General features: G+C 39.2%; 1 long non-coding RNA gene across 1 annotated transcript; it reads left to right on the forward strand.

The window, feature by feature from the left end:
• Positions 1-18,875: 18,875 nt before the first annotated feature.
• On the forward strand, positions 18,876-53,230 carry LOC140617883 (uncharacterized). The gene is made up of 3 exons (XR_012018033.1): positions 18,876-18,959; positions 38,837-38,945; positions 53,161-53,230. It is a non-coding gene; the product is annotated as an uncharacterized lncRNA (long non-coding RNA).
• The last annotated feature ends 18,859 nt before the right edge of the window (positions 53,231-72,089 follow it).

Below are 72,089 nucleotides of genomic sequence, written 5' to 3' on the forward strand. Positions count from 1 at the left end.
AATACATTGTTGCAGAGTATAACTGGCTTTATCAGTCCCTTCTAACAAGAATATTTTCTATTTCAGAAAAAGGCAGCCCTTTTCCCTCTATGTATTTCTAAAAGTTAAGCTTATAATCCACGAGGGTACAGCTGGCAAAGAAGTTGAATGAATCACTTCCCAAATACAGACTTGTGACAAAATGGTCTCTCCCTGGATACTGAAGAGTACTCTTCTTGGAGTGTCTCTGTGATATGCCAGCAAACATCTTTGGGCTCACAGGGCACAAGGCACAATAACAAAAGTCAGGTCACTTAACACTGTGCTGACCATAACCATAGCTGTGAGCTAGAATCTGGCCTTTGGTCAGCCTTGGGAATTCAAGTGTCAATGTTTCAAGCACCTATGTTTAGGAAGATTGGCAGCTTCCCTGCACGTGGGAAGTTACAAGTCATTTTCTGGCGGAGGAGTAGTACAGAACTCTCCCCATGTATAGAGATATCCCCTATTTGAACTTCCCAAATGGTAAGATGCTGTCCTATGGGGCAAACTATTGTGTTAGTTATCACCGACATCTGCTTAGACCTTTGTAGCTCTAACTGATGAGTTCTCTAGCAGGCCCACTATGTTCCATTGTGTGAATTCACTCTGCCCAGGTTATTTTAGCCACACATTATTGTGACAGGTGGTGCTGGCTCTCTACGTACTATCCCCTACTTGACTAGTGCCCTTCTCTTTTATCTACTGGGGTTTTGGCTTCTAATGACTCACACGGCCTCTTCTGAAGAATTTTCCTTGGCTAATGGGGTTGCCTTGTCCAGATGCCTGGGAAATTATACTCCTTTCCCTGGAGGTGCTCCATTATCAATAACTGATGTTGGTTGTACAACAGTCTAACTTCCTTTGCTTGGGGGTGGGGATAGGAACAGGGGAGAAGCAGTGTATATAATTCATCCTCCAGAATATTCTGTAGGATTAGAGTAAAGTGAGACTTCTGAAATTTTTCTTTTCTAACCTATTCCCTTACTGCTTTACAGGTTTCTTTTGAAAGTAATCTCTCAATAAGTCACTTAACTAAGGTTCTGAATCTATCAAAACAAAAGGACTAAGCTAAAGTTTGTAGGGCATTTGTCTTTAACTGCGGAGTTCCACTCCCTCTTGGATTAAAAGTGCCCATCTCAAACAAACAAAGGGTTGCAGAAAGAGAGGTGGGTGGGGAGATGGGGGTAACTGGATGATGGGCACTAAGGAGGGCACTTGATGGAATGAGCACTGGGTGTTATACCATATGTTGGCAAATCGAATTTAAATTTAAAAAATGTTTTTAAAAATGCCCTTTTAAAATGACAGAGCCCTTTGACTGTCTCCTGACTAAACATTTCATTTTTTTTCTCTTTTCCCTAATATCCCTTTCAAACAATATAAACTTCTTTCATCAAATATAACTAGTCAGCCCTGCCATTCCTGCAGAAGGAAGGACAAAGTGTAATCCCAGAAGAGGAAATATTCTACATTCACTGGAGAACCAGTGACCAATGGAGATTGTATTTAATTTAGCCAGGAACACACAACAGAAAATAATCCACAATATTTCACAGCAAGAGTCAGCTCCAGAACAAGGAAATCAAATAGGCTTTAATTGGAAGCTACTTGCTACATTTAAGAAGGAAGGTCAGATGGGGAGAAAATTGATTTATGCAGTGGATAATACATTTTCCTAGATACCCCTGAACATGACATACATTATTACTAAGCAGCCAAGGAATACATGGCACAAAGGGAAGTGACATAAGCACATTCATTTAAAAACTGACCAAGAGGCTTCCTGCCTCTAACCACCCTGGAATCTAAAGGTTTGGAATATTTAACTTAACTTTTTCAAATTAAATGTTTTGCTGCTGTTTTGACATGAAATTTGTTTCCTATCATTTGTCAGCTTCACTGTACATTTTGTTTTTACGAAAGAAGCAAAGTGATGGGATCCCTGGGTGGCACAGCGGTTTGGCGCCTGCCTTTGGCTCAGGGCGCGATCCTGGAGACCCGGGATTGAATCCCACGTCGGGCTCCCGGTGCATGGAGCCTGCTTCTCTCTCTGCCTGTGTCTCTGTCTCTCTGTCTCTCTCTCTCTCTCTCTGAGTGTGACTATCGTAAATAAATAAATTTTAAAAAAAAAGTTTAAAAGAAGCAAAGTGATTATTAGCAGTTAGTCTGTTCTGAGTGGAAATGGGAAATGAAATAAAGGGACTCATGTAAGGCATTTGTTCCGCGTGTCTAAATGAAAGCAAGTTTCACTCTCAAAAAAGTCAAGGAAAGATTTAATGTGCCTGATGTCTCATCACTTTTGAATACAGTGAAATATTATTTGCTTATATGTGATCTTGAAATTTAGATAATAAAAACTGTACAGGCAAGACTAGAAAGTGGCAAAATAAAGAGCAAATCATATTATAAATAAATTTAACTCTAATAATTTTCGACAAATATTTACCAAGGGCTCACTGAAGGCCAAAAGGGTATTAAAAAAAAAAAACAGGTAAATAGATGCAAAGAGTAGCAAGCATGTTGCCAAGGAGCACAGATCACTCTCTGTTGGAGAATATGAAGATGTCATGGAGGAAGCAACAGAGGATGCAGCCCATTTGGAATAGGTAGGATGGAAACAGGTATAAATAGATGTTTAAAGGAAGATACCAGTGACAAGAAATAGCAGGGCCATATGTTCATAGGAAGGAAAGTGTAGATCATGTTCAAAGAAGGGGAAAAACATTTTATCTGGCACTGAGGATACTGTAGAGTAGTATATAGAGAGAATCCTGAAAGGTATGTTGGAACTATGGAAAAAATTATGGGATGTAGTGGTTTGGTGAATGTCAGGATCTGAGAGTCTGTGTCTGTTGCATTAGGATGAAGAATTCTTAAAGGTGGAATACCAGGCAGTCATAGGGCAATAATGTCCAGTGAACAATAAAGGCATTAACACATAAGAAGACAGCGGGAGTCAAGAAACTGGAGTTTAAATAGAGAGAAACAGATCAGTGTTGCCAAGCATTACAGAAAGATGAGGAGGTGAAAGTCAGAGCAAAGTAATTGGATTTGGCAAATGGGAAATCATTTGGTCAACCTTAAAGCCAGTTCTTATTCTTTATTGTCGTAGTTTGGATTCCTCCAAAAGCCAGCCTCAGCACCAGGGCATGAGTTGTGGTGGTTTCTTTGGGAGTGGATCCCTCCAGAGGGACTTGCGGGATAGATCCAGAACTGCCCATGGAAGAAGTAAAGTTGAGGTATTGATCCAGTGACTTCGGTCATTAATTGATTGGGTGTTGTCCTTTGGAGCAATTAAATCCCCTCTACTATGAACTGCCCTGCCTGGGAGAGTAAACTCCTATGTTTTTTTTCAGGTGGTGAAGCAGAAAAATTCAAGCACTTGAATTATGCAAGGAATCACCCATGGGAGCCTTGGATAAACTTAGAAACAGGGAAAAGGATTTGGAGTAGGATTATAAATAGCAACCATCTCCAGCGTCTATAAGGGCTAAGTACTTGTGGCTTCCATCTCCAAAGTCACTTCAGAGCCCAAGAAGGCTGATAGAACTCCGCTATCACAGCTACTTTGTGGGCATCAGGACGCAGAAAGGAACCACTTTGAGAAGAGCCCACTTCGTTTAATCACCCTTCTTATGAGTATTGCTTAACACTTCATCAGCCAGATCTCGGTCATATGACCAAATATTGGTATGAGGGAGGTGAGAAATGGAACATTTTAATTGGGTACATTATTTTTCCACATAAAAAAAATATGATTTTGTTGTTAAGGAAAGAAGGGTGGATAGACATTGAGTGGTAAGCCAGCAGGCCCTGTCATACCACTGAAAGCATATTCAGGTAGGAGTTTTAATTTCCTTTTTATTTGTCTGTCCTGTGCCCCACCCACTAGATTTCTATTCCCTTGGAGATGGGAACTGGGTTAGGTTTACTGCGTTGTTATTTGCTGTGACTCACAAATTAGACTACTTCATCCCTTTTGACTTCATCCCTTTTGACTTTTCAAGTAAGGAAACCAGTATCATTATACAAATTAAAGGGAAGAGTGAGGATGCCCAATAGCCCACCATAATGAAAAGTTAAGAGTTCTCAAGCCTCAATTTGCTTCATTAAAGCAGCAGGTGGGGCAGCCCTGGGTGGCTCAGCAGTTTAGCGCGGCTTTCAGCCCAGGGCCTGATCCTCAAGACCCGGGATCAAGCCCCATGTCGGGCTCCCTGCATGGAGCCTGCTTCTCCCTCTGCCTGTCTCTCTCTCTCTCTCTCTCTCTCTGTGTCTCTCATGAAGAAATAAATAAAATCTTAAAAAAAATAAAGCAGCAGGTGGACCTAGAGAGGGAAATTGTGGGTTATTAGACATATTTAATTTTTCAAAATAATAGACAAATGCACAGCCCAGAACCTTTTAGAATAGCATCTCTTCATTTCCCATCATACACACCTTCCACATACAAACTTACACCACTCTCCTCTGGCCTTAGTCAGGTTTGAAGGTATTTGAAAAAGATAACTTCCATGATACTGGACATATCTCTCCAATAGCAATGGACTCTGTAGACAGGGGTTTGAGACTCCATTTTCTTAATCACCAGCAAGCAAGCATTGACAAGTCATTTACCATTTCCAAGACTTATTTTCTCATTTTTAAAATGAGCATGATCACACAGCAAGGGTTATTTGAAGAGAAGGAATACTTGAAAAGTTCCTGTTTAGCTACTGTCATAGTAGATGATCAGAATATGAGGTTAACCTGCACCTTTTCTCTTATGCCCAAGACTACAGAGGGTTCTGACTTGACCTTTGGCTCTTGGGCACTGGGAAATCACCACTGCCACCAATCCTACTATGAGAACTCCCTGAGGATTCCTGTAGACCTTTCCTTCAGACCCTTGAATATCTGGCCTTGACTTTCCCCAGAAAGCAAAGGAAGCCTCTAAATGACAGACCCCGGAGACATCATTTCTGAATGCTTCTTCCAAGCACGAGGAATCAATTCCTTCTCCTTGCATATTCTGAGAATTAGTAGAAAGCACATACATAGTTCCAAGTTACTTCTTAATATAATTATAGTTCATTTAGCCAGCAATTACAGTAATAGAAAGATTGGCAACCACCACAAATCAGTTTTAAAGGAACTGATGGCTTGAGCTGCTAAAAATCTATTTCGTCCAGCTCTCCTGGTAGACATGGTAGGCCCAAAACCCTGCCTGAGGAGTACAGGGTGTTTGAGACTGGGCACTCCCAGTGAGATAGGCTGACTAATCGTGGTGACCATTTTAGGTACTGACAAGGAAGTCCTTCCGAGAGCCTTCATCTCCTATGGCTATTAACTGTACCAGTCAAGAGGTCTGAATGCTTTGGTTTTAAGAAACTACCGTGCAGAAACACATGTGCACAGAGCACTACAGTAAATGGTGATTTAATAAGGGGGATGTGCTATAGTGCGTAAGTAAGCCCCCCTACCACTGTTGATCCTCAAATAAAGTTTCACCAGACTTCATGTAAGCCTTTGAAGCCAACTACTTCCAGCTATGTCTCATTCTTTTAAACTAAAACCCATGCCTCGTTCCTCTCTTAAGTATTTATGCCCAGCTATCTAAATTCACAGGGCATCTGGCTAGAAGATCTCAATACATTTCTGTTTCTTACCAATACACTAACAAATAAAATTATTTTTAAAGATAGCAAATACAGATTAAAAACTAAAGACAAAAAACCTAAAAATGAAAAGGCAAAATAGTGTCAGAAAAATGCAAGATTGAGCAGAATTTATAAGTAGACATGTCTGGGTAAAAGAAAAGAGAGAAGGAGGGCAGGAGGAAGAGAAGGAGGGAGGGGGGAGGGGGAAAGGAATGAAGGAAGGGAAGGAGGGTCAGAGGAAGGAAGGAAGAAAGAAAAGAAGAGAGAAGAAAAGAAAGTCCTTCCCTGCACTAAAAAAAATCTGCCTGCAGGAAAAAATAGAGTCATAACAGACAAATTGATGGAATATAAAGAGAAAAAAGAATAGTTTTCCCCATCATTGAGGCAGAAAAATATATTCTTACTTCACCAACTACTTCACTGTTCATCATATTTCACTGTTGCAACATTGGTCTTTCTGTCACCGCCCCCTCCCCCCCAAAAAAAGTTCTTCCATAATATGGTTAGAGTGGGCTTTCTACTGAATTTGACCATACATCTCCCTTATGTGAGGCTCTTTACTGCTTCTCCCTGCCTATCCAGTGAGTCCCACCCACATCCCTGAGCAAGACATGGCCTAAACCTCTTGAAGCTTCTGCAGTTATCTAGGCAAGAGATGGTGGTGGACCAAGGTGGTGACAATGGGGAAAAGGAAAGTGGTTGTATTATGCACATATTTTCAATGTAGAGTGAACAGGGTTTCCTAGTGGACTGCATGTCAGTCGGTCCCTAGGGGACCATCCACCATGGGAAACAAGGAGGGACAGAGAAAAAGAGAGATAATGGAAGTGAAGGCAATTCTGTATCATTCTAAGAATTCTACTAAAAATAAAAGGGAAAGAGGCCGATGTCACTTCATGGACTATGGCACTGGCAAAACCAAAGACCCAGTGAGAGTGGAAAGAGGAGAGACCAAGTCTGCAATTCCTCATGCTATGCCTGAGAAGGTGCCCCTATGGTGCAACCACAGATACCCAATGGATCAGGAAATAAGGGGTTATCCTGAGAAGACATTTGGAAAGAAATAGAACTGACATACTCCAAGGTCTTAAAAATGTCTAGTATCTTTATCTTTCAACAATAAGAAACAAAATTATAATTTCCAAGACTCAGAATATATTGGTAAAGGTATCCTTATAGGCTGGCCCAGCTTCACTGCTGATATAAGAAAATGAACCTGGCAGCTGCGGCTAATCAAAGCTGAAGACCAGAGCAGTTAAGTCAAGGCCAGGACCCCTCTTCAACTCAGCTTTTCTGGTCCCTGTCCCTCTTCCCTAGTCCAAGAATCCCTCACGAATATCATGTTCAAAATGCTGAACCCAGCTGAGCCCTAGAGGCCATCTATCTGGGTTTTTCCATATCCCAAGGGGAAGCAATCTACCATCTTTGCAAACCTCCTCCGGCCCAAACCTGGAGCTTTATGGCAACTGCACTGCCAGTTACTTACCAGTTTCCCCTCCTTCAGACACAAGCTCGATGGAGTAAATCCAGAGAACCGAATCCACCTTATTTATACGTCACCTGCCTTCATTGGCCATGCATCTTACTCTCTCAGGGGGGAAACCCTTGCTCTTGTTCTTAGCTCTTTAGAGCTTCATTCCCTTGGAAATCCTAGGTCAACTCAAACATGAGGGAGACATTTAGATTGCTATAAACCTGGTCTTCATTTTTAGGGATAAAATTTAATATTCCAAGTTGCCTGACCTATTGTTGTACAAACCTTATTACAACAAAGCTCCTTCAAGTCTCTTGGCCAGGAAACTCTACATACATAAATACGTGATAAATGCACATTATACATAATATATGTATATAGCTTAATTATATGACTACCTCTGTTAAATGAGACAATGTAATCATATTTCAAAAATGCAACATGACACAAACATGAAGTCACATTGGTCATAGCATGAGATAACTGAAAGACAATAGTTTCCAGATACTCTTGGCTTTTCAAAACAATTCTATTTTCCTGCTGAGATTTCTTGACATTTGCTTTATGCAACCCCTGAACTAACTTTATCTATCATCTCCATGAAATTTAATTTTGTTCTGACATCAATCCTGCAGGCTTGAGGATAATATGATGTACATTTTACATTTGAAGATGCTGCAGATTGCTCAACAGTTGTGAGGATTCAGGCTGGAATCAAACATGTATTTAAGGGCAGATCCAGAGATCATAAAGCTTTTCATCTCTGACAAAGTTTACTGTGGATTATTATCTTCCAGTAAGTGTATTTAAAATATCTTCTTGGGGGTGCCTGCCTGGTTCAGTTGGAAGAGCATGTGATTTTTGATCTCAGTGTCATATAATCGAGCCCCATTTTTGGAGTAAAGATTACTAAAAAAAATAAACTTCTAAAAATCAATCAGCCAATCAATCAATCAATAAAACATTTCTTGGGCCTGGGCATAATACAGCCCAACTATATTTGCATTTATTTCCAAACTGAATGTATTTAAATTTGGAATTCTTCACAAAGGAACCATTCAGAGTTGGTCTAAATCTTTGATAAACTGTCTCTGAATGTGGTCTGAAAAACAGAATCTGAAAACCCCCTTCTTTCCAAAGACAGGAAGTGGTTCTAATAAGTTCTTCTTTTATAGAAGTATTTGTCTCCACAATCAGAACTTTGTGATTGCAACATGCAATGGACCCAATACCCATAGTCTTTCTAAGAGAAGAAAATGAGGACTAGGTTCTTCATTTTACTGAAGAAAAAAAAATCTCCAAATACTCCTGCATCCATAAGGAAAATACTTTGACAAAGACATATATGCTATATCAATAAGGAACCAGATTTCTGCTGCTTAAGATTGACTTTGCATTGAAGTGTTGGTCCAGATAATTTTAGTGAACTTTTTTTCTTGACCTGTTTAACCAAAGTTGAGATTTTGGGACTGTGTTTTGGTAGAGAATCTTGTCTTAAAGATGGATCACATGCTCAGGGACCCTGTCCTCCCTACTTCTAACACACAATAACTACCCTTATGTGTTACAGGGTAAGGACTTCTTAAATCCTTCTGCAGAGACCTTGCTGAGTGAAATGCTTGTTATTGAAATCCCTGGTAAGAGAATTCAATGGCCAAGCACCAAACCACAAACCGCTGTATCCCACTCTTAGAATGTGTTGAAAAGAGAATGCTCTTTGAAATATATTGAAAGGAGAAAGAAAACTGATATTTGGCACCACTCTCATCACAGGGCTTACCAGTAAGTCATTTTAGCTTAGACATGGGAGCTGTACTAACATTCATTCATTCAGCAAACATTTTGAAGGTGATTTTACCAACCGCTAATTCCCTATGTATCCTGGGCTTACTGGAGTTCTTTCTGGGCAAAATTCCTGACTAATACCTATAATCATTGTTCCATGACCTCTAATTCACACCTCAACCCCCATTCATCTGGCTTTTGCCATCACAATGAAAAATAAGCTTTGTGATTTGTGGTTGCTTACCATAAAAATCTCATTGCTTTTTGATAAACATTACCCTGATTTTGAGCTGAAAGATGGGCACCTTGAATAAAATGACTACCTTTCCCATCCTTCAGTGTGGTTATGGAAAACCATGTGACTAATTTCTGGCCAATGAGAAGTAAGCAATGGTTTTGTGGTTGTTGTCTGAGTGTTTCATAGTGCCCTTTTATACTTAGCTCACCTTGTGGTCTTTAGCAACAACCACTATTGCTGGAAATCCAGGACCATTTTGACAACAAGTTAACAAGAAGCCTAACTATGATAACAATGGAGAAAGATAGGACTCTGGGACCCTGATGTTTAAGTCTAGAAGAGCAAAACTATTTCAAAGTGAAAAAAAGGCACATTAATTGTTAACTGGATCTGGGTTAGAGTAAGTTTGAGTGAAAAAGGGTGTGGGGAAATTTTTTGGATTTATAAAAAACACTCTATCTTAAGTGTGGTGGTGGTGGTTATTAGGGTGCATACATTTAACAAAATTCATTTAAATGTATACTCATAGACAGAACATGAGAGACTCCTAACTCTGGGAAACAAACTAGGGGTGGTATAAAGGGAGGTGGGCAGGGGGTGGGGGTTACTGGGTGACGGGCACTGAGGGGTGCACTTGATGGGAAGAGCACTGGGTGTTATTCTATATGTTGGCAAATTGAACACGAATAAAAAATTAATTTATAAAAAAATGTGTACTCATAGATGGATGCATTTTACTTTAGGTAAATTTTACCCCAATATAGCTTGTTAATGAGAAGCCTCACAGGAAATATTGTACTCAATTTTGTAATATTAGAACTTTTCATCTTAATTTGAGGCAAGAAGAGAATGACCACCACCTCCAGTATTTACTGTAATATTGGAGATATTTTCAGTGGTGGAAAAGAAAAAAGTAATTAAAGTTTAAGGCTCTAAAGGAAGAAACAAAATAATATTAATCATAGACTTGATTCAAGTTGTAGGATTAGGTACATTGACTGTTGTATTTTCTGTAATCTGCAGTATGCTTATGATACTAATAAAAACCAAGGATGTTACGCAAGATTATAACGATAGTCAATATCAGGAAATAGATCGTTATCTAGTGCTTTAAGAGATGGTAGTTAAGAAACTATATGGACATTTTGAGATCCGGCAAAAAAGTTACTTGGTAAAGTATAGCACTTCTGGAAAAATAAAAAGAAATCAATCAAACACAACATTTTAATAAAGTGGAAATATATAAAAACCCTTAACTTGCTCAAAGACATTATTTGAAAGTCAAAAGCAGTCATCATATAATTTTAAATCTGTCTTTTGTTATTAAAAGTAGATAAATTGTTATATAACAGTTGTCTTGAGATCCCAAACGGTGCAATGGAATATGAAAAACAATTAAAAATATAAATATTTATAGCAAATGCATGACTCTCATTCTTTTAGGAAATAAATACATTTTTTTAGATATGTCCAATGAAATCAACCTTCGAACTCTTTAAAAATACTGGAAACCATTTGATATTATGCGATGACACAGAAGCCAACTGTTTTCCGATATCCAAGCATTAAGCAATGAGAAATTTCAAATAGGAAAAGTCCCATTTACAAGAAAACAACAGCACACAGATGTGATATACAAAGAGAACAAAGAAGCTGCAAAACACCTGAAAATAATGTTCAGGATTAAAGAGAAATATTTACTTTAACTATTCACAGTCCCAATGTTTGTCATGTATTAGGTGCTCAACAAACATCTAAAGAATGAATGAATGTAAAAGAAACATCCAAATATGTGCAGAGATATATTCATTAGTAGACCCAATGATGTATATTATCTTCAAAATTATGTATAGATTCAATGCAATGAAATTCCACTGAATCTGTGAACCATATGCAACTTAATATATGGCAATGAGACACTTAAAGTCTGTTGATAATGTATTAAGATTTTGATTCATACTTGGAAAAAATGCCTTTCAGTGAGACATCAACTGACAATAATGTTGCCTGGATCTCTATTTTTGATATTCGTAATGTGTTTATCTTACTAATGATATAATAATACCAATGAAAAAATGAAGTTTTATTAGTCATTGTTTTTGCTAATGTATTAAATAGAATTTGGTGTAAGAAAAGAAATCCTAAAAAATAATTGAGATGTTTGACTTCATTTTCTTTTTCATTATTTTATTTATTTTTCTCTTTTTCATTATTTTCATAGGAAAGCCAGTAGTGTTTCAACGTTAACTAAAACATTGGCCATTGGCAGAGGAAAACCTTATTTTAGATTGTTAATTATGTTTTGATTCCAATTTTGCTAATAGTACTAGTGTTAGTGTTTGTTACAAGATAATGGATTTTGTCTTTCATCGAGTACCTTTCGACATCTCCTAAGAGGATCTTTTTCTTCTATTTTCAGAAACCAAAAGTATCATTGTTTTCTGTTTTCTGTCAGTGCTTAAAGCAGAATTATATCAGCTTTATTAAATTAGTTGAAAAGCCTATCTTATATGGTTGAAATAATTTATATAATTTAGAAATTATCTATTCCTTTCAAATTTAAAATTCTTTATTAAAAACAGTAGTGATTATACTAAAATCAGGTACAATTGAATTAAGGCAATTAGAAACATTAAAGAGAAAATATTGCCTATTTTATAAAAATAACAAAAGTAATTCACTGTGATATGATGGTTATGAAATTTTATGTCCCAGATGATGTAGTACCAAACTATATAAAGCAAAACCTAAAAGCAATAAAATGAGATGATGGGAAATAAAGTTATACTAACAAACTTGAATATAATATTCCAAATATAAGAAATACCAAGTAGATGGAAATAATTTCACATATAAGAATATTTCTAACATCACTATTTATGACAGTGATAAATTTAAAATGTACGATAGGAGCCCTAAAATCATTATGATAAATCAATAATACAGATACTATGTAGTCTTTAAAAATCATATCCTAAATAACATTTATAAATATGAAAATATTATTACAATATTGTTTCTAATTACAGTCTCTGGGAGATTTTAAAGCTACAAAAAAAAACTACGAATAAAATAAACAGTATTAAACCACCAAGAAATGATGAATATAACCATTTCTCACATAGGTTTCATTTTTACATGAATGGAGAATCACACACACACACATCACCCACACATCACACACATACATGTATCACACATACACATGTACACACACATCATACGCACACACTGTCTCTGTATCAACTCCATTTTCTCCTTTCTCTCCATTCAGATAAGAAATCACTATTAAAATTTTAGTGTATATCTTTTTAATCCATTTTATATATTCAAATTCAAACATAACTCTAATGACACATAGTGTTTGAGGTTTTAATTCACAGTAATGGTAACTTACTATAATTGTATCAACTATTCAACTATTAATTTTTTGTTTCTTATAATCACATTTCTGAAATCTAGTCACTTGGGAATATAGTTCCGGCTGTAACTGTAGATTTACACAGAAGTGGAATACTAATATTTTGTGGTTTTGCCTTGAAACACACTCAAATCACAGCATTTTACATTTACTATTTTCTGTTAAAAGTCATCTTTGAACATATCTTTTGGTGCATGTGTTCCAGAATTCTCTAAGATATATACTTAGCAACAAAACTGCTAGTCTCTAAGGGGTATCTGTTTTCCGTTTCCTACATACTGTCAAATTGCCTTTCAAAAACGGTTGTACCAATTCACACAACAGAGTATGAAAGGTCCCTTTCCTCATAGCCTGCTTAAACACGTATGTGTCACGCTTCCTGATTCCCCCCATTTGGATGGGAGTAAAATCTACTTCAATGTTGCACTCGTTTTCTTTTTACTCATTTCTAATAAATTTGCACACTTTCTAATATATTTTTGGTCCTAAAGCTCACAACTCAACACCCTATGAATTGCAGAAACAATTGTCTCATTTTCTTATTAATTTAAATCTATTTTAGAAGTTTTTGGTATAGTGTGGATCACTGTTTTTCTTTTATGCACTAAGCAAATATTTTCTCCCACATAGTGGGGCTTTTGGTTTCTTTACTTTATTTGTGGTTATATTTTTCAATGCATAAGTTTCTCATTTTGCTGTAGTCAGATGTTTTGGTGTAGTCAGATCTACTCCTTTGTGGCTTATGATTTCACTCACATGTTTAAGAGGGTCTATTGTACCTTGCTATCATAAAGGCCTTCTCATCTAAAAGATTTAATTTAATTAAAAAAATTTTTTTGCTTTTAACATATAAGTTTTAGTTGCTGTGGGATAATATATTTTGTGTTAACTACTTGAGTCATTTTATATTTATGGAGAACGATCAACACAACCTAATGTACTGAATATTTCATTATTTTCCCAACATTGTAACACTACCTTACTTATTTAAACTTTTGGGTATGATCATTTTATTTATGGTAGTTTTATAATGTCTTGACAGCTGATCAAACCAATTTCCCCTCCGTTTTTCTTTTCTTTTACTATTTTTAAATTCAGAATTATCTGAATTTAAATTTTCAAATTAATAGATCACATTTCTTGTTATAATTTCAATTGGCATTGTACTGAGCCCAGTACAAATTTTCGAATTAATAGATCACATTTCTTGTTATAATTTCAATTGGTATTGTACTGAGCCCAGTGATTAATTAGGGTGCAATTTATATTTGTTATTATTCCTTTTCTGGATTATTCCATGATGATCTTACAATATCATTTTCTTTCTTTTTTTTCCAGAGAAATGTTATTTATTATCATGTCGACAGCAGCATCTTAGGGAAGGATCAGAATACAAGGTATTGTATCTAGAATGCAGACCCACCGTGGTAGTAAGAAGCTAAGTACCTTAAAGGAGCCGGGGACTTTTTAAGCCTTTCTGGTAGGAGCAGGTAATGAACTCTCTCTCATGAATGAGGGACATTTTTATCACCTTGGGATGTTAGTCTCTGGCAGTTCTGATGAGGAAGCAAGGCTACACATGCTCCTGAGAAGAAATGACTTTGCCATCCAGAACCTCCTGAGTGATGGTGCAGATTTTAACCAGTATTTGGGGCAGGGCTCTGTAGGCACTGTAAGGTTCCTGTGTCCTGCAGGAAGCTGAGGGTGATGTATTGTAAACCGGGGCTGTGCATTCCATGGCACTGGCCTTTCTAGAAGAAGGCTCACATTTGGTGGCCCGTGGGTTATAGGGAAGCTTGAACAAAGATCATTTTTTATAAGTTTTGCATTTTTTAAAAAAGATTTTATTTATTTATTCATGGGAGACACAGAGAGAGAGAGAGAGAGAGAGGCAGAGACACAGGCAGTGAGAGAAACAGGCTCCATGTAGGGAGCTTGATGTGGGACTCGATTCTGGGTCTCCAGGATCACACCCTGGGCGGAAGGCAGGCGATAAACCACTGAGCCACCAGGGATCCCACAAAGATCATTTTCAAAGATATATTTCTTCCTACATGTGTAATTGGTTTATTGTAATTGAGAATGAGATTTTTAAAATGTATTTCCTTACTGTTTATTGCTGATATATAGGATTTTTTTTTGAAATATACATTTAATGTCCAGGTACCCTTCTGGACTACCATAACACTTTTAAGAAAATATACATACCCTTGGGTTTTCAATGTAGACAATTATGTTCTTCAAATAATGAAAATATTTTTAAATTTTTTTCTTTCTGATCCTTTGATTTGTTTATCTTATTACATGGGCTAGGAATCACATTAACATGTGGAACAGAACTGGTGACAGGATTTATCTGTCTGTTTTCTGATTTTATGGAAATGCTCTAAATGTCTACAATTACATGTACTAAAATCTGAAGTATTTAAGGTTAGTCTTTGTTACCAGGTTAAGAAAAATCTCTATTTCATTTTGTTAAACTACACAAACTCATAAATGGAAACTGACTTTTTATTTTGCTTCATTACATCTACTCAAACACATTTCTGATTTCTCTTAATCTACTAAAATATTTGGATATTCTTTAATGGTGACCCATTATTACGTATCTGAGAAAACTGAGATGTTCAAATCTGGGATAAACTCTATTTATTATTTTAAATGATAGTTACAATTTTAGATAAAATTGTAAATTTTGAATTGCTGAGACTTACATTGGATGTTTTATATGACTATTGATAAACCTGATTCACCTATAATTTTGCTTTCTTGAACTACCTTTGCCCGGGTCTGATAATTGCTTTACTATTCTCTCAGAAAGAGTTTGAGCTTTTCCTGTTTTTCTCATTTTTCTGAAACAGTTTGTAAAAGAGAGAGATTATATTTTCCTTTAATTGTAGAAAATGTTGGGGTCTAGCTTCTAAATTTTATGATACAATTTCAAATTTTATCATTGATTTAATGTCTTTCTTGTTAATTTTTTAATAATTATTTTCTTTTTTCCTGATTCAATTTTATAAATTTACTCTTTTGTATTTCCAATTTTATCTGTTTTATTATTTATTGCCATAAAGCTATTCTGTTATTATTTTAACCTCTCTTGACCTATTGTTATTTATACTCTCCATTACTTTTAATGTTAATTTATGATTTCCTCCTATTTTTCTTGATTTGTGTTATTTTTCATGTCTTTTCTACAAGATTGTTTGTGGTTTTGTTAATCATATGTAATATACATGTATATCTAACATTTTTGTTTATATCTACTTTCCTATTTATTATTTCCTTCCTTCAGCTTTATTTTCTATTTACTTTAAAAAATCCTTTCTAGTATTTTTTTAGTTGAGTGCTTCATTCATTAACTTTGAACATTCTTGTTTCTAAAATAATTTCATTTAATATCTATATTTTCCTTTAAATGTCCATTTAGCTGCATCCCACATTTTTGGTATATAATAATTTCACTTTCACTAATTCCTAAATATTTTCCTAATTATGACATTTCCTTTTTTTTTTTTTAAATTTTGGATGCCAGTGCAAAACCACCGCAAAATTAATGACATTTTGATCTTTCAAAGCTCTTCACCAACTGATTCATGTCTATTTACTTAACCTACAGAGTTCTCCAATGGCAGAAATTATCTTCTTTTAATCCCCTGCCTCAGACCCCAACATAGTCCTGGGCAAACACCATAAGAACAGATAAATATGTGTCAATTCCCCAGAACATTCATACATTGGTTCATTCATAAATACTCTTATTCATTTAATAGATATTTCTTGAATTCTGGGAAAGTGGAAATGGGAATGTTCTAAGGCACGTAGGTTAGTTTTACTATGCTCTGAATATTGGTGGCATTTAGCAGTCAAGGACACGAGCTCATTTGTTTAACAGGGGAACGAGATATAGGCCACAGATGACATTTTTTCTATAATGACTTTTACTTAACTCTTCATTTTGTTATTTTGGCTACCTGTTAGCAGAATCAGAGTCCATGTTACAAATTAGTGATGCAGTGTTGTGTTAGGAGATTAAAAGAGACGGACAGTGGATCTTTTCCGACTTTCCTTTTGTTTAGATATGCATATTAGACTATTTGATTTTAGTTAGGGTCTACTTTTTCCTTTCTGTCATTAGGATGACTTAGAAAGCTTTTCAAAACACTGCTATCTGTTTGACACACAAACAGATTAAAAGAGACAAAAATACAAGTCAAGTGTGGGCCTGGGCACCCATGTGTTGTTAAAGATTCTTGAAGATTCCCAAATGATGCCCAGGGCTCAGGGCTATAACAATCAGAACCTATGTATTGTTTAACCCATAGCTTAGTGCCTCTTTCTGCTACTACTGTCTGCTCTTATTGTTAGGTTTTGTTTACCATTTCTCATGTGGTTTCTGAGGGATTAAAATGGGGTAGAATTTGGAAGTTGGGTATCAAATATGCAAGCATTTTGTAAATGTTTTTCATTTTGCTTTAAAATAAGCATATTTGTTATACACTGGCTTTACACATGCTGGCTGTCTTTACACATATAAAGAACTGGGCAATCGCAGGCTCTCTTCCACATCTGGGAACAAAGAAGCAACCAATACTGGAACCTGAAAGCCTCCATAGCAGATAACAGGTAAAATTACTATGGTAGGTGTCTCAGGAAGGTTCCAGGGACCTCAGACACAAAAACTAGCCCTTCAATGCCTCCTTTGAGCATCTGGAATCCTACAACTGTGGTCAATCAGTAAGGTTCAATATATGATGCCTTTTCATATTTCTGCTGTTTTTAGGACTGGAGAGAACATCAAATTTTAGGACCTTGGGTATTCATGAGGACCCTAACATGGGGTCAAATGGCGAGGCAAGAGCAGGGCTATATTCTCTTTGCTATTTGGCCATCAGAACTTAATAAATGAGCCTCTATGATACAGAAAATAAAATGCAATGGGGCAATAGCTTCTTGCCATACTAGTTCAGCTGTAACTACTTTTATGACTTGAAAGAGCAGTAGCAGTAGGGTGCTGAATGTCCACATTTTACACACAGGAAAAGTAGAAGCAGCAGCTGGCATAGTCTGCAAGTTAGGGCCCCCCCTCATAAGTCACTGCATGGCTAGTTTTCCTGCAGCAATCAATATACCTGTACTATCAGGGGCCCTCTTCCATCAGTGATGTTACTTCCTGCTATAACTCCTTTTTCATAAACTCCCATATCTTTAAGTAACCTTGCTCTCTCCTGACAGTAGCCATTTCCATAACCCAAACTAACTGTCTCAGACAGGGTGCATCTTACTGAGAAAGTTGATAAATTCTTGAAGCATCAAATCAGTATTAACAAATGCAGAGCTTCACCTAGAAGGTGTTTCATTTCTTAAAGTGATAAACACTGTCTCCTTTTTGGAAAAACTTATGATGATGTATTTTGAGAATCAAATGAGGTCAATTAAAAATATTAAAATCACAGCTAAATAATATGTTCTAGCCGTGATCAAAAACCCTCAGTTGAATATTCTCTTCTTTTTATAAAATAAAAACAGCATTTTCCTATACAGATGAAGCAATTTGAGGAAATTCTCCCATGTAGCTAATGTAAACACATTCTGTGTCATTGTTGAGTCTAGGAGACTGGATTCCCCAAATTATCCCTCTTGTAGAAATTTATTTGTTAAGTAAACTGCAGTCCATGCCACTTCCTCAGCCTTGCCCAAAGAAACATATTGCCTGAACAATCAGAGAATTACAAACTTGAAAGGAAAATTAAAGTTCATCTAGCTGAACCAACCACCAACAGAAGCCACCCTTTCTTCTAAAAAGCATTCTTGTTTCCAAAAGACTATTTTGCAAGTAGCAGTTTGGAGACATATATAAATCTGGTCTCATTTTAACTATGTTTGTTGGCATTATTTCTGCACCCAGAGTTCTTATTTTCTGTTTTTCTCTATATTTCAAGCTTTGATCTTTTATCAATGAATGTATTCCCAAGAGCAAGCAGGAAACATGCTCAAAGAAAAATATTACCAAAGATACATATCATTAGTGCACAAATGGATAATTTTCCCGTCCGTAACCGTTATAATCCAAGGTTCTCAAACTTCATAAACTGAAGAGCTTTAATTTTATCCACTGTCAGATCAAGCCTATCTGGCTGGAAAAATCTGAGGTTAGATTTTGAACCTTCTGCAACCTTCTCATCTGCAATGAGTGCTGGTAATAGGAATTGAGTAATTAGGGGAGGGTTAGGGAAACAGAGTCTGATGAATTTAGAGACATGAGTTCTGAGAATGGGAAGTTGACTGATATCTAGCTGGGGACTCCCAGCTGTTCTAAAATGCAGCTTCATCCTGGTTTAGTTCACTCTGCGTTGAGGATCACTCAATCTTTCTTCCTGTGAGGTAAGTTTTCATAGAAAATGTCTGAGGTCATATCCAAAGGCTAACGTATCTATATGTCCAATAGAAGTTTGAAAACTCTCCTGGTTCATTTTTGAGAACTTAAATTTTAAACTTTGGATTTTAATAACAGGAGATAAACACATCAAATTGGACAAAAATATTCATTCCCAGAAGAAATTGCAAAAGATTTATGATCCTTATCTTCACTGGTTATTGAAATTCATATTTGTTTTGTCCTTTGGGTATGGAGTTATTTGAACTGAGAATAATTTATTTATTTAAAGGATGCCAATTATCAGTTGTTAGAACATACCTACTCTATAATTTATTAACTTTGATGATTGATACATCTCCCCCAAACTATCTTAATAATGATTATTTAAGCCAAAACTCTGGCATTGTTAAAGGAAGGAGTAAAACTACTTTTTAGTAGCTATGATTTCTTTGAAAAGACTATGCTTTTTCAAAAATATTTATTTTTAATTTAGTAGATGAAAAACTATACACTGATATTCATTTCAATATTGTAAAAAGTTAGTATGTTTTTGTGTGTGGGTATGTGTACATCCTCAGTAACTATGGAAACAAACAAAATAGGTCCTAAAATTGGGGAAATCTTTGTTTTCCCAGCAGAGAAAGGAGGAGGAACTCACCCTAAATAAGGAAGCCACAAATGAAACAGTAAAGATGTTTTGAAGAAGACCAAAACTGAGTCAGAAAGCTCAGAAAGCTAAGTAGCTAAAACATTATAAAATCATACGAAATCATACATAAAAATCATGTAATTAGAAAAGCATATATAATCATGACTTTAGTTTCCTGGGCTTTTAAGAAAACCCATTTTCCTCTTTGTTTTGTCCTCTAGGAAGCTCAGAACCAAAGTGACAGCCCACCTATTGCAATTGCCAATACTTTATGATATACAGACCCAGTGTGACCCCTACCCTGACCTTCCAATGCCTAACCCCTACCTTCTATTTGTCCTAATTCATTGAGTTAATTATTGTGTTTTATTATCTTCTTTTTAATAAATGACACAACAAATTTATTAAGAAAAAGTGAGGACTATAAGTAAGCAAATAATGTCATAGGCTTTTATGTACATCTATCTGAATATAATGCACAGGACTCTCAATTATCAGTAGAAAAGTACACTTACCTTCTCTGCATATATATATATATATATATATATATATATATATATATATACTGATAATATTACCTTGCTGTTCCTTTCTAGTTTGAAGAAGGGTTACCTGATCCATGTCCTAGTTTGATCTCAGGAAGGTATTTCATCTCCAAGGATATCAATAGCTCCGGGTTCCCCTCTGAGGTCTACAACGAGCTGAGACAGGCAGAGCCTCAGGGTGGTTTCCCCAGAATAAACACTGAGTGAAGGTTGTGTATTTGGAAGTAGCTTATTTGGAAGATCCCAGGAAGCACAGTGAGAGAGTGGGAAGGAAGAGAAGTAAGTCAATATACGGTCATAAATGAGTTGATTCCTACTGGGAGTGACTAGGGCCAACCTCACAAGGTGATGGTTACAGTATACCTGAGAGAGATCCTACCACAAGGCCAAGGACGCTAGGCTACTTTCCTACCAACTCCCACTTTTCATGGACTGAGGTCTGTCACAAAGAGTGTAGCCTCCCCAGCACTTGCAGACTGCCCTGAGTGTGGGTTGAGCCTACTTGTGCACGCTTTCTGTGGACTTACAGGCATTGACAGAGGAAGTCTTTGGCAACAGTAATGACTACCCAGAGGACATGGGTGAGGCACCACCTAGGATTGCAAGACAAAGGATTACAGACAGAGGCATCCTTTCGGGAGTCCCTCTCATAAGCCTCCTCTATATAATTTGATATCTGGCATTACTTGGTTTGCTTTGGAGAATAGGCAGGAGGTGAGCAGGGGTTCAAAGTTAGGATAATGGTAGCCTGTTTTAACTCTTTTAGACATCAGTACAAGAACATGTTTCAAAGTCAGATGTAAACACATCTTGGACCTGCCTCTATGATTTTTTACTACTATCTTTTTTTAACAGTGTGACTTTTGGAGAGCCAGCTACTATCAACAAGTCTTGGCAACTATAGGTTCAAAGAAGAGCCTCAGGAATGAGCTTTGTGCTTATCACTCCCACAGTTGCTTCTTTCAATACCTGCTACAGGACACAGTCAGCCAAATTCCACCTGGTTCCCATGCATTGTAATGCTTGCAGTGATTGCCCAGACTTCTCCTGAGATAAATTCATGGCTAACTTTTCCTAAGGCCTTCTGTCCTGATCCTTTTACATCTCCAACAGTCGGCTTCTGTCAAACTTGTGGGAAATAAAGGATTTTACTGAGGCTGAGAAAAGATCAGAGGCACAAACCTAGTTAAAAATTCCAAAATCGATATTTTAAAAAAGGGATAAAACCCCCCCAGGAAGCCCCCAGGTTGTCTAAGAAGTCCTCAGTTCAAAGCTAGTAATTCAGGGATGAATCTGAGGATCTGAGTGTCAATAGGATCTTGGTTTGATAGGAAAAGAACGATCTTTTTAGGGTGCCATGGGACTATTTGACTTTATGACCGTTGTACAAGGTGAAAGCAAACCAGAGCCCTGGGGCCGATGGAAGAGCGGGCAGAGGAAAATCAGGCACCCTGCCTCCCTCCAATGCCCACTTTTTAATTTTTCTGGAGGATAAAAAGCAAACGAGAGAATAAAGGTGTCAGCAGTTTATCCAAAGATTCCATTTTAATACATAGCCAAACTGGTAGTCTAAATTGACCAGCTGAATCAAGTAGTTTTATATCTGCATATCTTGACTGCCTATTTTGAGGATATTTGCATGTCATCCTCACGGTTATGCAGAAAGAGTAAGCTTAGAGTACAGTTTTTATGAAATCTTCTAGAACCTGGATTGCACGTCTCTTCTAAGCAAATGTCCTAGTAACTTCACCTGTAGAGTCTGCCTGTTTTTGTGCTGGGCCAGAACAAGCAATCAGACTGTTAGAGGACAGTTGTGTCGGACACACCTCTGTTGAGACAGCTCTGAATCCTGGAACCTCAGTCTATCCACCATGCTAGCCCAGCTTATAGAATGGATCCCAGACTCTGTTTTCCAACCAAACTCTCCTGGTTTTCTGTAGATCCAAAACCCTGTCACGAACCTTAGCTCTTTTGTCTTTGCCTTCTAGCTCTTTTTCTGTGACTCCAAACCCCAAATCTGTGTCTGAATAAGAGACTTGCCCAGAAGACCAACATCAATACCTGGCTGACTTGGAGTTTTTCTGGTATCAGAGCATTCTTGGAAACAGTTCTCAGTACACTGGGGTGTCCTTGCTCACAGTCCTCCACAGGTGTTGAGTCTGTGCAAAGCAGGCCCTCACTCTCTAATTTGTCCATATGAGACTGGCCAGCTTTTCATGGTGGAATAATCCCTGCAAACCAGTAGCCCATAATTCTCGACTGCCTGTGTTTTAAAGTTTCAGAAGACCTGATGCATCACGTCAGCTTGTTTATGCCAGAGCTCCTTATGATGATGGGGTGATGGGAGTCACTGGATGGGCCCAGGCTATGGGTGGTAGATACTTGGTACTTGTGACACTACTCCTTGTCTTCACACAGGGATCCAAGCAGATTTTTCTAATCAATTAGTGTGCATTTTCACATCAAGGCCAAATAAAGCCACAGGATTTTCTTACTTTATTAAGTTATATGGCTAGTACCAATAGATCACAGTCAAATGAAACCTACATTCCATCCCTGGTGCAAAAGCTTTGTTGCTAAGGCAAGCATCTAGAAGAGGGGAACATGGTGAGATGACTTTGGGATAGTTTATGGGGAGAGATAAAGTCTCTGGGAACATGAGAGAAGGAGAAAAAGTTAGTTGGGCTACACTGAGGGCTCATTAGGAAGAGGATCTTTATTGGGGTGATGGCCCAGTGGCACTCAAATACTTGGTTTGGACTATAGTCAATTCTTTATCAATCCTGGCTCAGCAGACCAGGGTCAAAGAAAATAGTTTGATGAATTGATTCAATTCTGGGAAGTCTGAGAATATTAATATAAGTGGCCACCAGGGAATATCTGGGTAGGAATCTCATCCCTTCCTACTGATAATGGGATAACTGAACTGGCAGTGGTACTTCTCCATTTGGTCATGACAGTGAGCAGAGCTTATTAAGAGTTCTATTTTTTTCAGAGAATTCCTTTTATCAAGCTTCAGAAATGTCTCTCCTTTACTACGTGGAGGAGAAACTTTGAGATATAACTAAAATTCAGACAGAATTGTTTCAATGCCACACTAATGATGACAAGTAGATCTTACTGTAATCTGCAAATCCACCACATTTGCAACTTTTTTTCAAATGATATCTACCTGATTGCCCCAAGATCTTTGGCTCCTAAGGCTTTAGAGGGGTCAGTAATGTCTCAACACCAGAGACTATATTCATCAGATCTTGAGGCAATATTGATCCTTTGGAGGCTTTTAGCAATAATCACAGTCCCAACTTCTGCCTAGACTTAGAATAAAGTCAATCTCCTTCTTGAAGAAGAGAGACACACTCTACTCCTCATATTCATAACTTTACCCATGGGGTTGGAAAACACTCATCTTAATTCTGCTCCTTGATCTACTTTTTATTATCATCCCTCCACTCCAATAGAAAGAAGAACCTTTAACTGAATGTTCAGAGCCCACAATATTCTTTGGGTCATGTTTTCCAACAGATGGTAATGCAGTGCCTTGAAGATCCAAAGGCAGAGAAAATCTTTATTTTTGTACCTTCTATGTGGTGAATAGATCCTAGAGGCTCTATGTTACCATGCCCAGCTCTCCGCATGCACAGCTCGTTGCCTGTGATAGGGTAAGATTGGCACAGACATGGATGCTTAGCCATTTAGGATTTAGCAGGGGGAATCAGAAGGCCCCATTTATGCCTCCTAGCCTGAGGAAAGTTTGTAAATTCATCTTTTTACAAAGAAACTCTGCATCGTAAGAGAGGGGAAGTTTCAAGCATTTGCCTAGCTTTAAATAAACTGTAATCTGGTTTCCATTTTGCTTTTGATTCTTTGCCCCACTGCTGAGCTCCTTGCTGTAAGTAACCCTCCTTGTTGACGTACATGCTTGTTACCAGAATGGGGAGTTGTGGCTGAGCTGATTGAACCACGATGGACTCTCTCGGGTTTACCCGGCTCTAATTACCACACACACACACACAAAAGAGGTTCTGTCAATATTAACCTTTGCCAACAACAACAACAACAAAAAACCCTAACCATTATATGCCATAGCAAATTCAGTATAGCAAGTTCAATCTTATGGGCTAAGCCCAATAATAGCTTTGGGCTATTTGGAGAGCTATGTTGAAAAAGAGTCTGATACCATACCAGAGATCAATGTTAAAGAATATGATTAATGAAAGACATGCTATGAATACAGGGAAGAGAGGTATTATCATCAAGGCTAAATATTTGTCATTTTAAGCCTAGAATACAATCTTTCATGGGATGCAGCAAAAAATTTGGCCAGAAGCTAGATATATCTAGAAAGAATATTTATTTCCCTTATAGCTCACAATAGGAGATGAGCACATGTCATTTTTTGCCAAAGACAGATGGGTTTATACTTGTAGTAGTCAGGTGATGGCACTTTTTTTACTCCCAAGCATCCCGGTTTGGACAGCACGTAATGTGGTTGCCCTATAAAATTAGTTCTACTGACTTGTAAGTCCTAATGTTTTAAGACTGGTAGGTAAGACTCTTCCTAATCTAGACAAACCTTGCTTATTATTCCTCTTTTTCTCAAAAAAAGTTATCTAAATTTGTCAAAAGTTGACAAAAATTCATATATATGGAAGGTAATCTTGGTATATACATTTACAGAATAAAACCAGATTTTTTTCTAGATATTTTCACAATATAGTTCAATATTTTATTGTACTGCAAGGTTCAAGAATGAAAGGCATTATGATTTTGGCACACAATCCAGCATAAGAACACAAATAGCTGCTTTTATAGATGTGTGACTCAGGACATAACACTAAACTTTTAGCGTGTATATGGAAGTGTCAAAATATCTGCAAAAACCTATGAAAACAACACCCAACTCAGAGTGTGCACATGCACACACACAAACATACATTGTTTTAGCTAAACTATTAGGTTTAGCATTTATACCTGAAGCAATAAAACTGATGCATATAGAATCTGCTTTTGAAACAAGTTCAGCAATGTCTCCTCTGAACTCCATTTTGAGGTCCCAGAATAAATGCCTTTTTCATGTTGCAGCTGAAGCCCCAGCCAATTCTGCAAATGGTCTTGGAAAATTGCCTTCAGAATTGACTGTCCCAGGGGAAGGTTTACTGGTAGAGGAAGCAGAGACACAGGAAGAGTTTTCTAGACCCAGAAAGAGACAAAGGCAGAGGTGAAGGGTAACTTGGTACAGGTGGCTTCAATTTCTCTTTGACCAGTAGTCCTATTCATTATTAACAGCAACAGTTTCTAGTTGTATGAACAATTTTGCATTAATCTGTTTTAACCTACAAAATCCACTCAGCCCAGTGTCTATATCCCAGGCATTACACTTTGGGGAAGTTATTCGCATTTAGGAACAAAGACTTCCTATTTTGGAATCTGAACCCTATTGAATCTGACTCAACAAATATCTGAGGGCCTATTACATAACACCTTCCACTCTGTATTTTATTGTGCCCACAAAAAGACCAAAATTCACCAAGTCAAAATGTATAAAATAAGAAGAGTAGGTACCATAATCATATTTAGTAACTAACAAATGACTCAGACAGGAGAAAGATTTTATTCATAATCAGGAAAAATTTGAAGAAAAAACTCCATTTTATATTGACCCCAAAAATGGATAGTTTTTAGTGGGGAGAGAGTGAGACTAGATTCTTGAAGAAATTCATCTAGCATAAGAAAAGACACAGAAACAAAGACTAAGAGGCTTATTCTGAGAGAGCAAGATCACTTCTCTGGATTAAGAAGATGATTTGGGGATATATGTAAGGTACCAGAAAATTATAACATATTTGAAAAATTTGAGTACAATCTACTTTTTAAATAATTTGCTCAAAAGTCATGTAAGATTTTTCTGATCACACTATAATATAAATAATTCTCTTTGTTATAATAAGAATTTTAACAACTTGGCATTAAAATAGCAACTCTTTTAAGAAAGAGAAGGCAAACACTGGAAAATGATGAGAGAGGGTGGTACTAGTTCAAGGTTATGGTCTAGAGCCAAAACTATCCTACCAGGCAAAATCACATCTATGTATAGTTTTATTGAATAAAAAAGAAAGGAAAAGCATGGCCCAAATATTTAAATCAAGAAAGTATACTGGAGTGGCTGGCTGGCTCAGTTGGTAGAGTGTGCAACTCTTGATCTCAGGTCATGAGTTCCAGCTCCATGTTGTGTAGAGTACTTACTTTAAATCAATCAATTAAATTAAATTAATAATTATAATTATATTATTTTATATAATTATAATTAATAAATTATTAGTTAGATGTGAAGATATTTAGAAAAAAAGAAATTATATCTATATGTGTATATGTGTGTGTATATATATATCTATATATATATATATGAAACAAAGCAAGCTTAAAGAAAGTAAGAAGAAACCCCTAAAACTGAACACTAATGAATTAAAATGAAAACAAACAAACCAGGCAGCCCGGGTGGCTCAGCAGTTTAGCGCTGCCTTCAGCCCAGGGCTTGATCCTGGAGACCCAGGATCAAGTCCCATGTCAGGCTCCCTGCATGGAGCCTGCTTCTTCCTCTGCCTGTGTCTCTGCCTCTCTCTCTCTCTCTCTCTCTCTCTCTCTCTGTGTGTCTCTCATGAATAAATAAATAAAATCTTAAAAAAAAAATAAAACAAACCAAATGTATATATTCCCTACCTAGGAGAGAAAGGGAAAGAGAAGAAAACAGTGCAAATATATGAAATAAAATTGACAAGGTGTATAATGTCAGATATCAGATTAAATAAATTATAGTAATCTCATGCATCCCTAGATGCAAATTTTAATGTCAAAAAAGAGTATTTTTCATGAAAAATATTGATTACCAGAGTATGCTTAAGAAAATTTTAAAAGCCTAATCAGACCAATAACCCTGGGAAAATGATAGCAGGAGAGAAGATGGAGTGGGAGGGTTAAAAATTCATAGGATCATTGTGTTTTCCATGGAGTGATTAGAAACTTCAGGGAAATAAAATACTCATGATATAGAAGTAGTCATATTCCATGAAATGTGCAAAGAATTCCAATTAACTTTAATCATTTGGAGGAAACCAAATAATGATAAACCATATAGAAGATTTGAAAGCATAATTAAAATTGGAATCAAATAGGCATAGAGCATTACACCCTATAGTTCAAGAATACTTTCTCTTCACTTACACTTGAACCATTTATGAAATCTGACTGTGGGCTGGGCCACAGAGGAAGGTTCTGTTCTACCCACATCATTTTCCAATTGGCCTGCCTAGGAGTCACATCCTCCCCTCCAATTACCTATTAGCCTGGTCTGAAATATCTACTCCTAAATTCTTATAATTCTAAAATAAGAAGTTAGAAGAGAAAAAAGATATTTGGATTATTATAAGTATCTTATTTCCATCTGTTGAGGGTTTCCTCTTGGAGAAAACCAATCATAAGCTATTTTCATGTTATTGAACAGCATTAATTATTAAATAATTTTAATATTGATTCAAAACCCGTCTCCCCATATTTTCCCCACCTTTAGCCTTAAGTCTAGTCCCAGGAATAGTCAGGACATGCTATTCCTCTTCCTGTGTCCAGAGCTTGAGACATGTTCAGTCAATGTACACAATCCCTGGGTTTTCCTTCTTCCAAGCTCAAGGACTGAATTCTTTTGCAAGAAATCCTTATAGGATATAGTCTCCTGTAGTATATAACTGAGCAGAATACTCCAATTTGGATTTGGAAGAAAACAAAGTTCCCCTTGTTTGTTCCTGCAGTCTCTTGCATTCTGAGAAGGGTTTGGGAAGGAAGGCCTGTCACTTTGGGGGAGGTATCTTCGGCCCAAATGTACACTCTGGTTTGGACATCCGTACAGGCAGTGAACTTTGAGTAAGCTCACAGGCTGTCTATTTGTACATTCATTCCTGAGGCTAGATGGAGGTATATCAGGAGAAAATTCTACTTGAGAAAAACGCTCTTATAACTGGACATTTTATTTATTACTTGACCTTAGGCAAATCACCTGTTTCACATCTGTGTCAGCAGGTTTCTTTTGGTTAAGTTACAGAAACCCAACTCATAATGGATTAAACTGGAAAGGGAATGCGTTGGCTGATTACACCAAATATTTTACAATTAGGGACTCACACGTAGCTGTAGCTATGAACTCAAGCAATATGGCAGCATTCCGGTGTCTTTCCCCCTCTCCCTTTTGTCTCAGCTTTCTTCTCTGCTGGCGTATTATTGACGGTAAGATAGTTGTCATCACCTCCCCTCTCACATTTATTCTCTCAAATTCTGCAACAGAAATGAAGTTCTTGTTTATTACCTGTTCCAACAGAGGTTCCAGGAATTTGTCTCATTAATACCCAAGAAAGAGACTTATGAATATTCTACAAACAACACGAAGAAACAAGATAGGGCGGTGGTGGGTATTGTTGCCTCAAATATGTTATTGGAGAACATCCCTGAGATCCAGAATATATTGATATCTAGAACATTATAGTAACAGACTGGGACTCCTGGACTCTCTACCCAGGGTCTCAGCTTTCTCATCTGTAAATTAAAGGGGTTAAATGAGGTGATGGTAAGGCCCAGCCTCCGTGAGTCTGTGACTCTGATTTTCTCAGAAATCTTTGATTCCAGTGGTTTTGTGTTTCTGGCTCATGTATATTCCCAAAGCCAAGTCCCTATAAAAGCTGAAATCCAAGGGATGGAGCCTGTCCCCAATCACCTTGGAGGCCTACTAGAAAAGCCAAAACTTTATTCTATTTATTTTTTTAAATTTTCAGTTGGATAAACTCTTAACCTTTAGCAGTAGGGTATTGATTTTCCTGGCCTGGCTGCTGAACTCTGGTAACACTAGACTCCTGGTCCCTGGGGAACTGCCTTGCACAGCAAGCCTAAAATGTGGCTTGGGGCTGCACAAACCCAAGTGGGGCCTTCCATTTTCAGCAAAGACCAGGAAATTTCTGATGGTCTCTTACATTCCTCTGCTCAATACCAACCCCTCTTTCACCCACCAAAGATCATGCAAATGACACATATAAATTGCTTGGTCTGGTTGCCAACATTCCAAATGCCTCAGAGGAAATGTGACCACTCTGGGTGCCTAACTTTGCTTTGAAAGGTCATGGGTAAATGTGGGCCATAAACATCCTGGTATTAAAACTGGTCTGCTACCCTTGTCCAGAACACCTAGTACTTAGAGAGCTTTACTAAATCTGCATAGGTTTAGCTTTCTTGGCTTTACAATTTAAGCCAGATGCTTGGAATATAAGGGGGTATAGCCAGGGTGGTAGGAGGTTACATGTAGGGTTCACATACATACTAGGTTATAAAGGATGGTCAGTCATGATTTTATGCCCATTTTTCCTGGTGCAGATGTTAATGGAAGCACCTTTTATTCTCAAAACTGCCATGGTTAGGAAGATAAATTATATGGTCATCCTAGATATAAAGGCCTTGCTCAATGTGGCACAGCTAGTCAACTTCATACTGAAAATTCACCAGCACCCAATTTCAGTACATGTTCCTTTTCCAAGCATTATACTTGTCCCTCAAACCACATCTTACAGGCTTGCAGGCCCAACCTTCTACCTACAAATACCTAAGATACAACCTTATGTCTTCCTGTCTCTAGTAGGGGCTTTCTCAAGGTAATATCATTAGCACCTGAAAATCATTAGTTCTACTGAAATGGAAACCCAAATTTTAGCACATGCTAATGATTTCCCTACTGTAATGGAAACTGATTTTTATCTTTCACCAGGAAATGTGATTGTTGGTTGGTAAAGGAAGGAAACCTGATGCTTTTGTTGAAGTCAAAGGAAAAAACCAGACCTTGGTTTTAGCATATAACTTTAGAAGAATGTAATCAGAATCCTGCATGTATATATGCATACACACACATACCCCCCACACACACACCTGTTTTATCTCAGCAGCTATGTACATAGGAGTTGCCAGAAGTGAATAATCCATTAATCTTCCTTAAGAAAATTAGCCAATAAATTCAAACTAATTAGCTGGATTTGGGTTTGGGTTCAATCAAGAGAGCAGTCTGTTGGATCATAGAGGCAAAGTTAGAAAGAGGTAAAGCCAGGGTTGATGGATTGGAGACTCTAAGCTCTACAAAGTTGCTACATTAAGCTCTTTTGAGAGATTCCCCTAACCTCTAGGAGCAGGCTAAATGGCCAATTTTTACTGTCCTTTGTATTCTGGGACCAATTCCAATGTTTGGGAGGGGGGCCCCACACCAACAAGCAATTCTCCAGACACCAGCTGGGTGTCCTACAATTCAACTCAATTCTGACATTACTTACCTAGAGATAGCTTCAGATTCCACAGGTTAAGGGTGACCTCCCACAGGACTGCCTCCCCTTGCACTTCAGACTCCATCCACAATCCCAGGTTAATCACTTCTGACCAACTGGTTGTAAATCAGTTTCCCAAGACTTCCTCCTGAAGTCTGATACATTTGCTACAGTGACTCAGAGAATTCAGAGAAACATTTTACTTACGAGTTCACTGGTTTATTATAAAAGGATGTAACTCAGGAACAGCCAAATGCCAGAGATGCACAGGGCTAGGTAAAGGGAAGGTGTGAAGAACTTTCATGCCCTCTAAGAGCCTCCATGCCCTTTTCTATCCATGTTTACCAGCCTGGAAGGTCTCCAGCCCCTGACCTCTTGAGTTTTTAATAGGTGTCTCATTACATAGTCATAAGTGATTAAATCGTTGGCCATTGGGGACTGATTCAACTGCCAGCCTCTCTCCCCTCCCTGGAGGTTGACGGAAGAGGGGCATGTGGGACCGAAAATCCAACCCACTAATCACCTGGTTGGCTCCCAGTCCTAACCTTTGGTTTTCAGAGTTCTATCAAATTCCTTGTCTTCATTGTGCTTTCTGCCCTGGTGGCTTTGAGAAAGGGCACAGAGCTAGAATGACTTCCCAACCAACTCCGGCTAGGAAAGAAGGAAGAAAATCAGGCCCTGACCTAAGGGAAGGAAATTTGGGTACCTAATATATGTCAGTCATTCGTTTCTATTAAATAGATAAAGGAAAAGTGAGTCAAAGAAGAAAAATGACAGCCAAAGATCTCCAGACCAGTGGATGAGTTCCTGTTAACCCTATCCTACTATAGCCCACTCTCACTGGGAGCATCCTTCCTAGACTCTGTGCATCCAACCTACTAGCTCCCAGGTAGCTCTTAATGTGTAAAGACATAGAATGAAATGGTAGTGGATTCATTCTAGAGTCAGCCCATCTATGTATTAACCGCATGGCTTTGGGTGAGTCATTTTAGCTCTTTGAGTCTTGGTTTCTTCGTTTGTCAAATAGATTGAAATTACTCCTCCTTCATAGAGCCATTGTCAAGTCTGGATGAATCAGAATGACAACAAACCCTCCTAGTACTTACTACATGCCAAGCACTGCTCTGTGTACTCTACACATAATAACTCTTGGGACCTTCACAATTTATCCACTACCAGTTTTTTCTTTTTTTTCTCTCTCTCTTTTTCTTTAAGCCAGTGACTATTTGTGAGAGTTTTGAAAAGAAGATGAAATTCAGCTTTGCCTTCAAACACTCTAGGCCTCCCAGCTCTGGGCTGTAGGAAGTGTAGCTCTATGGTGGTCATCAACACTCTTCCCTCTATGCCCCTGGGTGCCCTGAGGGACACCCAGCTTTATCCCCCTACTCAGCTTGCTGGTGCCCCTCCCTACCACCAAAAATTTATAAAGGAGAAAATGAAGACATGGAGAATTTAAGTCAAGTAGATTTTTAATGACCCAAAGGGTATCAAGCCTAGATAGTCTGATTTTTGGCATCTGCATTCTTCTTTTGCCTTTTCTACCTAGCACATTGACATTCAGAAGAAATCTAATAAATGTTCTTTCATCCACTGATTTTTTTTCATTCAGCATATAGAAAACCAGAACAGAAAATATGCAATCTTGGACACTTTGCATCTCTCCCTTTTTTTGAACTCAAGGTGAAGCAACTCTATACATGGCCATGTCCTCTTCTCATCACCTGTGTTAGCAGGTATAGCTGTCAGTCTTCCTCTTGGAAATCTGGCATAGAGGTTAGTAAAGCTTCAGTGAACCAAAGAAATCACAAAATCATCAAAATCTCATAGAGTCCTTTGGATGTAGGTTCCAGGCACCAAAAGACTGAAATATGTGATAAGGCCTACCACAGGCTTGCAAACAGTAAGGGCTAAAATGATATTTGTTTAGCTAAAACTAAACATATATGACTAATTGCATGAGAATCTTGGTTCTGGGATTATCTCCTCTCTGTCTCTATTCACTTAAAAAGTCTCCTTTTTTTCTATAAATTCTCAAATTAGAGGATGGGGAAATATTTTCTGTTAGGGAGAGGGTGCATCTGCTGCTACTAGCCCCATCTTCAAATATCACTGTGTAAGGTTTGCAATTGGTCCAGCACTTAGGAGTAATCAACCCCAAGCAAAGAGGAAACAGCATGAGATCTTTTTCAGGGGGATTGGGATGGGGAGTTAGGGGGATGGGGAGGGAGGTCTCTTTCCTCTGATTTCCATCATGCCACATGAAATGATTCCTAGCCCCTCCTAGGAGACACATCAACTCACAAGCTCAGGCAACATCCTGACCAAACAAAATCCACTTGAAATCACATACCAGCTATCCTGACTGTAAGCAGAGCCCATCATAAGTATTCCCACTGCACAGAGTAGATACACTGTATGTGTTACCTTCTAAGATCTTCACCATGATCCTATAATTCAGATTGGTCATTATCTCCATCTTACAAGGGAAAACACTGAATCACAGGATGACTAAGTAAATTGTTATAGATGATACTGTGTAAACTGTGTGGCTGAGATGAAGTCAAACCCAACCCATAACCTATCGCTAAATGAGGTATCTGCCATTTTTCCAGCTCCCATTTCTATGTACCATATTTAAATGTGAATGTCTTTGCTGTAAGACAGACCAGAGTCATTTCTTTATCACATTTTCATTCTCTGTGACATGTTGAATGCAGAAGAACTTCAATATCGTAGGGTCTTGTTCTGAGGTGAGAAGGGAAATGGGAATGGGAAAAAGGGTAAGGAGCAGCAAAGAAACATAGAATCACCCTTGAGGGGGAAGAAAAAAGAATCACCCTTGAATTTTTAACTTGATCCGAGCCAGCCCTACTAAAGCTAGTACCCACTGTTAAGGAATCAGACAGATGGATGAATATGGAATCAATCGCTAAGATGAAGACTCAGGATTCCAAGGTTTTGGGTCTGTTTACTGGTTAAGGTAAGTACTAGACACATAGATTTTGGCATATTTTGTTGCTGTTGTTCTGCATCCAATATTTGCAGAACACACATTTATATATGAAGTGCAAATGGAACACTTACCAAAATGGAGCAGATGCTAGGCCATAAAGTATCAATAAATCCCAAAGTACTGGAGTCACATCGAGTGTGTTCTCTGACTATAGAAATCACACTAGAAATCAATTAAACAGGGATCCCTGGGTGACTCAGCAGTTTAGTGTCTGCCTTCAGCCCAGGGCCTGATCCTGGAGTCCCGGGACAGAGTCCCATGTCGGGCTCCCTGCATGGAGCCTGCTTCTCCCTCTGCCTGTGTCTCTGCCTCTCTCCCTCTCTCCCTCTCTCTCTCTCTTTCTCTCTCTGTCTCATGAATAAATAAATAAAATTTAAAAAAGAAATCAATTAAACAAAGAAAGATAACCAAGAAAAATCCCAAAATGGCTTGGACAGGAAGCATTTTTAAAATTTTAGGTATCACCTACACACAATATAATTTATTCTTTTTAGTGTACAGTTTGCAAGTTTTGACAAATGTATACATGCAAGCATGGAACAGCACCATAATCAATTTGTGAGACAGTTTCATCACTCCCAAAGCACCCCTATCTGTGTCTTTGTAGACAACCTCTCCCTACAACCCTAGCCCCTCATAACCACTGACCTGATTTCTCTCCTGACAATCTTGCACTTCATATCTGGCTTGAGTCTGGCATGATGCCTTTGAGGTTCACCCATATTGTTGAGCATACCAGTAATATATTCCCTTTTACTGATCAATAGTATTCTATTGTATGGATACGGCAAAGTTTGTTTATCCATCACTAACTAAAAGACATTTCCAGTATTTATTTCCAGTATTTGGTATTATGAATAAAGTCAATATGAACATTTCTATATAGAATTACTGGATCATATGGTAGTGTATGTTTAACTTAATAAGAAGCTGCCAAATCCTCCAATGTTGCCTTTATTTTGCACTCCTACAAACCTTATATGAGCATTCCCTTTGCTCTACATCTTCACATGCATATGTTTTTATCAGCTTTTTCTAAAGCCTTTGTATAAGTTTGTAGTTGTGTGTGGTTGTGGCTTTAGTATGCATTTTAGTTATTAATGACCTTTTCATGTCTTTTATTTTCACTGTTATATTTTCTTTGGTGGAAGGTTTATTAAAATACATTGCCCATTTTTAAATTGAGTGCTTTTCCTTATTCTTGAGAATTAAGAATCCTTTATATATTATCAATATTCTTTATTAAATAGGTATTTTCCAGTGTTTTCTTCCAGACAGTGACTTTTCTCATTTTGCTAACCAAAATGAGCACAGAAACTTTCATTTGGATGAAGTTCATTTTATAAATTAAAAAAAATTTAATTTGTGATTTTTGTGTTCTATTAAGAAATTACTGCCTACCACAAGGTTGCAGAGAATTTCTTTTCTTCATAATTTTACAAAATTAAGGATGCCTGGGTGGCTCAGCAGATGTGATCCTGAAGTTCTGGGATCGAGTCCCACATCAGACTTCCTGCATGGAATTTGCTTCTCTCTCTGTGTCTCTCATGAATAAATAAATAAAATCTTTAAAAAAATTACAAAATTATATTCCAAATTTCTCCTTTTCCATTCCTTTTACACAATTGTCACACATTTTAGTTTTACAAATGGTAAATACAATACACAATACATTGTTACTTCTTTTTACTTTAGATAGCCAATTATCCTTTTTTATGTAAATCCAAATTTATGATTAATATATTTATCCTCCCTGAAGGACTTCTTAGCATTTCTTTTAGTGCAATTTTGCTGATAATGAATTCTCTCAATTTTTGTTTGTCTGAAAGTCTTTATTTTTCCTTTATTAATGACTTTTGGTAGGGGAATGAACTGCATGTACTAGTCTCAGTTGACAGTGGTTGTGTTTGTTTTTGTTTTATTTTTTCCTTCAGTCCTTTATGGATGTCATTTAATTTTCTTTTTGCTTGCATAACTTCTGACCCTAATTCTTATATCTGTTCCTCCATATGTAACAGATCCTTTGGTTTTGATTTCCTCTTTATCTTTGAATTTCAAAATTTTGAATGTTATGGTTTAAGGGTGTGTGAGTGTGTGTGTGTGTGTGTGTGTGTGTGTGTGTGTGCATGAGTACTCAGACTTCTAACTTATTCTGCTTGGTGTTCTCTGAGCACCTTAGATTTCTGGATTAATGTCTTCTTCTTCTGTGATTCCAATTTTGTGAATTACATATTCATTTGACAATAAGATATCCCACACTTATTGGATAATCTGTTGTTTATTTGTTTTGGCTTGTTATCTTTGTGTTTTCATTTAGATAAACTATTCAGTAGCCATTTATGATGTCCATTTTCACTTATATCAGTTTCATTTCTATAATTTCTACTATTTTCCAGTTCACTGCCTCTTTCTTTGACTGCGTCCAGTGCACTAATAAATTCATTAAAGTCATTCTTCATCTCTGCTTCCATTTTTTGATTCCTTGCATGAAAGTGTCCTTCACTCTGCTGAAATTCCTCACCTGTACATATAGGTCGTCCATTTTTTGCATTAGAGCCTTTGCTATATTAGAAATATTTATTTATTTATTTATTTATTTATTTATTTATTTATTTATTTAAGACGCAAAGAGAGAGAAAGGCAGAGACACAGGCAGAGGGAGAAGCAGGCTCCATGCAGGGAGCCTGATGTGGGACTCGATCCCAGGACTCCATGATCATGCCCTGAGCTGAAGGCAAACGCTGAACTGCTGAGCCACCCAGACATCCCTAGAAATAGTTATTTTATATTTCCAGTTATTACAACATCTGGGTGATTTGTGAGTCTGGTCCTCTTAATTGTCAGTCAGGTGAATACTACAAATAAAGCACCATAAGAATTTCATAGATGCGACAAATACCCACCATTTGCTTCGACGTGGATGGAACTGGAGGGTATTATGCTGAGTGAAATAAGTCAATCGGAGAAGGACAAACATTATATGGTCTCATTCATTTGGGGAATATAAATAATAGTGAAAGGGAATAAAGGGGAAAGGAGAAAAAATAAGTGGGAAATATCAGAAAGGGAGACAGAACATGGAAGACTCCTAACTCTGGGAAACGAACTAGGGGTGGTGGAAGGGGAGGAGGGCGGGGGGTGGGGGTGACTGGCTGGTAGGCACTGAGGTGGGCACTTGATGGGATGAGCACTGGGTGTTATTCTGTATGTTGGCAAATTGAACACCAATAAAAAATAAATTTATTATTAAAAAAAGAATTTCATAGATGCAGGGACTGAGGCTAAAGAATGCTAGAAAAAATAGTTCTACATTGCACAGATGAGGATAATACAATGAAGGAAAACATATTTCTATAAAAAATTTATTTATATATTTGAGATTGAGAAAGAGAGCATGCAAGCTCTGAATCAGATATACCACCTGAGAGACAGGTACAGTAGAAAAGAAAGTCTAACCTCATGGTATCTGTGGTACACATTAACTAACATGACCAGAACATGTCTGCCTCTGCAGAACAGCCTCTGGGGCCGTGTTTTTGTGGCCTGAATTCCATCAACAATCAGTCACTGGCCTCAGACTTGCCTCTTCAGTTTAGAAGACACTCTTCAAAAGAGGCTTCTCATACAAGAAGTCTCAAGCAAGTCTATGCAAAAATTTCCCAATCTTTGACCTAAATATTATTCCTGAGGAAATAATTCAAAAGAACAATCTGCAAAGGTGTTACTGATAGCAGCCTAAGTTTGTAATGCTGGAGCCATGGCTTATCTATTTAATGGACTGTCGTGCAGCTATTAATAAGATTCTGCCCCATATTTAAAGTTCCAGAAGAAAAAGAAACTAGGAGTGAAAATATCAAAGTTTTAATATATGAGAATTTCCCAGAGAAATAAAGGTCACAAATATTCATAGTGAAATGATACATTAAGAGTCCAGGGTAAAAGGAAAGGAATGTCTAAACCTCGGTACATTATTATGAAATCTCAAGCATCAAGAATAAAAAAGAGACCCAAAAATGTACCAAAGTGTAGAGTAGTTTCCTATAAAGGAGTTAGAATTAAACTGACTTCCAACTTCTCACCACCAACATTGGATGCTTAGGGCTATTCTCTTCTTTACACATTAAGACTATATATAATATACATAAATAAGTGTATTATATATTGTAACATATAATGTTATATATATTACATATATAACATATCATGTGTATATTATATATGTCATATATAATATATAATGTGTATGATGTAATATATAGAAATATTATATACATATATTCTGTGTGTATATAAAGACAAAGATTAAAACATATAAAAATAAAAAATGAGGGCAGCCTGGGTGGTTCAGTGGTTTAGTGCCGCCTTTGGCCCAGGGCGTGATCCTGGGGACCCTGGATGGAGTCCCACGTTGGGCTCTCTGCATGGAGCCTGCTTCTCCCTCTGCCTGTGTCTCTGCCTCTCTCTCTCTCTCTCTCTCTCTCTCTCTGTGTCTGTCATGAATAAATAAATAAAATATTTTTAAAAATTAAAATGAGAGATTAAATAAACACATGTAAAATACAATATTATATCACTTTACCATGATTCTTTGTATCATGTTTCATACAATGAGAGTGGGACTTTCAATATCCAGAGTACCTAGGATCTACAAAAATTCTAAAAGCCTTGCAAATTCTCTAACTCTGGTCCTAATAACCTAACAATTATAAAGGAAGTATCCTCAACCCCAGTAGATTTGTATCTCCAGCCAAACTATCAAACAATTGCAAGGATCTCATAAAGAGATTTTTATATGTGACAGGACTCAAAAATTTTAAGTTAATTTTAAGTCACTGTTGGGATTTGAGTAGTGAAAATTAATTACACCTTTCACCTCTCCCCAAGTTAGTAACCAATTAAGAAAAAGACACAAAAGCTGAATGATATGTTTTAAAATTGTCTCTATTGCTGATAGTACTAAAGTGGATCTACGTATGGCCAATTGGGTCCCTTAACAAACTCTAGACGGATCAATCCCCTGAGGGTTTTGGTGAGCAGACAGTCTTTTTAGAATCATGGCTTTATCTCTCTTAGGCATAGAAAGAACCACCGTATATACTTTCAAAGCTGGGCGTGGACTCTGAGCTGGGTGTGTTTATAGGTCCAAAATGCCAAACCAGTGTGGATTAACTTGAAAGAGAAATCCTAGGAGAGTTAAGCCATAGGTATTGATGATTTCTTTCTCTCTACATTATTCACCACAAAGTCAACTTCTTTACCAGAAACAAAGAATTGAATGGGAAAGAGAGAAGCCAGGAGTATTTTCTCCATTCATATTCTGTTTCTCTTCGTGCAGTTGTGACCCAAATAAAGTCCTCAAACTGGGAGCATCAGAATCACCTGACAACTTGGCAAAAATGCATCTTGGGCTCCACCCCAGTCCTACCAAGTCAGAGACTCTGGAGGTATGATCCAGCAATCTATGTTTCCACAAGCCCTCCTGAGTGAGTCTGATGAGCAACCATGTCTGAGAATCACTCGCCTGAAGCATGTAATGGAAATTTAAGTGTGTGTGTACCCATATAATTCAGTCTTAAAATAAGGAGATCCTACCATTTGCAACAACATGGATAAATATGGAGAACAGTATGTAAAGTGAAATAAGTCAGACATAGATAAATAGTGCATGATCTCACTTACATAAGGAATCTCAAAAAGCAAATTCATAAAAGTAGTTAATAGAACATTGGTTATCGGGGTAGAGAAGTGGGGGAAATGGGGAAATGTTGGCTAAGGGGTATAGAGTTTCAATAATGTAGAATGGATAGGTCTAGAAATTTAACATATAACATGATGACTATAGCTAATAGTCATTGAATATAATAGTGACTTATCCCTGGGATGCAAGGATGGTTCAACATGTACAAATCAAAAAATGTAATGCATCACATTAATAAATGAAAGAAATTTGCTCTAAATAAATTTCAGCTGTTCTCATCACGCAGAAAAGGTAACTATGTGAGAAGATACATTCATTAGCTTGATTATCACAGTCATTTAAATATGTATATCAAATCATATTATACAATTTAAATATATGCAATTTCTTATTTAAAAAAGAAAAAGATGGAGAAAGGCAGATTCTTGATGATGTCTTCTGCTCAGCCATATCTTACAGAGCCTTTGTCCATCCTATCTCTTCTCACTTATTCCAGAGCAGGGAGAACAAATTAACGCTTCCAGCACAATGGTTTTCAACCTTGACTGCTTACTGGAATCCCCTAGGAAACTCTGCAAATACTAATGTCTCTGCCCTACCCCCATTGATTTAGATTTAGTTTGTTTGAGGTGTGCTGTGGGCAAGAGGATTTTCAAAAACTCTTCAGGTGATCCTATAATGTATAGCCAAGGTGGAAAGCCATTGGTTCTTTGATTCTGAAAATCTGGTTTCCAGATATGCAGCATAGGCGCCAACTTATTAAAAATGCAAGTTCACAGGTCCAACCTACATCTACCAAATCAAAAGCTCTGATGGGGACCCAGTCAGTGTGTCTTAACAAGCCCTCCAGTTCATACTGATGCATGCTCTGATATAGACAGATGGTTTATTGATGGTTACATCGAGAACTTCTGACATAGACGATTTGACACCTTTAGCCACAAATAGGTTTTCTGCCATTGTCAGAAACTTGCTACCATGAAAAGAAATGTGAAAAGAAGGAAGTGAAATTGCCACTTTGCTGATTATATGATCTAATATATATAGAAAAATCCCAAAGAGTCCATTAAAAAATGTTGGAATTAATCAATGATTTCAGTAAGGTGCCAGGTTACAAAATCAACTTACAGAAATCAGTGGCATTCCTTTACATTAGTGATAAAGCTCCAGAAAAAGAAAGAAGAAAACTATCCCAATCACAATAGCATCAAAAGCAGTAAAATACTTTGGAATAAATTGAACCAAGGGAGTGAAAGATCTGTACAATGAAAACTACAAGACTTTGCTGAAAGAATTCAAAGAAGACACAAACAAATGTAAAGACATCAAGCGTTCATGGATCAGAAGAATAAAAACTGTTAAAATGACCATACTACTTAATACTAATTCAGCACAATCCCCATCAAAATACCGAAGAAAATACCAAAATACCTTCCTTACAGAAAGGAAGAAATAATCTTAAAATTTGTGAAGGTCCACAAAAGATCCCAAAGAGCCAAAACAATCCTGAGAAAAAAAGAACAAAGATGGAAGTATCAGATGTCCTGATTTCAAACTATGCCATAAAGCAATAGCAATGAAACAGTAAGGTGCTGACACACACACAAAAAAAGACACATTGACCAATGGAACAGAATACAGAGCCAAGAATTAAATCCTAGCATATAGGGTCAACTAATATTCAACAAGTGAGCCAAGAATACCCAATGGGGGAAAGATAGTCTCTTCCTATGGCTCTGGGAAACTAGAGAAAATAATGCAGAACAATGAAATTGGACCCCCATCTCATGCTGTTCACAAACATTAATTCAAAATGGGTCAAAAACTTAAACAGAAGATCTGATACTATCCCAGAAGAAAACACAGAGAAGAAGCTCATTGATAGTCGTCGTGGCAATTATTTTGTTTATATGATGACAAAAACACAAAAAACAAAAGTTAAAATCAATAAATGGGACCACATCAAACTCAAAAGTTGCTGCACAACAAAAGAAACAATTAACAAAACAAAATGGCAGAATGGGAAGAGAATTTTACAAACCGTAGATCAGATAAGGGGTTAATATCCAAAACATATAAAGAACTAACACAACTTAATAACAACAGAAACTCTGATTTAAATATGGGCAGAAAGACTAAATGGACATTTTTCCAAAGACGATACGAAAATGGCCAACAGGCACATGAAAAGATACTTAACATCACTCATCATCAGGGAAAGGCAAATCAAAACCACAATGAGCTACCACCTCCGGCCTGTTAAAATGGCTATCATCAAGAAGGCAAGTGATGACAAGTGTTGGTCAGGAGACAGGGTAAAGGGAATGGGCTCACACTATTGGTGAGAAAGCAAATTAATCCAGTCACAATGGAAAAATATGGAAATACCTCAAGAAATTAAAAATAGACCTACCATGCAATCCAGCAATTCTACCTCTGCGTATATAGCCAGGGGAAAATGAAAACAGATTTCAATGAGAAACCTGCACACCCATTTTTATCACAGCATTGTTCATAATAGCAAAGGTATGGAAACAGCCTAAATGCCCAACAGATGAATGGATTAAAAAATGTGACATATATATATACACAATGGAATATTATTCAGACATGAGAAAAAAAAATGATATCCTGCCATTTGTGACAATATGGATGGACCTGGAGTACATTTTGCTAAGCAAGATAAGTCAAAGAAAGACAAGTACTTGATGATACTATTTATATATGGAGTCTTAAAAGTCAAACTTTTAAGAAAATAATGTAAAATGGCATTTACCAGGGAATGGGGGACGGGGGATGGGGGATCAGATTGATGATGTTTAGGGGTATGAACTTACAAGAAATAGTAAATAAGCCATTAGGGTTCTAATGCACAGTATAATGAATGTAGACAATAATATTGTACTATAATGATATGTGATAAATATTGCTTCAGTGACAATCATATTACAATATACAAATGTATCAAAGTAACACACTGTACACCTTAAATTTACAAAATGTAACAAGTCAAATTTAAAAGTTAAAAAAAGGAAAGGAGAGGAAGAAGGGTAATACTGTCAAGCTGACCTGGGTTCACATCCCAGGTCTGTCACTACTACAGTGTGGCCAATTTACAGGAGTCATCAGATTCAATTCTGTCACTGTAAGTGGGAGGGTAGTAAAGTCTACCATCTTGATTTGTGTAAGGACTAGAAACAGTGCCTGGGATAAGGACTGGCAGCTATAACTCCCTTCATAAGCAGTAACTTCTATAATATAATTATTGCTATTAGTTAGTCTTTTGCATTCTGAGCACCCAATTTCACTGGAGAGGGGCAGAGGTCTCCAAACCTCCATCAGGCAAAGGTGTAACACCAGCAGGGTGCCATATAATTCAACTCAATTCAATACTATCTACCCAGAGATGATGTTAGATTCCATGAGGGCTCAGTCCTATTGGATGGGCCCCCTGCTTCAGATGCCAGTCACCAGTCCCAGGCTATAACCTGTGCTTCTCATCTACCTTCTACAAATTAGAGATTCCAATGACCCCCTCCTTGGGTTTAATTTGCTACAGTGGCTCACAGAACTCAGAGAAACATTTTACTTGCTAGACTATTGGTTTCTTATAAGGGTTATAACTTAGGAACATCCAGATGGAAGAGCTGCCCAGGATCAGGTATGTGGGAAGGAGTTTGGAGCTTCCCTGCCCTCTGTCTCTCCAGGTATGCCACTCTCCCCAATCTCCACATACTCACCAACTGTGAAGCTCAGCAGACTCTCTCTTCTTGAGTTTTCATCAAGGTTTCATCATTACATAGCCATGATTGATTGAATCTTTGGCCATAGGCAATAGATCTCAATCTCCAGCCCCTTTTGGTTCCCTAGAGGTTGGGTGTAGGGCTGAAAGTTCTAATCAGATGGTCGCAATCAGCCCCCATTCTTAGAGGCTTTCCAAAAGTCACCTCATTGGCATAACAATATACACCTGTATTGTTCTCACCACTTAAGAAATTCCAAGAGTTTTAGCTCTGTGCAAGGAAGAGGCTGAAGACCAAGTACGTATTCTTATTATAAATCACCATACCACAGTTAGCCACTTAGTTAACAAATAATTATTAGGTGCCTAACTATGTGCCAGGTTCTGGCAGAAGCTCTCAAAATAAAATGGTGGAGGAAAGCAGACACAGTTATTTTCCTTGGAAGTTGGTATCCTGTAAGCTCTCCAAATATTAATCAAGTAATTTTCACACAAATAAAGGCAAGTATATCTATAATAAATGCTATGTATAGCAAGGCTCCAAAACTGTGAGTGTGGGTGACAGGGAGTGTGGTCTAATCTGGGAGGAGGCAGTCAGATACCACAGGTTTCCTGAGAAAGTGCCATTTGAACTGACATCTGAAGGATAAATGGAAGTTGGATAGGCATGGGAAAGCAAATCAAAAATTTTCCAAACAGTGGCAATAGCTCATGCAAGGCCCTGTGGCAAACAGGAACATCAAGGAACCAAAAATGATCAGTGGGTACTGAGTTCACAAACCAAGGGAGGATGCAGTCCAAGATCAGTTTAGAGAGAAAGGTAAGGGACAGAAATACAAAAGTTTAGGTCTTCTCTGCTGCTGGTGATGGTGGTGTGTGGATGTGGATGTTTGCGGTGTGCTTGCTTGCTACATATATTCCATCGTCAATTTCTGTTGCTACCTTGATGAATTTTGTCAAGATCAGTGTTCGGCCACAAATACGATGAAGACACGCTGAGAGGCATGAGGCTGCCCTGGTGACACCCTGAGACAGTCCTGTCTATGGCACTGTGGGATGCTCAGACTATTCATGGAGCAAAGGAGTGGCCCCAGTGTGGTGAGGTCCACCGCCATGAAGTCATACACCTTTCTCATTTCCCGTCTCTTGGTGGGTTTCAACAGTACATTTGGAGGTTGAATTAACGAATCACTTTGCTAGCCACTCTTTAGCAAAGTCTGTGTCCTGGAAAACTCTGGTACCAAGATGAATCAAACCCTTATTGTTTTCCATACAAAGTTCTGAAAGTATTTACACATTTGGCCCCTGTTCCTTCCAGCATCCGCAGTGACTGGTACTGGTTGGTATGTTTTTTCCCTAGATCATTTTTATTGCCAGTGTCCGCTGTTGCTGGAAGACTTTCCAGGATCCTGAATGCATATGGTTTTTGATGGAAAAATGTCTCCCTTGGCACCTCCTTGTAGGAACCACATATATCAAAACCCAGCTCCCAGACCACCTTCCAGCCAAACATTCATAAATGTCCAGGAGGGAAAGAAGTTATGCAGGAAGAGTATATCTCTTAATAAAATCTTGAAAGAGTTTCCATTTCATTTCTCATAAATCCTCCGTAAGTGAGTGTCGTACAATACTTTCTTAAGAGGCAAAATTGCCTCCAAATCTTTTCCTGGATCACAACTACAGAATCATTTGTACCCATCCAACACATCATGATCCATCGTTGGCTTGACAGGGGGAGACACTATTTTTTATTTCATTTATTATATTATTATTCAAGCTCGTTTTTAACAAATAAGCTATCACTGAACACAGCTTCTTCTTAATATAAGAGTCTAATAAAGTTTAGCATAAATCTCACAACTTCCCTTTGTAGGAGAACTTGTTTTAGGAGCCTCAGCTCTACATTTTTATACTCTACAAAGAGGCAGGAATTTGGGGGAGTTGGCATAGCATTGTGGGTAAGAATGTAAACTCTGGAATTAAGTAGACCCAGGTTCAGATCCCAACGTCTCTGTGTGACTTAGAGCAAGGAACTTAACGCTCTGAGCATATTTTGTTCCCTCACCTACAGGACTGGATAGTAAGAGATCACTGCAAAAATTAAAAAGGATAGTGAACTAGAAGCCTAACGGAGTCCCTGGTACATCATATACACTCACTAAATTGTATTATGTCCTCATACCATCTAATTTAATAGCAGCCTCAGGCCCTTCTATTTAATTATAGTAAGAGTCGCTATTTTTTGAGCACCTACTATAGGCTATGAAAGGCCAAGCACTTTATGGGAATTATCTCATTAAATGTATTCAGTAACTCTGTAAGATAGGTGTTATTATCACTGCCATTTCACAAGTGGGGAAACTGAGAGACAGAGATGTTAAGTCCCTTATACAGGTCATATGGCTGGCGAGCAGGAGAATCGCAGGACCCTCTAATGCCAGCTCTGTGCTGTAGGGAAAGTCGGAGCAGTGAGGCTGTCCAAAGCTCCTCTGTTAAAAATGGAGCCAGAAAGACCACCTTAGGACACTTTGTGATCCCCTCCATGCCCCGGGGACATGCAGCATGTCTCAGACATCGGAGCTGGGGCTTGGTCACTACACAGAGCAGCCCCTGGAGGGTCATTTCGTGATCCAGTGAAACACTGAAAAGTGCCTGGAACTTTGACTTGGCCAAATCTGCACTCAGCTGGGCTAACGAGGTAGATGACCTTGCTCAACTGTTTGAAGTGTTCTGACCACCAGTTTCTTTATGGAGAAAGGAATGGTAACTGGCTCTTGGGGATGTTCTGGGATGGTGGGCGATACTGTGTAGCAGTTTAAGCCTGCAGCTTCTGGAATCTGACTTCCTGAGGCTCACCCTGGACCACACATTAGCAGCTTGGGGGCCTGAAGAAGTTTCTAGATCTTTCTCAGCCTCCATTACTTCAGCAATACTATGACTCTTACTGCTACTAAAGAATCAATGGCATCATTACAGTAATTTCGACAGAATAAATATGATTGAAATGAGGGTCAGGAACATATTATGCCTCTTTTCCTTATGTGAAGAATTCTTCATTATGCCCCAGTTGCATGTTATCAGTCAAGGAATTTAATTTAACCAGCCAAAGCACATCATTAGTTACATTAGTTAGCTATTAGTAGCCCTAAATGACAAATATTAGTTCATCCAAGGCTCCTGCATCACATTTGGCAGCCTCAGTTATGTGGTAGGAGTGCCAGTGGCTGGTGATGCAGAAGAATTGGCCTTTGGGTCCATGAGTTCTGGTGTAGTCCTCCAAGTGAAGCATTTTGAGATTCAGCCTATAATACTTATTAGAGAAACAAGAGCCTTATATTTATTCTTTCTGCAAACTTTCTCTGTAAAGGACCAGATAATATATGTTTTAGGCTTTGTGGACCAAGAGTCAATGTTGTCAACTCTTGGAATAGCTGTTCTCACCAAAGGGCCACCACTCGGCTGAACAAAAACAGGCAGCAGGCTGGATGGAGTGGGTGGACGTAGTTGCCAACCCCTGTCTCATAGTGTGCTGGTTGAGAGCATGCACTCTGGAGACAGACCACCCAGGTATGTAGTCTACATTTGTTAATTTGTAGCCAGGTGACTCTGGGCAAGCTATTTAAACTCTCTGTGCCTTGATTTCTTCACCTGTAGAAAGGGACTAAAGACGTCCTGGGAATGGTGGGGGGTTAAATGACTCAACACCTGTATAGCACTTAGAGCAATGTATTTCATGCAATATTGCTTCTTACCGTTATTATCATCCTCCAGTTTTTCCTGTTCTCCCAGTTTTGCAAACACATCTAGCATCAGTCATTCCTCACCTTGTAGCATTCAGTTTCTCTATGGTCTTGTGACTGAGTCTTTCTATATGTTCCTCTTTTATTCTCTTGCATCAGAAACACCTGGGAAGCTTGTTACAAATGCAGATCCCTGGGTCTTGCCCCAGGCTTGCTGAACCATGCTATCTGGATGTGGGTCCTGGGGATGAGCATTTAATATGCTTCATTGGTGGTTGTTCTTCCCATAAAGTTTAGGGTTCACTGCCCTCAGAGTTCCCCACATCTTCCTTCTGATCAAGATTCCAGGATGGAAGATGAATGAAAAGGAGGAACACCAACCACTGAGTTAACCTTAACTCCAATCCATTGGAAGCCTTGCCTGAGGCTCAAAATCCTGTGGTTGAATACACACTTTCCAACTTCCTTCAAGACCAGGAGGGAAAGAAGTAACTCATTTTTGAAAAAACCAAGCACTGTCACTGTCCAGACTGTGGTTGGACCAAGGAGAGCTAACTCCATGCAGAAAACGAACTCAGTTGAACCTTGTGGATTTGGAAATGCGTATGAGAAAGCCAGCCTTATAGTGGCCCAGGACTTCCTCCAGAACAGTAGGTTTGGGAGACACACAAGCCCCTCTGGATTTCCAGAACCTCCACAATGAAAAGCAAGTATACCCCAGAAGCATCTGTTCGGGGAAATTCCCTCAGGGTTTTACTTTTCCTAAGTGCAACAGTTGTCATTTATTTTTCAATTTCTGCAATAAAGTAAACACATGGGGGTAGATGACTAGTTCCTGTTTTTCTAAGGTAAAAACTTCAAAAAAGCAGCAATTTGTATAAAATGAAATTTAAAAGCACTCTTCTATCCTTGATCTCTCTCACCAAAGATAACCCTAATTATTATTTTCTTCTGTGTCTTTCTAGAAATGTCTTAAGCATATGCACAGAAATTTTGCTGGATGTGTTTGCTAGAAATACATTTTGCTTACACTAATAGAGTCGCACAGTATTTACGTTAGGCAACTAGCTCTTTTGACTTAAATTATATTCTGGGCCAAAAGTCTGCTTTTAATTCCAAATATCCATTTCTAACATTTTATCCTTTCCAATATAAGCATTTCCTTCTCCTTCCATTCTGTAATGTCATTCCCTATATTGCTTAGAAATTAAACTAATGGATGTCTTATCATCATCCAAGTAAGGATGGATGCCTATAGGTAGAGATATATTTCTTAAATCACAACAAATGCACAGGCAAGGCTCTCTGCCCTCGCTAAATCAGTCTGATGTTTCCCTGGGCTTTATTGGCAAACACCATATTGCTTCCCATCACTATTTCCCTCTTGCTTTAGGGACAGCTTCCAGAATAGGTGATGTGCTATCAAACCAAAAGGAGACAACTTGCTGACTTAGAGATACACCCAGGCACCTTGTCACCTGTGGGCTTCCCAGCTTACATATGGCAGTTCATAATGAGATTTGAACATCTATGCAGGGTAGCAAAATATTGTTTTGCTCACAAAATCAACTCCATCCTAAATGCCACCACTCATTTGGGAGTCAGTAAGCTGATCATCTCCAATTGAGACAGGAAGACTTCAGGGAACTGAAAACAAGCAAATGGAATCTGAATTTATAAAGAGAAAGAGAGAGACAGAGAGAGAGAGAGAGAGAGAGAAGAAAGAAAGAAAGAAAGAAAGAAAGAAAGAAAGAAAGAAAGAAACTAAGAAAGAAAGAAAGAAACTAAGAAAGAAAAGAAAGAAACTAAGAAAGGAGAGAAAAAGAGAGCAAAGAAAACAGACACCTCAACCATGGACAAGAGGCCTGCTGTAGCTTATCAGAAAAATTTGACAGTGGGTAAGCAAGATGAAACCTTGGGAGTACTGAATAAAAGAGGAACCAGCATGAAGTCACTGAGACGACGCCATCCTTTGATGCCCCCATAACCACATTCCCTTTTTTGGTGCTGTTGCCAGAATGGCAAACCAGGAAAATGGCATAAACATAAGGGATCAGGAGTTCAGCAAAGGGTTTCACAAAATCCTTTATAAGTATAGGATGATATTTCATTTAGCTTAGCTTGTTCTCAAAATGCCTGACTGGCCATAGGTCATTAGTGGTGCACCTCAAGATTTTCTGAGTTGCTTATGGGACCAAGTGGATGACATACCCTCATGGAGAAGGCTACTGAGAATTCTACTCCTAGGTAGGGATGAAATAGCATCTGAAGTAGGCTGAAGCAATGGACTGTTCATTACAAGACATGTGTTGGAGCTGTTATAAACAAGCAAAAATAAGCAAGGATCATTGTCAATGATGGCAAGACATGGAGACTTAGGGAGAAAGGAAAGAACAGGACAGAGCTCTTCTGTGTCAGTCAGGTGGTGCAGCAGAGAAAATTTCCCTAGTGTCTTTGATCTCCTTGTGTCCTTAACTTGGTGTGAACTTCACAGAGAAAAAAGGAAAACCACCAGATACTATAGAAGTAACACCATGCAGGCTCCTTAGGAATAGAATCTGTTCAAAAGAAGGAATAGATTTTAAAAAAAAGGATTCTCATGGATTTTCAAAACTCCTTCACAAAGAACATCCACACAACTGGACCCCGAGAGCCAAGTGGGACTTTAGTACCTTCTGAAAATTCGACCTCTTGTCTCTCTTGAAATAATGCCTCTGTGAATGAGAAGGTGAGTGATGGAGTCATTCATTCAATCAACTCACCACATACTATGTACCCTGGACCCAGCCTGGTGATTTGTGCAGGGCAGATAAGAATGTGTAAGACATCTCTTAACTGAAAGCATCTCACAGCCGAGATGCCGTTTCCCAAGAAACAGTGCACAAATAATTTAAATCAGAGTTACCTGAATGCTTGTGTTAAAAATGCAGATTTCTGGAACTCACCCTTGATTTGCTAAATCTATACTTTAACAAGTCCCTTGGTCACAGCTATGAACACAAAGGCTAACAATCACTGCTCTAAAGGAGGCATGTAAGAAGAATCTGGCTCTAAGTATGAGAGTGAGTGTCCATATATGGAGGTGGGAGAAGAATGTATGCGTGCATTGTAAGGTCATGAGGACATGTGGTGAGAATCCAGGCATCTGCGAATACATGTGGTGAGAGTGGATGCCTGGCAGTGAGCACAGTTATACATTGTGCTCAATTACCTAGTCAGAGGAGAACAAAGGACCATGCCCCGAGTTTCTGAAACTGATAATGGCTCCCGCTCTATCCAGAGCAAGTTTGAGGATGAGAGGGATGAAGTAACCTGTCTTTACAATTTCATCTGTGATCCATGGGATAGAGAAGAAGGGAACATTTTTGAGAGTGTCAGTGTATTGTAGCAGCAATAGCAGTTTTCAGAGGCATGTGGATCTGGACTTGCATTTGGGCTATAATGTAATGCTTACCACCTGTGGGGTCTTGCTCAAGAAGCATGCTCATGGAGCCTCAATGTCCCCGTTGGAAGAATGGGGGTAGCAGCACCAATACTTTGGGGAACTGTAACTCTGACATCTCAGGGTGTGATGTAGTCCTGATGGCTACATTCAGAAGTGCAATCCAGCAGGGGAATACTGTTCCCAAGAGTCTTGGGCACAAACTCACAAATTCACAGTGCAGGTCCTTCGTCAGATGAAAGACTGACTTTTACTCATCCCTTACAAGAGCGATCCATTAAATCTTGGATTTCCTTAAGAAATGCCATGCTCCCTGTTAGTGTTCGAGGAGAAACTGGACCGTGGAGATGTAAGTCCCACCTGCCAGCAGAACTTTGATTTTGGGCATCTGTCATCTCCCCACACCAGGATGTCACAATGTTGAGACCCTGGAACTTGCTAGTGTCCCAGTGTCTTATTTATGGGCCGAGTCATGACAACATGCCTGGTTTCCACAGCAGAGTCTCATTCTTGCCCGCCAGCACCACGAAGGATAGCTCTTAGGAGTCAATCAGAAGTTGCCAGGAGAAGGTCATACACACAAATGTGGGTTTACATCCAGCTCCCCTCCCCAGTGAATGTGCCACATCAGGTTGGAAGAGATGTGGTCCTCACCACAGGACCTTTCCCAAATGCACCCCAGAACAGGATGGGGCCTGCGTTCAGCTCTCCTTACCATGTTCCAACGGCTTCCTACCTACCAGGTTGCCATATGTTCAGGATCATTCTATTGCCAGATGTATGTCAAAGTTTTCCTTTTTAAAATGTAATTTTCCCCAGAATTTATTGGCATCCTACAATGCTGCTTCTTGGCTGCAGAAGCGGCTTTTCTGCCATTAGGGCCCAAAATAGAAACCACACGCAACCTTGACAGTAATCATGACCAAGGAGAGAGAACGCACATCTATTTATAAGGCACCTGAAGGTGAGTTCTCATTTGTGCTACTGCTTTAAAGATAAGGTCAACAAAGCTGGCAATATCGGCTTTATTAACTGTGTAACCTCATTAAAAATGGATACAATCACAAATATATAACAGACCCCAAAACACTTAGATACTATGGGTCAAGTTTATTACTTTGAGTTTTAATGAATTGAAGATATTCATAAATGAGAGTCTTGTTCAGAAGTCTCATATTTTGTTCTTTGTCTTATCCTTCATTTTATGCTGTTGATGTCACCTACAGGGTGAGCTCTTAGCATCTCATAACTTTCTGTACGGGACAGTATCCAGATATCAGTTCATCGGGGTGACTGTGCCGCACAGATAGATAGTAGAAGGACTCTCAGCAATTTTATTCAACAAAAGCACCGACACGTGTTTTTGGCATCCAGAAAACACTTCTTGGAATGGAAATCGCATTCATGTTTAAAATTTCATACTTATTTTCACTTGAAGAGTTTGGACAAGTAATCAGCATTTTTGTCTTACTTTAACATCCTGGAAATTGGAATGGCAGCCTCAAGGGACCCAACGGGTAACAACAGTCAACTCAGCTGGGAGGACAAGAGTGTCCATAAATCCCAGGATACTAATGTTCACCTCCACCTCACTGCTTCTCAAAGCTGACTCTTATTTCCTTTCTGCTATCAGCCTGAGGTTGCTGCATTCCTGAGTTGTTGCTACCTGGCTTAGTTGTTCAAGTGGTTTTGGAAGGAAAAACATGCTGCCTATTCAAAAAAATATATACAGTTGGGGCCTCGGGTAGCCACTGGAAAATGTACTCTCCTGAGACTCTATTAATGCCAAACTTGAGTGCGTTTAAGGAAGAACACATATACAGGGACATTCTGGACTTTGAGATAACGTCAGCCCTGTTCACACTTAGACTGTCTCTGCTGAGGATCTTGCTGGAGACTAATTCGGGGGCTCTAGAGCAGGGTCTGGCTGCCAGCTGGTGTTGAGATAGAGTTTTCCCTCCTGAGTAATCAATTATCGTTTCCCAAGACGAGCCTGTGGAATGTTGCCAGCACAGTGGGTTGCAGAATCTTGGAGCTGGAACTCCTTCCCAGACGCAGAGGTCGCCGCGTACGTGTCTGGTGGTAATAAAACAGAGAGTCAGGGAGAAGAAACAGTGGCTACTGAAAGTAGGTCTTATGCAAGGAAAAGTTCTAGAACACGGAAAAATGGTATTACACACACAAGTTGTTGTCAGCTGAGTGATGCTGAAGATCACAGACAGATTTCTAGGGACTCTGGAAAGAAGAGATATTATGTATAATCTGCTCCAATTCCCTAATTAACAGACGACAGCTTTGGTGGAGAAACTCCAGTGGGTAAAACACTACATCACTGCAGAAAAATGAAAAGGTAGCAACCCCAAATCTTTCCTCAAGGAATTGACAGTAACCTTCTAGAATAACATTCTAAGAAACTATAGCGTATTAACAAATAATAAGGAGCCAAGGTGCTACATGATCATGACAATCACTTTTCTTCTTTTTTGACCACTTACCATGGGTCAAGTATTACTTTGTTAACACTTTGTGCATATAATTTCCATTACAGTTAACCCCTGAATACTCAGTGGTGAGGTGCACCAACCCTCCCCAGTGCAGTCAAAAATCTACATATAACTTTTGACTCCCCCAAAACTTAACTATTAATAGCCTACTATTTCCCATAAGCCTTACCAATAATATAAAGTCAATTAACACAAACTCTGTGTGTTATGTATATTATATACTGTATTCTTATAATAAAATAAGCTGGAAAGGAGATGTTATTTAAAAAGTTGTAAGGAAAATCCATGTACAGGACTGTACCATGTTTACTGAAAAAAAAAAAAAGTCCATGAGTAAGGGAGTCCACACAGTTCAAACCCATGTTGCTCAAGGGTCAACTATAATTACTTTTGTAAAAGGTTCATTTAAAAAATATTTAAAAAACAGATAGACCCTAAAAATCAGAAGTAATAAAAGAAATTCACAATGAACAAAACCTCAACATTTTTAAAAAGACAGAATCAGTATTGATTTTCTTTCCCCTTTTCCTCAGGCTCCAGTCTGGTGTGATGCAGAACTGGTTCAGGGCACTGGCTAGAAGACTTTCCAAAGCTCACAAGTCCATAAGTGAATTTGGCCTAAGAGATTTGACTTTCCAGCTTGAACTTTTTAACCACTGCTCTCCAAGTGGGAAGGTCAGATATCTAGCCCTGCTGATGTGGGTCCTGGGCAGGAGCTGTCAGGGGAAGCCTGTCTTGCCCAAATCTGCAAGTGGGTTAAGACAGAGCAGATGTGCAAAGTTAGGAGAAAAGTGGCAACAGCCAAGTCCCACCCACTGACAAGGAAAATCCAGCTGGCCTTGGGGAAGCCAGTTGTAAAACATCAAAATGGCCATTGTGGGGAGCAGAACAGCAGCTGAGGACACAAATGGGAGTCAGGACTGGACACATTCCTGGGTTAAGCAAGGGCTTCTAGAAATCCCAAGAAAAATGATGTGCAGAGGAGCAAGCAGTTCCATGAAAGGCCCAAGGTTGGAGTAGATGGGCATCTTGGACCACAGAGTCTTGACTCAAAATCACTCCAGATCGGCAATCATAAAACCAGGCCTTGAACTTAACAGCCACACCGTGCTTTCCTGCTCCAGAGGAAGGGTAACTACCTTATTCACTTACATAATTCTGCCCACACCTCTGCCCCCACAAATATGTGACCCCTGGAATGGGACAGGGTGTGTTGATAGCCCCTTGGGGACAGGGTGGACTCTGGCCTATAAACACAGAATGATTCCTTTCTGCTAAGCCTTTGAAAGCTTGGTCAGGGCATTTCACTAATTGAGGCTCCTTACCTTCATTTCCTTTTGTGTTTATAGGCCCTAATCATCCATTGGTGCTCAACCAATAGTACTTGTCTTCAGAGGGGTCAATGTTATTGCTCTGAGTACAACGGACAGACCCAGCAAGGGGTTGCAGGTGGAGAGGGAGGGCTGGAGATGGATTTCCAATCGAGGAAATATGGGATTTCACTTACAAACTAATGGAATGCAAGAGCTGTTGGAATTCCGTATGAGAGAACACCCAAGGAGCCCCTCCCGAGTGTCCTCACATTACTGCCTGTTGTAATATTCAGATTAACACAAGAGATGTTCCCCCTGATACCCCGGTAATCTAAAAAACATGTCATTGTGATTTCAAGGGGGAACCCCATAATAGGCCTGGAGACATGAGGCTCTGATTTTCACCAGTCTGCTGACCTTCACAAAATAAGTGACTTCAATGAGGAGTATCCCCTTTTATTTTGCATCACCAAACTTCACAGCCCTTAACACCACACGAAGCACTGAGGCCCTTCTCTCTCTCTTTCTCTCTCTGGCTCTGCCTCCCACACGAAAAAGCTTAGGCATGAAGCCAGCTCACTTGCTTGGCTATTGGCACCTTGAAATGGAAATAAATCCCCAATCTTCTGATTTATTATTTCCTGTTCTTCAAAGAGAGGGGCAGGCAGCAATGCCTGAAGTATTTAGGCAGTTAGTCACTGTAAAAATCCATCTCTTGTCTCACCCCCAATTCAGGGGAATAATATTTTTTTTTTCCTGAGTTACATAAGGCATGATAGAAAGCATTTCTGAACCCTCTCTGCCTTAGGACTGATTTCTTGCGGTAAATCTCTAGAAAAATCTTTCACCATTTCTATAATAAGTGCCCAGGCTCACAGCAGGAACGAGCTCTAGTTCTCTCGTGTGTTAACTTTGCCACCACTTCCTCTCCTTCTGTCATCCTCTGTCTTCAATTCTAATGCAGGTCCATCCAAACCACGGGTACAACTGTACATGGGTGTGTGCTATACTTACATCCTGGGGACTTTCTACATTAAAGCTCAATGTTAAATCAAAAACAAAAATGCCATGGGACTAAAGGTGACCTGGACAACTTCGTAATTGACCAAAGGACTGAGATCATTACCAATGAGAATCTCCCAAACACAGACCCTGCCTGAACAAGGCAGGTGGTAATGACAGTAATCTCTTGGGGTTTTATCCATATCTGTGTTGGTGTGTAAGTACAGGTTATCACTAAATGACCAAGAGAAGCATGTAAGATCTAAGACCAGTTGGCACATCTGTAACTGAGCCCTGTTTAAGGCTGTGGGATGGAGGATGATCTTTTGATAAGGCCAAAGTGGTCTTTGTTCTTTGGGTAAATGTGTGATAGCTCTTGGCTTCCACCATTTGCTGGGTGGGAAGCATGGCCCATCAGGCTGCAACAGTAGGAATGGCTAACACTGGGCCCAAGCATCCTCTCCTCACTGCCCTTTCTCTTCTCCAGTTGGGCCCTTAAGTAATTCTGTACTCCTGCTCAGCTTTGAATTCACCTATTTCCCATCAGCTCATCTCTTGACTTGAACTTCGTCTCTGGACTTCAGAACCCAAAGTCAAAATTCCAGGCTGGTGGCTCACAGCTTAACTAATTTTCTGCCCTTCATCTCTTAATATGAGCAACTTACAATTGCTATTTTGGCTATCTGCTCTGGCCTTGACTAAGATATGCTTCTTGCTTCCTAGAATGCCAATTTTGGTCTTAGCGACCCAATTGTCCCTCATCTATGGCTATTCAACTTATAATTACCCATATGTCTTAACAGACATTAGGACAAGTTAAAGCAGACCCTACAGTACACATGCACACACACACATTAACTCTTAATCATAAATGGAACCCATCTGGACAGGGACAGGCCAGGGCGTATGACTGACCTGTGTGAATCCAGAGGTGCAGGCTCCAGGTTTGTGAGCCAAAGTCTTTTAACCCTGGCAGTGGGATATTCAACTGTAGACATATGGTTCATTTTTGCCTCTAAGTCTGGGGCCAAATTCCAATGTTACTGAGACCCTGGGTTACCATCTGAACTTGATTCAAGTTCAAGTCCCTCTTGAACCTCTCTCTTCCTGCTCTTTGAAATCAGTCTCCTAAGAGGTGATGTTCACCTACTTTCTGGCCTCTAACCCTGATGGACAGTTTGAGATTCCAGGTATACTCCATTATACTCATTAGACTTCTGCCAGTAGCCTGGCTGCCTTCCTGGAAGCCCCACACCCTATATTGACTTTCCACTTCTGAGCTTGGATATTACCAGTGTGATTCTAGACCTGCTGAGGGCCAGTAATTATCAAGAAGTGACTTCTTTCAATGGACACCAAGGCTCCTTCCACATTTTGGCTATTGTGGACATTGCTGCTATAAACAGTGGGGTGCAGGTGTCTTGGCTTTTCACTGTATCTGTATCTTTGATTGAAAGATGAATGGATAAAGAAGATGTGGTCTATGTATACAAGGGAATATTACTCAGCCATTAGAAACGATGAATACCCACCATTTGCCTCGATGTGGACGGAACTGGAGGGTATTATGCTGAGTGAAGTAAGTCAATCGGAAAAGGACAATCATTATATGGTTTCACTCATACAGGGAGTGTAAAAAATAGTGAAAGAGAATAAAGGGGAAAGGAGAGAAAATGAGTGGGAAATATCAGAGAGGGAGACAGAACATGAGAGACTCCTAACTCTGGGAAATGAACAAGGGGTAGTGAAAGGGGAGGTGGGCGGGGGGACAGGGTGACTGGGTGATGGGCACTGAGGGGGGCACTGGATTGATGGGATGAGCACTGGGTGTTATACTATATGTTGGCAAATCAAACTCCAATTTAAAAATATACAAAATAAAAGAAGTGACTTCTCTATGGTTGGTGGAGGAAGATTCACATGTTCTCGGTCATGAAACAAAGAGAGAGAAAAAAACAAAGAAGATATATTGGCTATTCCTCCTTCCCTCTTATCATCTCTGTCCCTACCTTCCTTCCTCCTTTTTTCCCTTCCTTTCTTCCTTTTTATTCAATAAACATAGCATGTTAACTATATACTTTGTAAGAATTTGCAAATCTGATTGGAAAGAACTTCTATGTACCCAAATTTTTGTCTTAAACATGCACACACACACACACATAGTGAGACAAATGGTCAAAGGGAATATAACATTAAGCACCAAAATGAACAATACAAACAGAAACAGATCCTATAGTTGATAGAGAGGAAAGCAAAGTAGCATCTGAATCTTAAAATAAATATAACATGAGTAATACCACCTATTAGTTAAAGAGTATTTCCATATCCATATAAAACAAGATATTTCTCAATAGCAATCATTCCTCAGAGAGTTTCAGTTCACCATATGGTGGCTGTGCCCATGATGTGTGGATGTGTGTGTGTGTAAATGCTAGTGGAATTTGCTTTAAGAATTCTCTAAAACTCACATCTTTATGAGATAGGAATCATCCTTAATCCGCCAATGAGGAAACCAGGGCTTAGAACAATGAAGTAACTTTTATAGCTAGAAAGTGGCAGGGCTGGGTGTGTTTGCCTACTCTGAGGGTGCAGGGTGCAGTAAGACTTGAGGGTAAGCGGGAAGTCATCGCTGGAAGTTTACGAATGCTGGGATGGAGAATCTGAGCTTGAATCAAAGGCAATAGGAAGCCCTAGAAAGTGTTTGGTGGAGACTCGACTTCATGGCTTCAGTTTTTAAGAGGATTAATTCAGTCCAAAGAGCTAGATGCACCAGGGATGGAGAGGAAAAAAAATTTGAGCAGCTGACAGATGACATTCATTCTATCACTATGATCCTCTCAAGAGCTTCACCATCCCCATAATTTAGAAACAGAGCACATGACCTGAGTGACCTGTCCTGAAACATCCTCTGCAAAGGCATTTCCAGGAGAACTTTGTTGTTGTTTTTATCAGTTTGTTTGCCTTTAAATCGATGTCCTAAAGAGGTTCCGTCCTGCAGATTTTAACTACTAAAGTACGTAAAACCACTCCAGAATTTTTCAAAAAGAAAGAAAAGATATTTATCAAAGTAAAATATTAGTTCCCTCTGATCTCACTTTATGTCTGAGGAACCAGTATGAGGCAAGGGACTCTGTTCGAACAGAATGAAACATGCTCAAAATTTCACCAACGGAAGATGGCATTTTGCCAGGAGCTGCTAATGATTGAGATGGCTTAGCATTTGTTATCTGATGGAGAGAGTTCCAGAGGAGATTTCAACAAAGCTGTGGGAACACTTTCTTTCTGCTCAGGCTATTTGCTAGGCTATAGGGTGAGGTGTCAAAGGACATACAATGAGTGGGTTTTTCTCCATGGAGGCTGAGGCCTTTCCCAGAAGTGTTAAGTCCAGTGGTTTCTTTAAGACAAGGAAACACGGAATTCAGGGATGGATCAGGGTGCAGACTAATCTATAAAATCAGTACCCCAAGAGGGGCAGAACCTGAAACCATTTATTTATAATTAGAGATGCAGTGGGCTATGTGACTTGAAATTTCATGATTCAATGTTCTTAGTGAAAACGTTCAATAATAATTGAGAAAACAATCAAAAGCTTGTGCAAGAAATATTTGAATTTATAACAGGTGTCCTCCTCTCAAGCAAGACCAATGCAGGCCTTCTAATAAGTCACCACTATGAAGACTAAAATTAAACATAACCTTCAGACACTTCCTGCATGGCTCCCTCTGTCACTAGAATTGATCCTATTTAGGGCAAGAGGTCCAGAGGCTAGGGTGGGGCCCAGGAAGGCTGGTCTGACGTCTCTGGACTTCCTATCAGGACTGACCTCTGAAGAGTGTGCCCCCTGGGATTCCAGAGTCTGGAAACAAATATAACTGATATTATCTGCAACAAGGAGAATTAGAGACCAATGCAATATTTACTTTTAGAAAGCATTTGGGGACTTTTAACTAAAATTTTCATTGAAAACAAGAAATATGAAAGCATGCATACAATATGATGCTAAATGGGGTGGGGGCAGGGAGTCAAGATGTCTATCTCCTGATTTCAAATATAGAAGAAAGTAGATAGGACCAGGATAGAATTTGCAAAAATGAAGACAGTTAATTTAGGGCTAAGACATTTAAGACATTAGGAGGAAATGATTTATCTACTGTCATTATGCATTGCTGTTTTTTGATTTTACATTTTTAAAAGTGGATCAAAAAAACCATCCATTCTATAGAATTGAGTTAATCCTCAGTAGATAGGTTCTGAGAGAGCTGGGTGTGATCTTCAGCCATTCCCATTCCCCAAAATTTGTTATGAAGAATAAGTAAATTAACAATATACAGCAATTAGCACCTTTTGGCACCAAGTAGGCCACCTTGTTGTTTTCATTGTCATTACTCTTCTCAAGTAGAGCCCAAGGGGATATATCTATTAAGCTTTTCTACCTGACTTGGTGTCCCCAGCAGTAGTCAGCTTCACAGCTATGATCTCTCCATTCATTATGAAAATCCCACCCTAGTTTATATAAGCCTACCCAGTGAACTTTGACAAACCTGATCAAACCTGATCCTGTTGCTGCATGTATGACAGGATATAGGTAATACAAAGTGCCTTATTGAATGGCACTGAATGTATTAAAAAAGGAGAAAATGTGCATAAGTTGCCCACTTTTGCCACTGCCATATTAGTTAAAAAAGTATCTGAAGGTACTTTCTATGTTCACTGACATCTGTGACATTTGCTATTTTGGAGATCCATAGGACCAAAGCTAAGGGACATTTGCCGCCTTCATTTGATGTCTCTTGCAGGGGATTTTTCCTACGTCAAAAAAGTCCTCAGTGGAAAGTCCAACTTCATTGGTAAGCATCTTCCATGCACCCCGGACCTTACACTCTAGGAAGGAGCTATAAAAATAAGTATTCTGTTCTCCCTCACCCTCTTCAGAGGCCAAGTGTTCCAAGAAAGACTGCTAGCAACCAGGAGCAGTTAGAGCACAGTCTGTTTTGGAATAGAGTTTCCTGGTGCTGGGGATTGCCTCCGCAGGGGCTGGAGTCCATTCAAGATCCACAAAAGAGCAAAAGCCCAGGATCTCCCCAAGCCTTTCCATCATTAAGGTACACTTAGGATGCTGTAAGTGCATTCAATTGGTGCCTTGATTCTGATGGTCCATACAGGAATCTGCAGTGTGGGCTTCAAAACAGAAGCCTCATCAACCTTCCATGAACACACCATTATTGACCATGATTGCATCAGATGGGCCCTACGACCAACTGTTGCTGTGTTTGTTACACATTTCAACACCTCTGAACTCAAGAGTGCAGAGAAGCCAGGCAGCTGACAGACAAATGCACTTCTGCTGCCTGTACATGACCATTCACATTTTCAGAACGTGTGTCAGTGGCTGGAGGAAAATCCCAAGGACAAGAGTTGATCCCTCTTTTAAGAAATGTTTCTCCAGCAATATATTTGAAAGCCTAGAAGACAAGATTGTGTGAGAAAAACCTGAGCAACAGATTCTGAGCCAGAGAATGATTCACAAGACTCAGACTTGAGTATAAAATGCTTTAGAATACCTTAAACAATTCATTGGGCAATTATTTCCCTTTTTACATGTGCACAGGCATGACATATGACAAAAATCTATATCTAAATAACTCCAAAAAGCGTACTTAGACTGAATAAGAATTTTGCTTCAAAAAATAATAATTACCTAGTTTTAAAACAAGAAAAACTGTTTTTAGAATAAAGGCTATTCTATTATTCACCTAAGGGAATATAGCCTGTTCTCAGGCCTAAGGGCTACATAGGTCAATGGTATGAAAACAAAATAAAACAAAACAATGTGTACATTGCATGTGGTTAAATATCCAGAAGACATCCAATTAGCCAATACAATGGTCTTCCCATAAACAGCCCTACAACTGACTGTGATTCCATGGTCTGATGAGTTTTCTACCTGATTGAGAGTAGCAACGCCTCTGAAATTAATTTTGGAGCAGCACAATTGGAATAAACCACTTATAAAAATTCACTAAAAATGCACTGACTCAAAAAAAGAAGAAATAAGAAAATAGCACACTTATTGAACATGTGCTAGGCATTTTGTATGTATTAGCTCATTCAATCCTCACAAGGAAACTGTGAGGCAGATATCAATCTCTGTAAATTACAGATGAAAAAATTGACCAGAATAATTTTCCACTTGCACCAAGTTGCACAACTGGTAAAGGATAAATATGGGGTTTGAACTCCAAACACTATATTCTTTATTATATATTCTTAATACAAAGTATTGAATTATCCCTTAATCAATCTACGCCAAGAATCATCCCACACACAAACACACAAACTAAATTGTGAAACCCACAAACGAAGAGCAAGTAATGAAATGTTTATATAAGTCAAAAGAAATATTGAGCCAAGTAATCACTTATTTCATCAGCAAATGCATTAAAACATAAAATGATTGATGATGATGTAAAAGAAAGTGATCAGCGGACCTCAAGATCTTGACATTGTGTGATACATGAGCCATGCTTGTTATGAAAAGTCCTGAAATTGTTTAACCTGTGTGAGTGAGGGGTGGGAGGTCATGCTTTTTAGGTTGGTGACAAATTTTTCTATTTAAGAGAAAAAACACCTCCATATATGCTGTACTCTCCTCCTCGACATAAGCTCAAGGTTCATGAGGAAGGAAACACTTTCATAGTGTGTTCATTTAACCTCAGTGAGAATGCAGTCTGATCATAAGTTCTCAGAACTTGAAATAAGTTTTCGGTACAATGGCTCCCATTTGAAACACCAGGTACCATGGCTCCATCATGAGAAGCTGATCTCAATTTCAGTGTTAGATCCAGCAGACAAGAGAAAGAGTTTGAATAGAGAAATCACTCTAATAAGTGATGCTATTTTAAGAGAAATATTAAAAATACTCAGCTTTGATGGCCTTCAACAAGGAAACATGAAACTAGAAAAAGTGAAATTATTAATACAGCAAAGGTAAGGATATGACCAACCTTCTATGCACCAATGTTATATGAAGGAATACAAATCATATTCTTTATAAATATTGATGCTAGGATTGAAATCCAGACTTCCTAGTCCCACGTCATCCCTGTCACAACAGACTGGCTCTCTGGAACACTGAAGACCCTTCTTTTGCAGATGAGCCAAGCCAATAGTTTACTATATTGAATAATTAAAAAGAAAACATAACAAACTCAGGCTTTGTTTAGACTGTTATAAACCAAAAGAAAAGATCGAATCTATAAAGGAGAAAAAGTGACATGGAGCTAGGTGGATGCCCGCAACTGAAGTTATCTGGGAAATAGCTGAGTAGACCCAGAAATAGATCCATGACACCAGGATCTTATTTGATAGTTTCAGGTATAAACAAACTTGTGCAGATAGATTCTCTAGGAAGGAAGTTGTAAAGAACTAGGCAGAGGGTCAGGGGATGGTTAAGTGGGCCTGGTATCAAGAAATTCAGAAGGGAAATGGAAGGCTGGCCAGGGAACATATTCAGAAATCCAACTGTAGGGCTTGGCCAAACACACACACACACACACACACACACACACACAAACCAGGAATGCTTTGGAAAAAGTCTGAGATAAGCCCACACATTTGCTTCCAGGCCAGTGGCAGGTAGACTCACTCTAAGCCTCTAGGTGCAAAGATATGCACCCTGTTGACCTGAGGTTGTAGTAAAGGGCCTCAGCTGTTCCAAGTGAGATGTTGTTGGGCTATAATGAATTAGGTTATCCTAAACTTAATTCCAGAAGAATGCACCCCTCTGCCTTTTGTCCTTGGCTGATCTCTGGTCTTGGAGGGATTGGGGGAAGACTGGTATTGGGGGAAGACCATACAATGTAAAAGCAGGATGGGAGATGGCTGATGCCCATACCTTATGCTTGAAAGAGGAAAGGAGACTTCCTTTACCATCAGATTCCTGCCACAGATATGCTAGTTCTGGAATGTCGTTCTCTCTTTGGGTTATTGTCACTTTCCAAAGATCTCATCTATATTTTATCTAGCTATTACTCTATGCATCTCTCTTCCTATCAGATCTATCTTGCAACAATTTCTGAGAAGGATGACTACTTTTGCCAACATATATGATTCTCAGCTTCCATAGAAACAATTTATCACATGAGAAGAAATGGACACGTAAGTTTTTAAAATAGAAGAGGAATCAGTTTGAAAGCATGAAAACACAAATGAGAGAGAGAGGAGAGACAGAGGGAGAGGGAGAGGAAGAGGAGGAGGGAGCAGGGAGAGAGAGAGAGAAAGAGAGAGACAGAGACAGAGACAGAGACAGAGACAGAGAGAGGGCTATGTTATTTGAGCATATGGAGGAGATGCAGGAAGAGTGGAAAAATAGTACAGCTTCTGTCCCTTTCAGCATGGCTGTTATGGGCCAGGCATGGTGCCAACTGCTTTCTATGTAGCATCACATGGACAACCCCCTGAAGTAGTTGTGGTTTTCTTTATTTCAGAGATGAGAGACATGATCTGAAAATTGAAGACTAGTTACTCAGTGAATGAGAAACAGATAAAGTTCTCACCAAGTTCTGTTTTCACTGTTCCCAAAACCCTTTCCCTCTCCTCTGTGTTGATGTCTTTCCAAAACATCCCCAAAGACTCACCCTGCCTTATAGAATCACACTTGACAGCTCTGAAAGAAAAGTATGGATCTTACAGCCCAACCCTCCCATTCTACAGATGGGAGGCCAAGGAAGTCTTATGAGCTGCATATATACCGAGCAAGGCCCAAAGCTGGGCAAGAAACCAAACCTACTCTTCACTTCCACTCTAGAGTATTCTTGCTGGGTCTCAAGGGAGGTGTCAAGACCAGAACTGAAGAAGACTTGCAGCCCCTCCTTGGGTTTTTCATGGCCTCTCCTGCTATATATGCACACATTAGACTGCCCACTTTGAGAATACTGCATCCAAACATTTTCTAAGCTCTTTTGTTTTACCATCTTTTTTTCTTTTTAACACTGCACTCATTTGTAGAAAACTATTATTTTCTATTTTATTTTACATCTGTCTTTAGCAATATTGGATAAATATTGAATTTACACAAAACAAACAAATAGTGACAACAATAACCAAAGAAACCATTTGGCTAACTTCTGCTTCTGTTGGCTCCTTGCTTTTAAGTTTGTGTTTGCTCTACCCCACCAGTATTCTTAAACTCAAAAAAAATCGTGTTTTTTTTTTTCAACTTGAAAAGTTTGCTCATAAGTTCTCTGAATATGTTTACTGGGAAAAAATTTTAAATCATTGTTCAGGTGTCATTCATGTCAATCATTTTTCTGCAACAGCAGGAGAGTAGAAATAATTGCAATCATGCGCCCTGTACTTGAAAGATGTAAGGCAGGAAAAAAAAAAAAAAGACTATTTCAGTAAGAGTCTGGAAGTGCCCAGCATTTCCAAAGACCATTTTCTGCCCATCTAGTTCTCCAGAAACACCAGTGACTATTCCTTTAACAATGTTTCCAATTATACTACACCCACATTCCTAGTAATCACTCCCTCCCATCATCACCATAAGCGTACCCACACAATCGCACTCATTGCTCATTTCACCAACTCTCTCCTCATGCCAGATACCGAGCCTGGCAGAAGTATCATGCTGAATTAAAAGAGTTTGAAGCAGCTTCAAAGCCAATCCCGTGCCAGATCTGAACTGTGTTAAAGCCAATGGGTCACGTGGGATAACTTGCCATGACTACATGGCATGTGAAAGGTCATTCCTGATAACTTCCTCCCCGCATAAGTCTTGGCCCATACAAACTGCAAGGTCCTTGAGAAGAAATTAACAAGGAGGACAAAAAAAAAAAAAATAGCTAAGAGGTGGATGGGTTTTATTGAGTCTTTGTCCCACATCCAGCAAGCTACTTCTACCCATCTAAAAGGAGGAGCTCAAAACTTGTGTTGAAGGACCCTGTCACCTACCATAGCACTTAGAGCTGTAAAACCTATCTGACTACTAAATCACTTTAATGGTAAGCATTATGTCCACCTAGAGTAGAAGAGCTCACACCCTTTCCCTTTTTCTCCATCTCTTTCATGTACCCAAGAACTTTCTGAGTACCAAGAAGCTCAAAATCCTCGTCTTTGTTTGATTGCACTATCCATGCAAGAGAAGTGCTTTGTGGTGTCTGAGCAGGAATTGGGGAGGATTGGTATTAGACTTTGCATCGGGGCTCATTTTTACGTTGTATGATGCTGGCTGCAAGGGGATTTCTTTTTTTTTTTTAAGATTTTATTTATTTATTTGTTTGTTTGTTTATTTATTTATTTATTCATGGGAGATACAGATATATAGAGACAGACAGAGAGACAGATAGAGGAGAAGCAGGCGCCATGCAGGAAGCCTGATGTGGGACTTGATCCCAGGACTCCAGGATCATGCTCTGGGCCAAAGGCAGATGCCACAGCGCTGAGCCACCCAGGGGTCCCCAGGGGATTTCAATAATCAGAACCTGTTACTTCTCTAACAGGACCAAGTAGAAGCCAATGATTTTTTACATACATTTATAAAAACAATTTTCACAACATGCTATTGTATAAATGAAGAAATTGCCTCAGAGATCTTACGAAGGCTTACAGAAAGTTTAATCATCTACTTGTTTGATGTTTACTATAAACATGGGTGCTCCACCCCAGATCCCTCTTCAAGGAAAGACTTCCTGTCCAGCTCCATAGGATGCAGGCAACAGAGAGCTTCCTACTCTCTGCTTCTTCAGCATCTGCTCTACTTCAGGAAGCTGCCTTGCCCTATGTGTCCCTTTTCCCAGGGCAGCCTGAATCCAGGGACTGGGCAAGGTCAGAAAATAAAGACTTGGCCATTTTTGGTCCAACATCTTACACACTGATGGACAATACTCACTCCAGAGCTTTCTGCCGGATTGCACAAGGCTTTGACAAGTTTACATGGTGGTTTGATTTCTACCTCTGCCCAATCCTGCTTTCCCCCTCTTGTTTCACAGGTGTCACTCTCTACTAAACATCCTGCATCCCAACCTCTATCCTGATGTCTGCTTCTAGGTGACCAATGGCTGACACCCACACAGCTTTTCAATCTTTCTCTTTATCCAGATCCAGCCAAGACTTTAGTATTCAGCTGCCTGACAAGGAGCATACAAGCAGCGCATAGGTGAATCATTATCACATCAGCTGCAGTTGGTGCTATCCTAGTTCCAGTGCCCCAGACCCATGGGTGCAGGCTTCTGTCTCAGAAAATGAAAGCCAGCTTTTCTCCCAAGTTTTCAGGGACTCTAGCTTACTGTATCCATAGTTTCTAAACTCAGGTTGTCTCAGAATGGATTTGCCAATATCAACTGAAAGATGGTGTTGATGATGGTCATTATCTTTTATTGGGTCTCAAGCAAATGCCTGTTGAAAACTGTCCAGTGAACTTAGCAGTCCAAGGTGGTCATACACATACAATACACTTTTGCAATTAAGCATAAAAACCTCCTGTCTGTGGGTCTGACAGGACACCGTATGAATGAAACCACACACATTCTATCCACCACCATTGGTTTTATCCCTTGCTTTGATGTTTGCCAAATGGCTACTAATAGACAGACTCGAACCTTTACTGAATAGTTCTCCACATGTCTCCTTTACCTTCTAGATGAACTGGTCTTTTAATGGCAGATGTTCTTTGAATATCCCCTATGTGTGTACTCCTGAAATACTTAGTCCAGGCCTTGTTCCCTGTCCTGTGACAGGAAAATATCGAATCTATAATAGGAAGTTTCCAGTAAATGGCTCTGGTTGCCTAGTAACCAAGAAGGACTAGCCCTAGAGATGAAAATTGGCAAAAACTGGTCCAGATTATAACTCTGGATGTAATGTTTGTATTTGCTGCATCTTTGCTGATAACCTGGACTCAGGTCCCCTTGTCTTCTCAACAGTAATATAATCCCTCAGGGATAAATGCCTCCTAAGTTGTTCTCTGTAGCTCACTTTTTCCCCCACAGATAGAATATAGCTGAGCATCATTCCCTATTTTCAAGTTTACTAATAACTACTGTCCAATAATTTATTCATTCTTTGTTTCATTTCTTTAACAAATATTACTTTATAGCCAATGTATGTCCTCCAGTGGAGTTCTCTTAATTAAGCTCCCTTCCATAGGATTCTCATACCATGCCCTCCCATGAAAATTCCACATCAGACTCAATAGATGTCTAACTTTCAATTGTTCTTCCCTATAGTTTCTCCATTTCCCTAAGGACCACATTCACTTAGTTGCTCAGGCCAGACACTGGGTACTCATCCTTGATTGCTCCCGCTCCTCCATTATCCATGTCTATCCATCCATTTATCCATCCCAAGATCTTTCAATTATAATGTTTAAATCTCTCTTAAGTCCATATTCTATTCTCCAGCTCTGCAGGGACCACCCAAGGGCAAGCCACAATATCTCTCACTACTGCAATAAAATCTACTCTGAAATGTTTGCATCCTCTCTTGTCCTGCTCAACTCCTTTCCCTACCAAGTGAACAGACAGCGTGAGCAGCCTAAGAGCTACAGAAATGTATATAACTTTGCTGTTTCATTGAGCTTGATAGCATCTACTAGCACTTAAAGCAAAATCCAAAATCTGTACGATGCTCTATACCGTCTTGAGGAATCCAACACTTGCCTCTCTATCCCATCATTCCCTGCCTCCTTCACTCACTCCTGTGTGGTCAAAATGACCTTCTTCTAGTTTCTCAGACCAGCTAAGCACTTGCCAGCTTCCATACCTCTGTGTTTGCTCTTCTTTCTACCTGCAGTGTCCTTCCCCTTCTCATTCTTCAGATATCTATTTATCTGTCACCGCTTCAGAGAGCTTTTTCCAACCTTAACCAAAACGGGCCACTTACCTCCAAACCTGGTTATCCTTGATTATAGTACTCATGACTTTCTATCATAGAATTTCTTTCAGTTCATGATTAATAAATGTATTTTTTTCTTTATTCAGTGTCTGTTTCCTCCACGAGACTATGAGTTCCAGGGGACAAGCAGCAACTTTCTTATCCAATGCATATTCTTAGCACCTAGCACAGGGTCTCACCCATAACTTTTTGAATGGATGAACATTCTTTATCTCCAGGCTCCCACCAAATGTCATGTTTAATCCTCTCCCCTGGTCATTGCAATCCCATCTTCATAACACCACTGTCATCAGTCCCCTCTCTCCATCCCCTATGCTATGGCCTTAATGGAGACACTTGTCATTCCACACTTGGGCAACTACCATACTCTCCTAGCAGGTCTCCCTGGCTCCACTTTCTCCCTCTCTATCCTCTGTACCCTGTCAGAGTGACCTTTCCAATATGCAAATCATGCCCAGGCTAAAAACCTTCAAATGGCTCCCTGTGGCCTACAGGATAAAGTTCAAACTTCTTAGCATGACATGCAAGGTACTCTGCAATCTCACCCTGCCTTCTCCTGTTCATCTTCCAATCCTCTCTGACCACTTCCATGTCCACAGTCCCCAAACATTCTTTCCCTCCTTCCCACTTTCCAGCCCATCCTACCTCCTACGTGCCTCCTAATTCATTCATTTCCCTGCCTCTCCATGGTTACCAGGCTCCCTTCCTCTGGCCTCGATGACCACATCCTTCTCTCTAATTGCACATCACCCTGATCAATCCATTTTCTAAATACCAGTGAGGGAGCTTTTACACACCCAATTTAATCATGGGAACATCTGCCAAATCTCCTCCTTGCTTAAAATCCATGGATAGAGGTTAACAGGTGCTGCAAGAAACTACCTACGGGTAGTTCTTCCTACAGTACCCTTCCTGCTCTTTCTGTACTCAGAGCCACCGTCATGCTCCTTCCTACCCTTGCTCCCCCTTCCTACCTTGCTCCTCCTTTCCTCACCTGCCTGAAATACCCAGGGACACTTTCTCCCTATGGCTACTCCCCCGTCATTAATTTTCCTCTAGGCAATGCCAAGATTCCTTGAGTGTCCTCTTAATGCTCACTGCAGTTTTCTTCAAAGCTCTTATCCACCCACGGAGACTTGGGATATGGGAGAGAGAGCAGGTTCTCCAAGAGGATACAGTGAGTTTCAGACCTTGGGGAAAGAGTAGGAGGATGATGGTCACTGGATGCAAGACTCTGGGGGTTGTTCTTTTGGCTGTGGGTACTCTGCATTCCAGGGAAGATGCTGCAGAAGTCTTATAATCACTGTTATATATATTTTCCATAATTTCTAGGGTTTGATATAGCAAAAAGAGGCTGCAGCATGTGCTCAATTCATAGTAGAAGGTATTAAATCATGGTATTTTGTCCACTTGTTTAGGTTTTATTTTTTAGATTTTCAATATATCCTTCTTCATCTTTTTTTTTTTTTTGAGAGGAGAGGCCTATTAATCAAAGGGATTTTTCATCAACTCCCCTAACCTATTCATTCAATAATCATTCATTCATTCATTCATTTATTCACTCAGCAAGCATTCACTGGACACCACATCCTTTCCTAGGGACAAGGAGGAGGAGAATGGTATCCACCTTGAAGGTGGCACGTGGACAAAGGAAAAAAAAAAAAACACATTTGCAACCTAGGCTTCAAAGAGACTGGAAAGCAGGTAAAGGTCAAGTTGTTCAAGTCCAGAGCAACAGGTAACACACAAGAGTCACATCTGAAGGGGAGAGTGGGGCAGATACAGAAATGCAGAGTCAAGAATCCTAGGGGCAGGATGATTCAGCTGGAGAGAACCTCTTGCTCCTTCAGCCAAGTCAGTGGTCGGAAAAGTATCTCTTTGAAGGCTTGGCAGGTTCCTATAAACAAATTCATGAGATCAAGCCCTATTAGGCAGTATCATTTGGATGAATATTGTACTCCCAGCAGAATTAAAGTTGGTGGCCAAGAATCCTGGGGACTGCAGCTATTGCTGAGAGGGAAGGCAGGCAAGGATTGGTCAGGAGTTAGGATCTCTGCAAAATTCTAGTACGACAAAAGACTAGAGTACCAGACAAGGACACTGGCAGATTCCCAACCCTAAGGACTTAGCTTGCAGGACAGGTGTATGTCAGGAATGCCTAAGAGTCATCCCCAAACTGGATCCGTTAACATCAGTTGATTCCAAGCACCAAATACAAGCAAACTCCAGACTGTGGGTTAGACAGTCAGCTCTGAGCAGCAAATCTGGCTTCAGCTGTGGCAAAGCGAGGGTGCAGATGGAAGAGCCAAGGAAATGGGGCTGACATGGTTCACATCCCTCTGCCCCCTCCCTGGCTGGTCTTACTGCAGGAGCCCTGGGGACAACAATCATCTCTGTGAATCAGGGCCTACTGCTTCCATTTGTTAAGACCTTCCTTCTGTCCTTTTTAAATATCACTGTTAATACCCCCTTGTGGCACTGTCTTGGTCCTTTACCCTTTCATCTAGATATTATTAAAAACTAGTGTCAAAAATGGAATTCTCCAAAGACTTTGTAAAAGTCAGCTGTGAGGCTATGCTGTACAGGAACACAGCCCCAGAATGGGGGTGAGCCACTTCCTAAGCTGTGTTTTCTGAAGCTCACACTTTTACTTTTCGACCCTATGATTGAAAACCTAGAGCTAGCTCCCCTTCTGTGCCTTCCACCACACTCTTCCTGGGCTTAAAACCATTCTTAGAATTCCACTATTTTTTTTTCCAACCTTCTATAAACTTCAAACTTACTCCTTCCATTTTTCATGTATAATATCCCCCAAGCCTTCCCCCACCACAAACCTCACCCCCACACACACATACATGAATATTCTTTTATACATTTTTGGAACATCAGGTGTGCATCCTGCCCTAGGACTCCAATGAGTGGCCCCTTTAAGACTCACTAAGATATTTTGGTGCACAGATCAGATGATTTTGAAGGAATAGTTTTAATTCAGCAGTTTTGATGTGGAAGCAAAATATATAAAATGGTGTTATATAGCTAGGTAAGGTGTTGTAACGCAATGAATTTAATCCACAGTAGCCAGGCACAAAAGATAATTACATTTATTTTCTCCCAAATTAAATTAAACCTAGCTTCAATATGTTTAAAAGAAAAATCAATCTCTGTTATATTTAGTGACCCTTCTGTCTCCCCAAGGTCATGAAGTAATGGTAATAATAGTAATTATTATTATTTTATTATAATTAATGAAATACGGTAAACATGTGACACTTGCTAAGTTTCAGGCAAGTGCTTTATCTCACTTATCACAACAACCTTATGAAGGTAAGTACTAGAATTTTTATCTGTTTTACAGATACTGAGGCACAAAAGACTCTTAGCCCAAGCCCAGAGAGTAAACAGAAAGGGTGCCAGGGAAGCTTGTTCTAGAATCTGTTCTTAACAACCATGGAGAACAGAAATCCTAGCACTTAAGGATTATCTGGGAAAAGAAAGAAGGGCTTTACCCTTGATCCAAGGTGTCCACCATTGTTAGCCTTAGTCTTCTGTTCCATGGGGTAGCTTCTCACCTTTAGCCTCTCTGGGGTCCTGCCCCTAACAATAGGCCCAGCCTCAGAATCTTGGCTAAGGCTCTGGGTCTTGGTGTCCAACTTCCCCTGTATCCCACTGAGACTCACGATCCAGGGCACTGTGGACAATGAGGGCATGGGTCTCCAGCTCCCCTGAAAATCCCCAGTGACCAACTTTTCCCTAATTCACATACTGAAGCTAAGGCTACTTCTATCCTTGACTCAAAGCACCAGCCTCTAGAGTCTCACCCTCTGTGCCAATCCAAAACATTCTCCCCAAGACAGCCTGAAACACAGGCTATTTACTTCCTTCCTTCCGGTGTGGATTTGAGAGTAGGGGACTATGAGATACCTCCTTCTGGAAGAAAATACCTGATTCACTCTACCTTGAAGAATGTACAGTATTTTTTCCTTGTCTTTAAGATTGAGAAATGTGGGATAATCCTCTGGGAGCCATACCATATCCCTCATTTGCTCGCTGAACCTGACTCTCTCCCCTCCATTCCACCCCGTCCCATCACTACCAAACCTCCTGCATTCCACAAATTAAAGAGAGTTGAAAAAAAATTCCATCTGCATTTTGAAAATGGTAGGTAAAGGGAAAGAATCAAGCATTATTTATTCTGCTTTTTTCTATATAAACTGTTCTTCTCAGTAACCAAATAGTTCAGGATGGGATGTATCCTT

The sequence above is a fragment of the Canis lupus genome, chromosome 26, assembly GCF_048164855.1.
Source record: "Canis lupus baileyi chromosome 26, mCanLup2.hap1, whole genome shotgun sequence".
Classification (NCBI taxonomy): domain Eukaryota; kingdom Metazoa; phylum Chordata; class Mammalia; order Carnivora; family Canidae; genus Canis; species Canis lupus.